Source organism: Blennius ocellaris (assembly GCF_963422515.1).
Source record: "Blennius ocellaris genome assembly, chromosome: 22".
In the NCBI taxonomy this organism is placed as follows: domain Eukaryota; kingdom Metazoa; phylum Chordata; class Actinopteri; order Blenniiformes; family Blenniidae; genus Blennius; species Blennius ocellaris.
The window spans coordinates 9599555-9661880 of record NC_137671.1 but is presented as its reverse complement, the minus strand read 5'-3'; the positions used below and the strand labels follow the sequence as shown (position 1 = coordinate 9661880).

General features: G+C 40.9%; 1 protein-coding gene across 1 annotated transcript; it reads right to left on the bottom strand.

Annotated features, from left to right (window-relative positions):
- Positions 1-25752: 25752 nt before the first annotated feature.
- Positions 25753-60445, bottom strand: pdzrn4 (PDZ domain containing ring finger 4; the record flags this gene model as incomplete). The annotated part of the gene is made up of 9 exons (XM_080518261.1): positions 25753-26325; positions 26412-27467; positions 27841-27960; positions 28156-28257; positions 30471-30533; positions 32133-32231; positions 36643-36745; positions 37540-37805; positions 60377-60445. The coding sequence occupies 9 exons, from the start codon at positions 60443-60445 to the stop codon at positions 25753-25755; spliced, it is 2451 nt and encodes an 816-aa protein (XP_080374387.1).
- Positions 60446-62326: the final 1881 nt, after the last annotated feature.

Genomic DNA, 62326 nt, shown 5'->3' with positions numbered 1-62326 from the left:
AATCAGGGTTTGCATTGAGTACAGGATTTTGTCGGAGGTTCGGACATTTCAATAAGCAACGTTACATGTGTACTAGTGTTTTAGTTGTGAATGAGCAATCGTGTGAATGTATAATTAGTGTATGCAGAGAAGCAGTATTGCAGTATATGATGCTCGTTCACTTCTTAAATCGTTCACTCTGAATGTCCAACCTCCTCCTGAGCAGGTTTACGTTCTGGGTAAGATCACAATGAGTGTAACAGCTAAAATATGAACTAAAAGCAGAGCAGTGAGGAAGCTCTGCCTGAAACCTCTCTGCTGTAATGAATTGAAAGTGAGTGATCAACGCCTTGCATGTCAGTTGCAAGCCATCAAGAAAGCCCTGCACTTCAATGGCAACGAAGCAACAACTCAGGATCATCCAGATCCACTGCTGAGATCCGGTCACTGCTAGATCGTCTCGCGTCAAATTTGAAAACCATCACAGTGAGGAGGAGCTCACTGGAGACTTTCAAGCTAAACAGCCCAGCCAATACCAAGCAACACAATCATGAGTTGTTCTTTCACAACTGGTTGTCCTTGTAAATGTCTGATTGATCAACAATAGGTGGTTGTTTTATAGAAATGACGATTTTTGTAATGCGAGCTTAGGAAGTCCGTCATCATCCAAAATATTCTCCTTCTCACCGTGAGTCATCTTAGAGGTAACTGCATCACTTCTACTTTTGCATGAGAAGATGTGTTTTGTCGGCTGGAGTCGATTCAGAAGAGCTGATGTGTTGGCGGTTTAAATTTCCCTAGTTAATACAACAATTAGATATTGTTGGACAACTGGAGAGCAAGTAATTGGCACCAAATAATAAGAAAGGGAATCCACTCTTGAGTTAAACATTTCTTTGTTTACACTTCACACTGGAGAATCCTTTCAATATGAAAATACTGCCGTCACTGCAGCGACTTGTTGTCCACCGAGGCGTGCAGAGGTGTATCTGTCCAAATTACGCCGTGGCAATTCCCGTGTCCGTGTCTTCTTCTGGCAGCTCCCTGGTGTGTTAATTTACGCCCCGGGTCCATTTTATAGTGAGCACCTATTGATCTGCCAGGACACACATGTAAGCCCCTAAAGCTCTGTTAGACAAAAGCAAAACGTCTACCGCGAAGTGTGAGTGCAGCGTTTCACACCACGCAATTCTCAAAGCTCTCAAGGTGGCAAAACACTTCGGTAACACTTTATTCCATCTGTTCCCATGACAATACAAAACTATTCTGTTAATTAAAGCCCCCTTGTACTTCCACGTCAGGTTTTTCCGACGGACGGGTTGAAGTGCGAGCGTTTCCCATTAGAGAGCAGAACACACATATAAACACAAATATCCCAATTTTGTGATGCGACTTACTAAGTGGGAACTCTAAATGCACCGTATCTCAATCTGTTTACAGCTCTATTATTTCCTCCCCAGGTTTAAAAAAAAAAAAAAAAAAAAAAAAGCAGCAATGCATGGAAATGATTTGCTGTCAGATCCGTTCTATCAGCGGCCGCTTTGTAGTTCCTAAATGATGTCAGTGAGTAAAACGCGTAACTCGCCTAATGGGTCGGCATCTTGGCAGGGTTCCAAGTTGCTGTAATCAAGTGCATTCAGAGTTTATCAGTGATGTTTATCAGGCTTAGCGCTCCCGATGTTCCGGGTGGAGGATGTGAGGCAGGATATGAGGCTGATGGTCGTGATCAATCACCGATAGCATCGCACGGGGCTAACGAGGCATCCTAGCGAAGGAAACACCGAGAAGGGATATAATTAGAAGAGGGGAAAAAAATCATAATTATACAGCTTGAGGATGGATTTGTACTGTCTGACAGCAGTGGCAGGACTGAAATACGAATAAGAAAGTCAATATGGAAGAACTGTTAGCTTGACAGTTATGTATCTTGTGTTGAGAGAATCGGAAATCCCTTTTATATTCAATATTTTTTCACACACTTTATCATATTATGTTGAAAAAAATGATTTTTAACACCAAGTGTCATAAATTAAATGAAACTCTTCTTAAATCACTGAACGCGTCAAGTGTAAAACAATAAGTTTGACTTGGAGTGTGAAGATGTGTGAGACCTGCATTGATTGGTATGACAGTGGTTTGAGGATATGCTTACTGAGCACCGACTCTACTGAAGGTTTGAGCACAAAAAAATAAGTGCACACCTGATGAAGTGCAAACGTGTGGAAGCTGCAGTGAGCTCGTTCGCTTCAAGAATATGCAGTATCAGGTGTGTCTCCCACATTGTGCAAACTCATGGAGACGTGGATGAATAATCCTATCTAATCCTATCACATTTAGACTTCTTTTTCTTTTTTGATTCAGATTGTTTGATAACGTCGTCCACCGGATGTCCAGGTTCACATTTTTGCACTGGAGGCGATTCGGCACTCCATTCAATCGCTCCATGCTGAACGCAAACAAATGAACATAGACATTTTCTGGGGGTTGGCTCTTGAGTAAACATGATCTCCAACACACAAAACCCTCATTTGAATACTTGTGTTTGCACAAGAAGTCACTCATGCTGATATTCTTAGTCGAGCCCGCAAAACACCACAATACAAATTTGAAAGTACAATCTTTTCGCTTGAGAATAAAATTAGCCACGCTTTAAGCAGGCTCTAAGTAAACCAGGGTTGTTAAAAAATGTTATGAGGTGTAATAGTTGTTTAATGTTGGGTTTTGGAACAGCAAGTATTGATTTGATACAGTTAATATCTATGGTCAGCCATGGATTAGTCTTGAAATCCCAAATTGAGTAAGTATTTTCACAATTCCGCTTGCCTTTTTTGTGGTGGCTAATCTTTTTTTATTGTTACTATCATTGGTTACATATCACATGTAAGGTTGGCTGTGTAACTCGGGACTCATGACTTTACATTAGATACTTTGAGATGTCTGGTTACTACACCGTGTGATTTCCTTTGTAATTTTAATCTTGAAACATGGGTTGTTAGCGATTTCTAAGGTGAGCACGAGTCTAAAAAAAGTCAACCGAAGAATGAAAGCAACAATATTTTGGGTCAAAATCTATTATGCTGCAGCATAAGCATGAAATACAGAAAGTAAATAGAAGTAAGAATTCAATGTCACTTCTATTACAATCTTCAAAAGTTAGTTTTATGAAATATATTACTACATGTTTAAAATAAATAGATCTTGAGAAGCTTGACCATTAATATCACTCTTGGTTGATTGCAGCAAATGTTCAGAAGAAAAAAAAAACAATAAGGGAGTATTTCTTAAAAAAAAAAAAAAGGAATTTCAAAAGTGTTTCCTTTTTTCCCAGTGGTGGACAACCCACAGCGAGGCAGCCTGAACCAGCATGTGGATCCTCCTTTAAAGGTGAACATATTAAGGGCATTTCATCTCCTCAGACAGGCCTCCCTTTGATCTGGGAATACACCGAGTCCTGAGCGCTGACAGCTTATGTAAGCAGCACAACCCTGCCTGTCGCTCAGATCTCGGCCACTTTTGCGAGGGAAGTGTCTCGGGCTGTCGAGAGCGCAGACATGAAGACACGCCGGGAGAAAGATGGGTTGAAAAAAACCCAAAACAAAAAGCAAAAATAAACAGACACTGACACGTGCAGGTTTTCCCACATACGTACTTCTCAATTGAGAATGAATGGCGGAGAGCTCTCGGGCATCTGAAACAGTCAAACAGCAGTCAAGGTCATGCACAGCGGCGTCACTTCCGAATCTTTACTACTGCAGCTCTGATGAAACCGAAGTGAAATCGACGCCCTCTGTGCTCCAGCTGTCCAGGGGAATGATTCCTCTTTCTAAGGACTCATTCATTAGGAGGTTAATGACTCGAAATGTGGAATTAATTTAACGTCCAATAGAACACTTCCTGTAAGTGTGTGCTACAGAGACGGAGCGGACGGAGCTCAGCCATCAGCCTAATGTTCTTTAAGATGAATGGACCCCTCCCCTTTCCACTGAACTCCATTGCTCCTATACTGATCTCAGATATGCGCTGTTGCTTTTTCCTCGGTCAAATTCAATTTATGGTTTAATTAACAATTTGATCCCCCCCCCCCAAAAAAAAAGCACTCTTATGTGTTCAATAGCACAGCTGGATTTGAGATCTATTCATGGATACAGTGAATTGGAATAATAATTTAAAAAAAGCAGAGATTTTGTCAAAGAGATTATAATAATAAATGACTGAGGCCCATATGAACTCCCACCCAGCAGCTGGAGGAAGACTGACTTACTGTCACTGTACTGTTCAGCAAAAAAATAAATAAAATAAAATCCTCTGCTCCTTTGTTCTCAGGGGAGCAATAAAAAAAACAGGCAGCAACTAAAATGATGCATGCATGCTCTGCGAGGACAATTTCTAATCATAATTTACCTCCAGCTCATCACAGTAAAGTTGTGTTTGCAAAGTGGTTAATTCCGTTTTGATTCAGTGCCATCGTAAAAAGACACACTCTGTGGAAGTGAACACTATTTCAGTTGTCAGCCCGTTATATTGGCCTACGGTGATTAAAGCCTTAAATTTTGATCACGAGTAATTCGCGCTCTCAATATTGTGATTAATCTGTCACTGTGGGGCAAGGTCATTCCTGGGAGCGATACAGCCGGCTTTTCATTTGTTGGCGTGTTTTCATTGTCTAATGGTGTGTCATTGGCAAATGAAGGAAAACAAAGTTGAGCTAATTTATTGGTGAACCCCGGTAATAAATGCCATACGTACAGGATATAAAGGATTATCTGAGCCGTTTCCTTATCTGCATTTCTTTGGTTATTGGCGCAAAACTGGAGTTTCAGTCCCCCAGTGTGTGTAATGTGAGCCCAAATGTGTGGGCCTGAATGGCCTCAAAGAAAGTACGCACACATTAAACGATAAAGATTAATGTTTCATGAGCTTATAGACCCAGTGGATCAGTGTGCGGCTGGTGCTTTCATTGTATTTTCATGGAATTGATCAACCTGGGTTGTACTTGGATTCATCGGCGCTCTGATTTAACACGAACAAACTAGCATAAGCAGAGGGAGCAGTGGCCGCAGAGATTATTGACCTCCAGTTTTCTGGCACAATGAGCAGCCATGAACTGCAAACAGGGGAACGGGAGCACAGGGACGTCCAACACATTAAAAATATTCGGGTCCATGGAGGACCACTCCGTGCCAGAAGTTTTCCGCTATATTGAGGTTTTATGAAACGGGTTTCATTGAAAATTCGGTCTCTTAACAATGGAGTAAACAGGCTATTAAATGTGTGCAGATGTGCTACATTTATTCCTTTTTTTCCTTTTTGTTTGCACTGTGAAAAGAGTGCTGGAGGATGGCTGTGCCGGCTCATTTTGTGATGGCTTTTTTCCTCCCAATTCCTTTTTTTTTTTTTTTCTTCAGATAACTATCCTTATGAATTATGGAGGGATAATATTTGTACTTATTAGGACTCAGCGGTATACCTTGGAATAATGATAGCAGTGATGGAATATCATGCATGTGTTTCAGCCCCAATTGGATTTTTTTTTTTTATAATGAGAGTATTTGTTAAAGATTGGCATCCGAATCAGACACCCAAACGAGCTTGACTCTCTATTGCAAAGATTGAGGCTGCCACCCTGTTAAGAAAACTCATTTTGGCCACTTGTACAGTATCTGTGATTTCACTCATGACCCAAAGTTCATGAAGGGTACAGATGTATTTTGTAAATAAGGGGCTTCAGAATTCCTTCCGGGTATTTTTAACGTCAGTCAAGTTACTTGTTTGCTAAACTGACAAGTCAGATGCTTTATGATCAGGTCATGGTCTATCTGCGTTTCATTAAGTGGATAAAATAATATGCCTTACTCCTGATTTTTAACCAGAATGTCTTTCTTTAACGCACTCCTTCAGGAACGGTTCAGTAATGCGCTTGTCTGGACTGCCTGACATTGCATGCAAATGATCCAGTACTTTATTTATTAGCTTAGTTTAGTCATGCGTCAATAAAACATCATAGTTGTAAAAGTGGTTATACTGCCCGTAGTAAAATGTCGGCAGGAGGAAAGTAGATAGCAGACGTGGATGTACAGTATATGAGACAACGTTCCACCACTTCTGGTGGAGACTAAAGGTTAGGATGAGGTCAGTAATGGTATCTGCTACTTCTAGATGCTTGTAGATCATAAGAAAGTGCTTTATTAACCCTTAAACTGAACAGCCTATGTCTCTCTTAACATTCAATTTGAACAGATCATATTGAACATTTTGTAATTGTCTCTTTACTTTTTTGGAGCAGGGAGGCAAAACTCTAATTTTATTCTTCGAAACATTTTTGCATTAAAGTACATGTTTGTGCTATTTTTATAAAAAATAAAAATAAAAAAAACACTACACAGGACAGCTGTAAAAACATCCCCCACAAATGTTTCTGGACTACGATTTAAAGTACAACAAAGTACATTCATTTGAATTTTAGGGTCCATGATTGACCTTGGACATAAAATCCACAATAATCTCATCACGAAGTCCATTTGGCAGCTGTTGTGGAGCTGTCAGTCACTTCCTGATCTCCGTCAGCAGATGGAGCTTCCCCATCCTTCATTCCATTGGCAGATGTTCACCTTTTTATTTTTGTCACCGCGCATTTTCATCATCATTCGTGATTGCTGTACATGCACTTGTAAAGTACTGCGTCACACTGAATAGATACGTTTTGACGTTTAGCTTATTTGGTATGTCCAGAAAATATTTTTTGTTGTATTAAAAGAGAAGACGCTTTAGATTTGTCTTGCTTCTTGAACAACAGGGATGTTTTGATTGGATTGTTGGTTTTATTTTCGTGGTATGTAAATTTGTTTCTCCTCATCTCCATTTGAAAGGAGATTGAGTTCACCTGTGAGCTGATCACAGCGCTCTTCCTGATTGGCCGGCTCATCAAGAGCAACATGGATAAAATGACATAGAGAAACTGTTTAGAGGTTGTTGTTTTTTTTTGTCTTTGCAGAGGTTGGGAGGAAAGTCTGTTGTACCGTACATTAACACTGCTGTTGATTCAAAAACATTTCCCTTAAATACATTTACTGCCCATAAATCCAATATATGGTCATTTTACCCTGTTCCCCAAAACATCACAACAAAGTTTAACGTTTTTACTTTTGTATTTTTGATAACTGCATGTAATAGCAGGTAAATTAAGACACATTAAAGTGGCGAACTAACTCAGTGAGCAACTGTAAAATCTGAAATCTGACACCAACCAAAATATATGATCTTAAAGTGACTGTTTCTGTGTGGAAGCTGGCATTTGGACTTTGAAATACATCTATGTGTTTTGTCTGGTCTCCTGGTGAAATACAACTACGAAGTAGCGATTTTGGTCCTTAAGAATACATCTTTTTTCTCCCAATTTCATTGAATTTTACTTTTGACATGTCTGCGCACTGTTTCTGTCACCATCTCATCAACAGTCAAACACCATAGTCTGAAACTTCCATGCTGACAACTCTGTTCACTAACTGACTCACGTGCTTATTGGAGACAACAGGCAGTTATAGATTGTTTAGATTTACAGCCCCTGCACCGGAATAATTACATCTTCTAATTGTGCCAAGTCCGAGCTCTCGAGGGAACAACACTGCTGCACAACAAAGAAAGCTTAATAATGAAATGATGAGACATGGACTATCAGAGGATGATGCTCTGGGAGGGGAAGCTGTGATTTAAAGATCTGGACAAGCTAAGACTTAATCACTTTATCTGATTGGTATTTGAAGCCATGAATCTCAATTAGCGAGCATTAGGATCTTTTTTTGGCAGTTACGCGGAGTCTATTTCCATGATTGGACACTGGGCTGCTTGTCAGCCAGAATTAATATGCTGCAAAGATGGAAATATTGTGATAACAGCAAGAGAGAATCCAAAATGTGAGCCAGAACGGGTCCCATAGCAAACATGGCGTTTCAGTTTTACTCGAGCAAAGTTATCAGGATCCGAATTTGCACAACAATGCTTTTTTTTTTTCTGCATTCACTATTGAACACAAGTGTTGTTTTGGCTCTTTGTCTTATAATTAATGATTTCCTATCTTGTCTGCTTTGTCTCTATCCCTTTGTCTGTTCTTGCCACTGTGTACTGTATCCTCTTGTCTTTGTCTGCTTTAATTATGGCTGAATGGGAGAAAATTGTCCCCTTTTTTTTTTTTTTAATTGATAGGCCTTTCTTTCAGGTCTCCTCTATCATTCCTTGCCACAGGTTTTCAAAATGGCTGCCTTTGTACCTGCTTCCTCTATACCTCAATTATTAGCAAACCAAGCGGTCGTCCTGGTTACCTGCAGATAAGCAGCAGGGCTAATTCAGTTAGTTTGTTATCTCATCAGGCGGAAGGTAAAATAAAAGACGCTGGGAAATCACGTAATTAGGCACTTTTGATGTATGGCCTCCCCGTAAGAGCACAATCAGTATAAAGATCAGCTTGCGTATCTCACTCCTGAAAACCAGGAATGACAATATACTTTAGATTTTTTTCATAATCTTGTTTGAATTATTTGCGTTGTGATCGCCTATTTTCTGTTCTAGAACGTATCCAAGGGCCCGTTTCCTATGGGGTCTTTTTTTTTTTTTTTATAGCTTCACCTGGGGTAATTCTATGGGAATGCTAATCTGTGATTCGGTTTGATAATACGAATATGAAATATTCACACGTCTCTTCCTCTCTCAGTATTGATGGTGGCGTCCTAGAGTAGGCTACACGAGCTGCCTCTTTGTGGCAGCGCGTGTCTGATATTGGCCGGGGCTCTCAGGGAGCTGTGTGTGTGTGTGTGTACGGATCACATCGGGGAATCAGTCAGACGAGTATCCTACTTGACAGTTGCTCGCTGCCATCCGATGCCTTTCACCTGAGGCACAGCCACTGACATCCTTCAAAACCATCTGCCTGTCTTTCACTGCTAATTGATTTGTCCTTGGATGGAGGTGTTCGAGGAATGCTTTGGGGAAAATATGTATTTTGACAGATGCTCCACACGAAACTGTGTAATCGTACACAAAAGAGGGCGGGGCCTTGACAAGAAGACGTTTTTTTTGGGGGGGGGGGGCGCCTTGAGGTGGATTAGTCGCCTTTGTGATGCGTTGAGTCGTTCAAACAAAGCAGCGGGGGAGCTTAATGGCGAGGCGTCTCTACAAATTTACAGCTGCAATCTGGTTTGTTTATTCTTCAAAGTACATAAAAGTCTCTCTCCACATCTTGATTGCTCGGTAACTGAGCTGGCAGTCGCTCGTCTTTGGGGATTGACGCCCCCCCCCCAAAAAAAAAAAATCTACCACATGAGTAGGTCACATGTGACTTTTTTTCTTTTTTTTTTGATGGAAAGTAGCCGTCATCAGTATTCAAGCGCCTGAAGCTATGAAATGAAAACAAGTGTTTCATGGCACAACAATTTAATATCTGTTTTTGCCGTTCTTGTACGGCAACCGACGCAGTAATGAATGCATGAAGCCGGGAATTATTCAGAGAAAAGGCTGCGAGCCACAAGTCGAACGCTATAGCTTTTAGAGTTCAGTCTTCACAGGGGATTGTTCCAGAACTGAAGCTTCTGCATAATTCTTCTGCATAATCATACACTAAACATAGTGGCCCCTCCTCCAAGAGAACACCTCTGTCTTCAGCAAAAAAAAAAGAAAAATGTTGGTAATTATCTACATGATGTGCACTTAAGAAGTATCTCGCCGCTTATAAGTCACAATAAAGTCAAGTCAGACGTTGCAGATAACAGTGATATTCACAGAGTCTACCCAAAGGGATCCCGGTGAGCGAACACTGAGTTATTCAGGCTTGCTTACGTACAGAATAAGTCACAACATGTGATCCATCATTGTCAAAACACAACCAAAATATAGATGATTTAAAATATTTATAAGTTGTGGAATAACCATGCCTCAGTCCGGTGTTATAACAAGTATCAAGCGGAAGGTGTTTGAGGTTGTGTACCGATATGGAGCCCGTTGAAAGCAGCTTATGCTGGAAGAGTTCGCCCTCTTAATTGCCATGTATCTTGCAGCATGTGGGCCTCGCTCTCTCCTCTCTCTCTCCATCTCCTCTTCCCACAATGCAGAAGTGAGTGCAGACTTAAAGTACCCACCAGTAATTGGGCTGACTCGGAGGATCTATTCCCCGGTGTTCAGACTGAACAAGGAGAGCAGCTAATGTATTGGTGTCAGGAAAGGTTAAATGCCTACACCGGCATTAAAATGTAATTAAGCTTTTCTACCAATGTAAAAAAAAAAAAAAAAAAGACCCTTAAAAAGGCTTATTACACATTATTCATAGAAAATATTCCCACTGTATGAGAGACAAATTCCTGTAATATTCCACACGCCACGCCCTTTCTATAGTAATGCAGTGATAAGATACTAAATCCATAATAATATGCAGTAACAAATGTCCCCCGATGCCTGTATACGGTGCAGTTTCAACCACAGAGCTCCACGCTCAGCACCATCCCTTATTGGAAAAAAGGTCCACACACAAATGCAGCAAAAGTGTCCCTTGGCAATTTGAAGGCAACACACTGCAATGTAACAATGCAGGTTTAATTATTTGATCGTACCTGTGATCGCTTTCCAAGTAACCTAATAATGGCGTAAATGTCTGTTGGGTGAGTGTGTGTGGTGATCCCTCTGAGGCAGCGGGATACAGAAGAGACGATTAACCATTTGCATTTAGATTGTGTGTTGACACACAATATAGACGTATGGACCTGCTTCAGACGTGGGGAGATCCAGAGGCAAACGCCGAGGGCCAGAGAGATAGAAGTTGTCTATAGGGGCTTTTTACTCTATTTGTGTGTGTATGCATGTTGAGATTTTGTATGCATTAAGGTGGTCTGGAGTTAATAGACATGTCCATATCCTTCCCCTTGGCTCTGCTCAGGTCTTTTCCCTATCAGCGAAGAAGGATTGGATGATTCACAGAATTAGCTCAACTGTACCTTATTGCTTATTAGGAGGCCTCAACACCCCCGAGGAGAACATGGAGGTAAATATAAAGGAGATTTTAGGATGTTCTATCTCCTGAATGGGTGCATGATACAATTATAAATAGAGCCTGCAGGGAGGTGGTGGTGTCAGCGGATGCAACAAGGTGGAAGAAGAACAAAACAACAACATTTGAGGAGAGAGAGGTGGAAGAGAGAGAATGTCTGTAATAAAAACACCACATCTTTTTAGCTTGATAAAATAAAATGTCACAGATGTGTCATTTTACTAGCTATTGGTTTTTTTTATATACACAAGATAAAGAGAAGCTTTATCATCCATTTGGGAGATTCTTCTCTCGTCTGTGTTTTCATTGACGCTATAGCTGCAAAAAAACAAACAAACCCTGCAGTCGAGCTAATAATTGCTGCTAATGCTGCAGGTTAGCTGTGGGGTTTTTTGTTTGTTGTAAACAGATGAAGGAAAGCAGTGAGACGAAATAAAAAAACAGACTATCAAAAGATGTCTGCAAAATGTCACATTTGCTGTCTGTCGGCTGGTTTCATGTTATTTAGGGCATCAGATTATCTTTTGGATCAATTTTCATGTCAATGTACAAATATTTACATTCGAGTTACTATTCTAAATGGATTATTTGATCAAAGCTAATAGTTATTATGCAATGCAGGTCCAATTGCTGCTGGTCGGCATAACTTACTCTTCTTCCACATGTGATTACTTATGCTAATATGGCTGTATAAATGCCCTGCACACGCTGGAGCTGAGACATATTCAGATGATGGCTAACCTCTTACGCAGCCATACATCTCCAGCTCGCAAAGCAGCAAAATGTGTGTGACACTCGTGGAGGATCGTGACATACTGGGGCAACACCACCATGAAGCGTTCAAAGTCAAATCACCGTTCAATTTAACGGGTTTGACATCAAAAGGTGCAGAACTGGAAAATCAGTGTCCTTCTATGGTTTTTTTTTTTTTTTTAATTTATCATCAGACAAGCAGCATTCAAGTACGTAGAAATTGTAACAGTGACTCCAGTAACAGAATCTCTCTGCATGTAAACTCCCAGCACTGGCCATGAAATTGCATGAGTTGATCAGAAATTCTTTGTAAAGCGATAAGAAACAGTCCCCGATTCACAGCTTTCATACAGTATCAGTGACAGGAAGGTTGAAACTAAACTCATTCAAACATAGCTCGGAAAAATCAGATGGTTAATGTAATATTACTAATAGAAACATCATTGTAGAAGATTAATCAACTGAAAATTACAATGAAGCAATATTAGAATTAATGCAAAATCTTTAGATGACTCATGTTTGTGAAATATCCTTCACATAGTAACAACAACAACAACGACACCTGAAATCTTAATAAGTTGAGATGGTTCCAATACTCTGTATCTTACATATACACTGAAAATCTACGGAAGAACCCTTTTATTAACCCAAAGTGAAGTTTAGTTGTTGTCCTTACTGGCTGTTTTGAAATACATAAACCCCTCGAACAGAATAGAATAGAATAGAATAGAATAGAATAGAATAGAATAGAATAGAAATACTTGCTCCACACAGAATAGTAATACTTTAGTCAAAGTCAAAGTCAGCTTTATTGTCAAGTTTACAGTGACAAGGATAAAAAGATTAAGATACTAAATATGAAAATACGTACTAAATAACAGCATGCCCATGTTAAAGCTGGTCAGTAAATATTGAATACATACACATATAAACAGAGTGAAGAGAGAGTGAATGATGAGTTCAAGAGTTTGGTGGCCACTTGAAGCAGGGATCTCCCGTGGTGCTCTCTAGTGCACTTTAGTGGGACGAGTCGTTTCCTGAAGGTGCTCCTGTGGTTCACCAGGTCGTCATGGAGGGGGTGAGAAACAATGTTCAGGATGGACCTGAGCTTGGATCGGTTCCCCCTCTCAAGCTGCCACAGCATGCAACAGCATCGAGGATAGAACTCACCACAGACTGATGGAACCCCGTTAGCATCGTGCGACAGATGTTGAATGATTTCAGCCATCTCAAACACCAGAGACGGTTTGTCCAGGTGGGTGTGGTTATAGTGGAGCTGGTAGATGATGGTGTCCTTAAATCTAAAGTCGTGACTGACAGGCAAACTGAAAAGGGGCCAAATTAGGCTTTACCAGAGGCTGGGGTTCGTCTCGGATGAGCCTCTCCCTCTCTTCATGATATTGGGCGTCAATGTCAATGGTCACCAGTGCTTGGATCCACAGGCATGTAGTTTGTTGTCACAAGGATGAAGGGGAAGGTCAGTGGTTCATCTGGACCCTGAATCTCCCACCATCAGGGTGCGCTGCCTTTGTAGATGGTGCCTGTATTTCCTATTTAAAATAACCTTTTATTTCCTGATTATTTACTCTGTACACAAAGTGAATGCCTTTTGATTGAGCAAATTGTCAGATTCGGTTTTTAGTTCGATGAACAACAGGTTCGTTAGTTCTCTTCTAGCAACATTTATTCATCATTCTAATGGGTATTTTTTGGGGGTAATGAACACTTGACATGTGAGTTGTTTGGATCTTACGCATCCTCCTCTTGCCCTCTTCAACCTCGTTTTGTCAAAAGGCAATTACCTGCGAGTCTATTCCTCTTTGTGATTATGAGATGACACGGTCCAGTAATAACCGAATTGTGCCGATGCAGCCGAGCGGCGATGACTTACGTGCAAACACGTCCACAATATCAAACCAAATCGATTCGTGTCTGGAGGAAGTCGGGTTTGTTAAATCAGTGCCCGTGTGCAATGCAACATGTAGAATGTACAGTTTGTCTTTATTGACCGGCTGTTCAGTTGATATTTACAGAGCTCCGCTGTGTGAAACAGTTAATTAGCATGATCGATCCCAAAGCATACACTTCTCCATCAAGCTGTCAAATAAGCTGCTTTGGTTTAAAGCTGTTTTTTATTGATATTCCTGTGTTCTGTTGTTGCAAACATTATTTCTTCTTCACTGCCAAAGTGTTGAGGGGTTCTTTACATGATCAAAAGTTGAGTTTTGATCTGTTTCCAACCAAACCCACACACATAGAACATATACAATATATACATCTGCATAGAAATGACAGAACGCAGCCAGCTCTAATCAAACAAATAGGGAAATATACAGGATGTAACCCGTTTTCATGTCTGTCCAACCATCTGAAATGCACTTAGGGTGTAAAAGCTCAATGAGCATCACAAAGCAATTTGCATGGCCATAAAGTCTTTAGTTCTTTTTTTTAATTTCAATTTTATGATGCACACTTTCCATTTTTTCTTTTTTTTCTTTTTGATAGTGTGGGCAGTTGTCATAACTTTATATTTCCTTTTTACTTTAGTTTGTCTCAGTACTTAAAAAAAAAAATTGGTTTCATCACAGTACCGGAAAGAACAGATGCATATTTTATTTTTCCTAGCGCATTGTTTCTAGTTTTTCACAAATGAGACGCTATCTCATGCTAAACGGCATTAATTGCTTTTCTGACAGTTAATTACTATTCATGAGACTGATTAATATAATGTATCCCATCTTTCACAAAGTCTTCACAGCATGCTCAGTCCTCTGGTACTCCAGTGGTAAAACATCACAGTCCGGCCACTTATAAACGCAGATCAATTGCACCAAGTGGGACCTGTCTCATTTCCTGCTTTCATTTTTCACAGCTTCACAGGGACTTCATAAAAAGGGGGGGGGGTACCATCTGTACACCTTTGTGCATACACTCGCCAAAGTAAAAGACAAAAACATGTCCTCTCTGTGTTTAAGGTAATCTCATGCAGGCACTTGTTCTCCTGGAAAGTCTCTTGCTACCGAAATCAATTTGCTTTCATCATTCCTAATGACACTTGGTTAAGGCCCCCATTTCCAACTGGGCTATTCAAGCAGCTATTTGTGGAGGAGAGAGCAAGTTGGTTGAAAACACTTTAGTATCCAGTGATCCGTGTCGACAATAGACTTTGCTTGAAGAATCAGACAAAGAGATCAGGCTTCCTTTTCAAAATGTACAAAAACAAACTCCAAATAAAATGGCATATTGTGCTTTATTTTCCTTGTCTTTAATATTGGAATCAGTTGTTTGTTCCCGTTTCGTCAAAATCAAATTCTTCTTTTGTATATCTGTGTCCATCCAAAGTCTCTGAGAAAAGCATTAAATCGACTACAATAGAAAGCTATTTGGCAATAGCATTTAATTATAATGATTAAATTGTTATATACGTTTGGTGACTCCAAAATTGGTTCAGTGTGTGAATGCGAGTGCCAGATTCTGTTGGCCTTGTGCACATAAAAAATGGGCACAAATGTAATATTGTGCAAACACTTATGGAAGCTCGTGCAGTCACATGATGCATTGAGATCGTGTCTGATGGTGCAAAAGTAACACACACTAACAATTTACCATGCTTTCATTAATGTGTATGAAATATCGGGATATTGACAGGATTTATATGGATTGATGTATAATGTGCAATGTGATTAAGTCGCTCGTTCCTGTTGCTTACTATTGCATCCATTTCTACTGTGTTTGGAAAGGAGGGGCAGATCTAAAGTATGCAGTCGGCTGGGATCACCTCCAGCAACTTCAAGATGAAAAACGTGTAGGATGGACAGATAGCTGGGAGAAAAAGGGTCTTGTCTTGTTACATATGAGACTTAGTGATTGAGTAAAGCAGAGAAGTAACAATGACAAATAAAATGTCGATTATCAGCTAGGGGTGCTTCAAACTTATTCAGTCTGAGAAAAACAGTTGCCGGCAGACCCAGTTGTTCACTTTGCTGCTACCGCGACCTCAAGTCACACGTTGAGGGTCTTATTAAAGCGAGAACGGAGCGCCACATCCTGCCACCACTGACAGTGCAGTCACAATAATGTCCATGCATATACTAACGTCCATGGACTCCAGGTTGGAAACGGCTCGGGCAAACGCAGCCGGATAATCAGTTGTCATTGGACGCTCCCTCCAGGCTATTTTTGTCGTCATTGTCGCCTCACAGTTCAGGTGTTTGTCGAAGCAACTCTCATTACACCTCTTAATGGTGCAGGTCTGTACTTCAGGATAACAGATTACGAGAGAGAGATAAACAACACGTACATATAAAAGTACAAATACTGATTGAAACACTTGTTTAAACAAATAATGACCGTATATGAGAGACGTCGCCTTTCCAATTTCACCATATCTTGTTATTCTTCTGAAACCGCAATAAAAAAAGTGATTCACTCCATTATCTAAATGCTTTTTTGACATCATAACAGGCTCCCATAAATGGTTATGCTGGTTTAAGGCGTGTTTGTTTTTTTTTGTTATTGCTTTCCCGGCAGCACAATATTACACTTAAGTACTTATAGTTATATTATCTCCAAATGAAGACAAATTTTCCCAGTTTTTTTTATAAATCTTTTTTTTTTTCGCTCCAATTTGGCTCCACAACCACCAAGATCCTCACATAATGAAATACCTATCTGCTCTATTAGTTTTATGCTTTCAATTTAAAATATGTATCTCATATGACCTTATATATAGTCTGTATCTGTTGTCGATGGTGTTTATAAACTTCAAAGCCGATTTTAATATTATAATTTACCTCAATAACAGATTTTTACCGTTAATTTACTGGTTTATTATGAAGTCTTTGCTAAACTGTGCCCTGTAGGGGAAGCCTGTTCTACACTTTGAAAAACCCTGCACGACACAGAAAAACAGATCAAAATTTGTTTGGGTTTTTTTTTTTTTGTTGAGAAAAACACGATTTGCAACTTCCTCCGAGCTTTGAAGCTAGCAAGCGGAGAAGAGCTCATATTCCCAGCACGGCCCTCTGAACCACCCACCCCACCCTGACGCCTGCAGTAAACCGCTAATAACCGAACGGGATAAGGAGCAGTCAGCAGGATCAATAGTGGAGCGCATCACTGTCTAATCAAAGCCTTCACCCCACAGGAGAGACTGAAACAGAATACGTTTGTTTTTCAGGATAAACCGGATTTTGGATCAACTTGGTTATGAAACCATCTGCAACCCACTTTCACTGCAGAGCCCAATCCCCCCCCCACCCAAAAAAAACCCACGCTGCTACTAATATACTCATATGAAAGATCTGTCATGTCATTATAAAGTGGTCCCATAAATTTGAAAAGGAAAATTAATCATTTTATTGCATGTAAAAGTATTTTCCTCATGTCTTTGGAACACAACATTTAAAATGTCAGAAGCAATTTAGAAAAGAAAAAAAAAACATTAATACATGTCACTTTGTTGACTGACAGGAGGAAAAAGCTTGTTTTAAGCCTCCAGCATGTGTTTTGTATTCACCCCCAGTTGGGTTTGTTTTTTTTCTTAAGTATTACAACCTGATCCAAAAAGGTGGAACGCACCGAACTTCAGCTGAAATGACAAATACTGAGCAGTGTGAGCAATCACTTCTTATACGCCTGTGAGTTTTCAGAAAACCGCTGTTTCATACATCTCCTTTTGTCCTTCAGTGGACTGGCTGCAGCCTTTTTGTTTCCCACCACACCGCTTCTTTAAAAAAAAAAAAAAAAAAATTCTATTCCAATTACCCCAAGTGTTAAATCTGCACTAGAGCAAGGCTTTTGAATATTTTATACCACTCATTAAAAAAGTCCTGTCATTTTTACTGGATGTTTTACAGCTTTGCATGAGTTTTCATGTAAAAACAACAACCAAAAAAAAGGAAGCTGTTCTCTGTGTTGGATTGTCTGTGATTGTAGAGGGTTTTAAAATAAGTAAGCAAAAACAGCTGAATCAAGTTACAATATTTTCAGATTATATGGGAATAGCTGATGCAGTAAGTGCAATTGTGTCAATTTCATTGACAAATCCAACAATAATTGTTATTTAACTTCAAAAGTCAATTCTAATCCAACGTGATATTCAAAACATTGTCAAATTGTGTGAATAGTGAGACATTTGTCAAAAAATGACCATAAAAACTCTCAGAAATCAGTTTCTGTTTTGCATAAACGGGCATGAATGTTTTTAAACTCCACAGTGTTGAAATAGTGATTTTCTTTCTACAACCAAACACCAGAAAATTGTTTCATCAGATTCAAATAACTTTCTGAAGCTGTGTTTTCTATGTGTTTCCAAAAGATCTGACAAGAAGTGGCCTACATTTTTACTGTCTTTTTTCAGAGCTACAGTTATCTCCTTTCGATTTCTGTCAACATTATCGGACTCCCGTCTTTTGAAGCTAATTAGACACAACTCCATTAATAACTAAAGAAGAGAACATTTGAAATGATTGTTATTGAAGCAACTGACTGCAAGTGTGAGAATAATTCCAACGTATTTACACTCCAATTAGTTTTCATCTGCAAGAAAGAAAAACACAAAAAAGCACCAAACTGTGGTGTCAAGCGCTGTTTTCAGTCTATTTCAGCACAATATTTACAGTTTGCCATCTTATTTTAATTCCGAGGTCCTGACTATTTTCTGCAAACAATTGCATGGTGCAATGCATCACATATTTACTGATGCAACAACGTGTCAGAATTGATGAATGCTCGAAATCTCAATTTATTGCTTACTCGTGAGTATCTGTTGCCTTTAGCTCTTAGCATAGGTTTCTCTATCCTGAGCAAACATTTCACTACTGACAGTGATTTATATCATCGATAGGAGTATAATAGCAACAAAAACTGCTTACTGAAGGTTTGTTTGTATGTTTTCGAGGTACGAGAACGATATCACCATTTTTTTGTGTGTGTGTGCCGATCCGGAAAGCAACACAATATGCAAACTGAATTAGCAGTGAATGTCAACATTTTTAAACACCAGCGAAGTTTATTTTCCCACAGTTCCACAGGAGGACTATTAATTGTTGTCCTTAATGGGGAAAAAGACTGCAAGAAAGAAAAAAACAACAACATTTTGTTAATTATAAGTCTGAATGAGCCATTAGTGCATAATTGGGGCCATGAATAGAAGGTTTAATGAAAGGAGAATTATCAGTGATCATTCTGCCCTAATCAGTTGTTTTTTTTCCCCATGATAAGACACAACTCTTGATTGTGCTGTGTGTTATAATGTATGGCAGGCTTGGCTGTTGTCGGTGTGACAAACAACGCTGATTGATCATGTCTACAACTGCAGGTCATTCATGGCACATTGCACACAACATGCACATTTCAAATGAACTCCACAGCCCTGATTGGTTTCCTTCCACCTTAGTTTGCTGCGTTCAGCATATTCACACGCTGACATTAATTTTTGTCTCGGTCTTGTAACTATAACCCTCAATATATATATATATATATTTTAACTACTCACAGCTTCACTTAAGGGACATAGACATGTCACTGTAAAAACATTAAATAGAAATAAATGGCCGTAAAGTAAAGAGTCTCTTAAATCGATGCAAACAATTGTTCCTTTCAACCTGAATGCACTTTGAATGTGTTATGTTTCAGGAGCTCACAATTCATTTCATTGGACATCAGTGTTTTGAAACACAAGAGGGTCAAGGTGAAATCAAATTGCAAGTATGTGTGTGCTTTTCTTTACTGAGCTGAAAGCGAATAACCATAAATGGATCTATGTAAATGCTGCCTGTTGTCCCTGAGTCGAGCTTAACTTCATTACATATGTTTTACATTGGGACATTTTTTTGTTTCGCCTTGATATATATGCCTGAAAATAACATGAGTGGTTTCTTATTGTGCTCATTTTTGACAATTTCTGGTTTTCTGAAGTTTTGGAGCTTTATCCAATTATTGCACTGGCCTCCGGGCAACCATAAATCAGATCCTGGGCTATTGAAGTTGGATGGATTCTGTTTACATAATATTTGGCAACTTTACGATCATGCAAATCTATGCTTACTTATTTTAGTCAAATTCATGCTATACCTTTATTTTGATAATGGTCATTGACCATTCTGTTGAACAGGAAATGTTTAGTTTGTTGTGAATGAGTTGGACTGAAGAAGCTGGCGAATGTAACACAGCATTTAAAAAGTCAGACCATACCAGTTTATCCTCTTTTTTTTATAGCTTTGTATCATTTTGTGTTGCCAGGTAGACACCATTCACCCATTCATCTTTTACAATGCGTTATCAAACAGAGTCAACTAAAAGTCACCAATTAGGCCCAAATGCATGATTTTTGGGCTTCAGGAGAACATGCAAGCTCAGTTCATGCAAATCAGAAGGACTTTTGCAAACCGCTACACCTCTACAGCTCTATACTCTGACTGTCGTAGAGTAAAAAAGAACAAAACTGAATAAAACAAATCCTGAGAGCAGAGCAACCTGAGAATGTCCTGTTCTTCCTCTTCTTTCCCCTCTGTTGGCAGACTGTACAGTCACACTCAAGGACACACACACACACACGTACATGCACACCCACAGTCAGCATCAAAACACCCGACGCGCCACCATTTCCTGCCGCTGCATCTAAATCAGCATCTCAGCACCGAACACCTGACTTTGTTCTACTTCTGCTCGCTCGTTGCCGCTTCAAAGGCGTCGTCAGATTAAAGAGCGCTGGGATGCCGCACGTTTTCATCTGCGTGACGCCGCGGCAGAGGGATCGCCGCGCTCACCTCGGCAGCCGGAATTTGAATGAGACAGATCCGGATGAGAAAAAAATGTTTGAGGGAGGCATCGGGATGCATTGAACTCACAGATGTGTGTTTCTGTTTACGGGGACATTATACAAGAACACCACCGTAGAACAAATGCTGACCTGACTTTTCCGAATCTACGACAAAACCTTATCACCATTTATCACAATCACAAACTACACACATTTCTACATAACTGCATATACTGTTGTCTTTAAGACACAAATGCACTTTATACCCTCTTGATTCCGTGGCTTCTCCCGCCCATATCTTTTAGTATTAATAAACAAATAAATGAACCTGACTGAAGTTGTCCCTCCTGGGAAGAGCGAGTGCATATCACTGCCGCACTTCTTCCGTTAGCATGTGTGTGTGAATTCAAAATTGTCCCCCATTAAGGTTGAAAAATGTGCATAAGTGCAGTCCATTTACGTTTTCTTTGAATGCATGTATTTATAGTAATGCAATTTAAACACATTGTACAGCTAAGAGACTGCATTAAGAGAACGCAGGCTCCTACTTACCCAGTAATATTTTTCTCGAGTTCTATATGTTTTATGTATGTCAGGAAATTGTCCACAAAGATGGGATTTGTTTGCTCGCAGGAGTTCTTGGCTGGAGCTGTATATCCATTGTCAACAAACAGCAGAACGTTAGTGACATGTTCACCTGCAATACGAAACAAAACTACATGTTTGTTTGAATCCTCCAATGCCAGAAACAAGGAACAAGTATCACTTTTGATATTTCATATTATGTATAAATCAGAAAAAGATCAGGAACGATCTACAATAGAAAGTATCCCTTTGAAAACAAGGATTTTTTTCTTCTTCTGTTTGTAAACCAGTTGGACCCAGAAATGAATATGACAAAGGCGATCTGCCCTTTTGTTTGAATTGTTTTCAACTTCACCTCCCCCAGAGGACGCTCGTCAAACCTTCAGTGGATCCATACTTGTGACTTCCACCTTCTCTTCTTCACAGAGGAACTCCTTTCTATTTTTCCTCAAGCTTCTTCACCTTCACAGAGACGACCTCCAGGGCTAATTCTGAGTCCTCTCTCTCGCTTCTCCTCCTCCGGATCAATGTGTGACCTCATTCTTGCGACGAGCTCCTCCAAGTCTTTTGTATAATTCTGCACTACTGTACCTTTTCTCCTCACTTTGTTCAGCTCGTCTCATTAAGGCGCACTTTATTCCATTTTTCCACAACTCCATCCTTTACTTTTCTAAGTATTTTTCCCCCCAAAATAGCTACAGCTCAATGTGATGTATCTTGTTATTTGAAATGATTTGGACATGCTGGCAAACATATTCAATTCATTCAATTCAATTCAATACTTAAATAACTTATTTAACAGTCTTGCTGACTCAGCTTCAAAGTTAATGAACAGTGTAAGAGTGCCACGGACATTTTTGTTGAACTTTTACCAAAAAAAATGTGGTAAATCATTAAGACTGTGACCGTTCAGCACTCACACACCATCCCGTTCAATTTACAATAAACCAGGTCTTAAGAGTGTGAAAGATTTTTTCTTTTCTGATTGAGTAAATCATTAGAAAACACTAACAAAAAGGCTTTTTTTTTTTTTAAAGGTCATTTTCTGAGGCAGTTATCGCCCTATACTCGTATCCGTAAAGACTAAAGCTTGAAAACCAACCAAAGTCTAAAACCCTCGGCATTAAGCTTTGTGTTGTATTAAGCTTTGTGTTGAGGTTTTCGCATTGTGCTTCACGCATGCATAGACATTTAAGCCCGTTCTTATTTAGGTGAACATAATACCGCTGGTGTGCAACAGATCAACATTCAAATACATTCAATTATCGCTGCTATGCACACTGGGATTAATCATTTATAATACCGGGGATGGCTGTGACGAATTATTCCTCAGTTCCTGTGCCACTTCTGTCACACAGATATAGCTGCTTGGATTGTACACGGGTAGCTGTGAGAAAAGTGGGCGCAGTGCTTACCTGATTAAATATTATGCATAACGGCTCCGGTGATGGGGATGCCAGTCTGATGTCTCTCATTAATTCTTCAGTTCAGTGGGCTGTGGACACGTACAGCCCACTGACAGGGGATGAGGAGACTTCACCGGTGTCTCCTTAATGCTTTGAAATGGAAGTATAGTTTAGCTTTGATGCCTGCTATCGCTAAATGGACACACACACACACACACACACACTGCCTCGCACCTTTGTCCTACCCCTCCCGCGCTGTCAGTCAGTCAGTCATCGCAGTAGGAATACATGAATACTGTAAACTGTAGCGACAGGCTAAATTGCTATGTGTGGATTATGAAGCCGCACAACATCAAAATGCTTGATGGTCTCCTGCGAGAGCAAATATGGAGATGAGGGGGCCGGGTGTTGGGGAACCTGGACACAGGTGTGGTAGATTTCCAGGTGCAGCAGTTATATCCAGCAATCATTCTCTTTCTAATCATACAGAAACACCCTCAGTGTTTTCTGAGTGCAGCCGATTATGGCGCATCGAGCAGCCGCAGCACTTACCATAAGGTTTTTGCTTCATTATGTGTCTTAGATAAACATCCTGGCTGCTTCTTCTTTTCTTGTGTCACTCATACTGGTACCCACAGGAACTGAAGATCCAAACCTGTAAATATTGGACTCCTTATAGACTTAACCATTAAGATATTTAGTTGTTTTGGATTTTTTTTTTGTTCTGCTTTTCAGAGTAAAGACTTATTTCATCAGTTATTACAAGATTCTGGACAATTTCTGACAAGAGATCTCATACTATAATTAGTTTTGCAACATAGCCATTACATACCGATGTTCTTAGTTTGTTAGTTCCAGCTGAGGGATTTATGTGGGCTCTCCTATTTTTGCACTTTTTTCGGGGTAAAATGAAAACTAAATTCTATTGATCGTTTGAAGAGCACCCACACAAATGAAGGTGATTTCTCTTTAAAATCCACAAATTTCCAATCCACATCTGACTGATATGACAAAGAAAAACACAGCTTTGAAAAGGCACAAATTGACTACAATATGACCAAATTAAAAAATGTTTAGGGAGTTTCAAAATGTTGAAAGATGAGCCTTGTAAAATATTTGCAGTTCGTTATTTGAAGTATCGAGTTTTTATATATAGACCACAACTTTTGCAACAGTCACACTTACATCTAAAACATAACTTATGGTCTTTCACCAAAGATTATTTTATCATTTTAATTAGTCTCCATTATATTTACAAGTAATTCAGGTCTAAAATGTGTCTTTTGAATTGTTCTAACAGCATCCCCGCTGACCCCAAGTGTCCTTGCCTGTGAGAACCACTGGGATGCAGCAAGTATAACCATTTTAACGTTAAATTAATGAACTCACAAGCTGTTGGTCCCCAGATCTCAGCTGGTATTATGAAATCACGTGGTTATAAGGTTTAGGGGTTATGTTTCTTTCAGATGGAGTACTCTTTGTTCTGGACTTACCATGAGACTTGAACATTTTTCGTGGAATCGTCCATTAAAAACATTTATTGATGATGTGCCCACGGTGCACTTCTGTCTTTGTTCCTTATGCTAATAAACAATTGACTGTATTTTTCTTCCAAGTTATGATTCAATGGGATTAAAAGTTCAGTACACATGGGTAAGATTTACATGAACATTTGCTGCATTTAAATTTTGACCCTTTTTGTATATTTTCCTGCAACATAAAACGTCTTCACAATAAATTCCGGCTAATGTTTTTGTTTGAGACCCAATATTTCAGATGCTGTGTGAGTAACCACAAGGTCACAACTCGCCGATGAGTCCACTCTGTGATTAAGACACTAAATGGGCTCATTGTGAGGATTTATACGGGATGCACAAGTGTTAATTAGCTCTGCCGCTTTCCGAAGCGCAGTGGAGCTTTCAGGCTAATGTTTAGCAGATTATGCTTACCATCTTAATTTACAACCCCTGCCATTGCTTTCCCTGGAGCGGCGCTGATCACAAAGGCTAAAAACTGAAATTAATATACTGGATATAAATACATTCTCGTGATGATACCCTGTTTTGAAGGTCATTATTGTAAAGAAAGAATTCTTTCTCTGCCTTTTTTTTATATTAACATTCTTTTATTACAAACATCACCATCAACAAATACTGAACTCAAGGCCTCTTCAATTTACTTTACAATAGAGAGCAGCAGTTTGGAGTTTAAAGGCTGCAAGTATGATACATTATCCCAACTGCCCCATGAAAAGTGTTGCTTTTTAAAGTCTAGCCATTTCTTGTGAAAAAAAATGTATCAGACAAACCATTAGAAAATAATTTACAATAAATACAAATAAACTGTATAAATAACAATCTGTCTGACATTGACATAATTCACAGATTTATGCTCCTAAGTGAAGGTTGTAGGGTAAATCAGTGATTCCACGAGCCAAGCATTCACATACATTGAACTGTAAAGTGAGGTAAAACTGTCTCACCAAGCCACTCCAGCTCATGGCTAACACGAGCCTTCGAAATGGCAAAATGATACTTTCAGTGCTTTGACATGAGTCATTGCTCCGTCAGGCAACTCTGACTTGGGTGACACAATGACAGAACATATTTTGAATTGGAGAGTTTCAGGCGTACGGTGTGAGCTACACTACAATCAAATTGTGTCACTTGTGACAATTGGTGGTTTCAGTGATTTAAAAAAAACCCAAAAGAAAACCCGACAGTAAAATGTTTACAGTACATCAAAGTTCAGTGTAAAAACTCGTTACAAAAAAGTACTGGGTTTAAAAAGTGTGAAAAATATTGTATTTTTCATCCATTATAAAAAAACGCCACCTTAAACGAGGCAAGAGAAGTCGCTTCATACTCAATGAAACCAAAGAAGTATGGACAAACAATGTAGAGTACGCACAAAGATCATGTGTTGGTACCTTTTTTTTTATGTCAATTTTTTTCAACCCAACATGCTACCCAAAGCTGGCACCTTTCCAGAAAGCAAACGTGAAACCGATGAAAGTATGTTCTCAACAACCAAGGGTTGGTAGGGATGGTTCAACAGGCATTCCCCACGTCTTCAAGGTGGTCGTCGCAAAGTTGTCTCAGAAGTTGCTACAGAAGTTTTCATTATTGAATTTTCATCGAATCTCCAATGACACTGTAAAACCAAGCAATCATTTCTGAATTGCAGGCCGGCTGATATCGAAGTGTCCTGTGCTTACTATGTGATGTTAAAAGTGTCTACTAAACAGTTGTGACAGACAGGAAGGCGTTATGTACTTTCGAGCCCTCTGGGACTCTTGCTCCATGGCTCATCAGCTCCTGGATGGTCATCCAATTGTCCAGAATCTTTTTATTTCGTTTCTTCATCATTTTTTTATGACTGAGCTCTAAGATGTTGATCTCTTTCCGGCCCTCGGCCCCGCTTGCTGGACCCTCTTTTAAACACTCCAGGCGGCTCTTCTGCATGAATTCCCTCCTCTTCCTTTGCTCCCTGGCCCTTGCTAAGTGCTGCTTCCTCTCCTCTTTGCTCCAGTAGCGGCCCATCTTCATCTCACTCATGGCGTCATCATCCGTGGTCATGCCTCCGCTTCTCTCCTCTCTGATCCTCAGCGCTCGCTCTCGGAGGATACGGTCGCGAGCGGGCCTCCGGGCAACGTAGCGTGTCCCATCAGCGCGAACTTTAACCTTCCACTCCAGACGGGGCTCCCCGGGGCGTCCGTTCCGGTGCACTGGATCTCGAACGACACTGAGAAGACTCAACTGGCTCTGGGAATACTCCAGGGATGAGTGCTGCTGGAGCAGCTGCATGTAGCTCTGCAACACAAACAGGCACAGTCAGGGAAGTTGTTCTGAACAAATGATTTACATCCGATTCACATCTCCTTTTGGTTCACACGTACCTGGAGTTGCCTGGATCCTCCCTGGCTGTGATAAGGAGCTGTCTGGTAGGAAGAGCCATAGGGTCCCCCTCTTCTTGAGTCTCTGGCTCTTCCTTTCTTTTCACACCTCTCATCGTCTGCAGGCAGCGCGGGGTCTGACTCAGACCGCGAAGGGTTGCTCTGGTCTGGGCTACTCGAGATGAGAGGCCCTGGATCTGCTGGTCGTCGGCTGGTGGAGCATTGGGGTTTGGGGATAGCAATAGGACTGGAGGGCATGGAAGCGGCCAGCCTGAGGTTTTTCTGGTTGGTGATGCTGATGTGTCTCTGCAGTGAGTGGTCTGGAGATCTTTCCATACCCAGTGGCGTTGACCTTGCACTCTCAGCAGTGTTGTAGGCACTGGAGCTGTCTTTCTCACGGATTTTATCACTCTCCGACCTCTCGGGGTGCTCATGGATGTCGGCCAGTCTGCCATGCCGCTTCTGTCCATCCATGGAGCTTCTTCCTGGTGAGCAGTGAGCAGGTTGCGAGTGCTCCAGTTGCTGGGACTGGCGGAGCTGGTGGGCTTGCATGATGCTCTGGCACTCCAGCTCAATGCTGCGCAGTTCCTCATTAAGCATCCTTAACTCCTGCTCCACTCCTCCCCCTCCCCCTACATCATCAACACCCTCTTCATCCCCTCCCCCTTGCTCCGTGAGGCTGCACTCTATACTGTGCCGGATGGAGTACACCCCACACTCGCCCCCATTCCGGATTTGACACTTGAGCTCCAAGAGTTGCTGGAAGCGATTTTCTAAACCTAGTATCCCGCCTCCGCCATTGCGAATTCTCAGCACCCCTTCGTGACTTTTTCCTGGGCACCGTGTTCTCGTACTGCGATTTTCCGGTGTATCAACTGGCTTGGCATGCGGATGCTCTGCTTGCCATCGCTCCCTCAGGCAATGGGCGGGGCTCCTCCTGTGCAGTCTGGCCAACAAGGGTTGGTGCTCTGGACTGTCTGTACTGCATCCGAACCCACTGTCTTGATGGTTGGATGAACATGTAGCAGTGTCTGTTGTCATTTCTTCTTCAACTTGATGCTGGAGAAAGAGGGAAAAACATGTTCTATTATGAAATTCCTTTCAGAGAAAAATCTATTTGAGAATTTACAACAGAATTTACAACAGAATCTCATCCAAATTCTGTAATCATCAGTTTCATAACAGTTTTCTCGGCAAGTGCAAGATTTAACTGTGCTTAACCAAGTTTATGTGCTATGACCAAGGTTTTCAGAACTTTAGCCACACCGAGGACTGCCATGTGTAAACATTACAGAAAACTTTTTTCTCCCCCCCCTCCACCAAATGCCAAATGCTTCACACTCGGCCTTCTTGTCTGGTGCAAGAGCTGACTTGATGTTGGAATGTGGAATTCAGCCTGTTGCCGACACATCTTTTGGTTTATATTTCTCACCTCATCTCCCCTGCCAAAGTTGTGTTCCTCCTGCTTCCTCCTCTGCTCGAGGATCTCCATCTTCAGCTCCTCCACAAGTTCTTGTTGCTCATCATCCAGCCACACGGTCTCTTCCTCCAGCTGAAATCACAACATCCTGTCAGAATCCCATATTTTCTTGCCTTGCGTGTGTGTTTGTCAGGACTGCAAACCATCAATCTGACAGAGAAATACAATAAAGGCACCTGGCTGGCAATCGTTTTTTTTATTTGACATGACACACACACTGTCAAAATTGGGCAGGAATGGTGTGTAGGTGTGTGTATATGTGTTTACCTGGATTTCAGGCCTTGTCACAAGTAGAACGATGCTCCTTGCTTCTTCACTTGACAACAAGGCAACGGCTTTCTCTCTGTCTTGCACTTCGCAGCCATTTATCTGTAAATCAAAGACAACGATAGGTGGTTGTGGTAAAAATAAAAATTCCACATACCGAACAGCAAAGTAATTTTATAACCCATTTAACCAACATGACAAAGAAAGTAATGCAAGAAAGTATTGTTCCTGTTTTTGCAAAACAATCCTTTCACCAGTATATTTTGTGTTGTATTCTTAGATCTGTAAGTCTTCTTCAACATCTGTCCTTTTCTTCCTGCCATTATGTTCTCCAACTCCATGAATCTATAGGAAATGGCACCGAAACGCAGAACACTCCGTAAAAAGGAGTCAATTGCCAGCGCGTGGTTCGACCTCATGAGAGTCTGCTCTCAGCGCACCATCCAGACATACAATTAACTGTTCTTTGACAGGTTACGTTCATCTTTTCCTCACTAGAGTAATGGGGCTGTCAGAAGAAGATAATAGGGCCAGGAGTACAGCAGGGCCTCCTACCTACTATCATTCATAGTACAGGGAAACAGAAACACTACAGTGAGAGAAAAGAGGCACTGTGAGAGCAGCAGACAATGAATATGGAGGAGAAGTAATGTTGGTACAATGTGGTTCAGACTTGGAGTTACGTAGTTGAGATATCACATATTGAGAACATTAATAATTTTGAGAGGCACCTTTTTTTCAGATTATCATACATACTGCCCTATATTTGTTCCCTTTGAATATTGAATATCAAATGGTCATCTTTTAAGCTTTGTATGCATATTGATTTTTAATGCAGAGATGCACAATGTCATCTCATTTCACAACAACAAGCACCAGTATGTGTTATTTCTAGCAGGAAAAGTGGCCATAATCTATACTGAGTGCACAAAGTAAATGAGGGCACAATTATTTTGTCTTCCTTTGTGGAATAAAGATTTTATGTTCTGTCACCATTTCACATTGAAGCCAGTAACCCCTGCCTAGTGAAGGCTCTGAGGAAATGCATGCCCTGAAATTATCTTGTCATCACATTTTTCCCTTTGACACCCTGTATTACAATCAAGCTATTTTCCAGGTTATAACCATGTAAGGATAATGATCGGTGCATTTCAGGACACTCGACTTGAACTTTGTATGTATACTCTCCAAGAACAGAGCCGTTTCTTTTGCAGTATGGCTCCATCTGTTGTGTGGGTTTGGAGGCTTTAACAGACTTGCCGCGAAACCTTGTCCTTCTCGATCCAGGCTTGAGTTTCAGGAAACTTCTTTCGGTATATCTGCATTTAAGAACCTCTTTTTTTTTAATCTATTGTTTTTACTGCAGATTGTACTGTTTTTGTCAGTGTATAGGCCACAAGACAGCACTGAGGTCTGCTCTAAACAGATCAGTGATGCCGCAATAAATCCTGGCTCCCAAATTGGCAGCATCAAAGCCATACTAAAGACAGACTGCAGATCTGACAGTCTTTGATGTGATGGGCTTAATCCAACATTGAAGAAAACAACAGTGATAGTTTGGATTTATGATCCTTTGTCAGATTTAGACACCACCTGAAAAAAAAATCAAGTATGGCATAATATTTAAATTATACTTTTACTTGTATTTTTATTTCAAAAGCTCAATTTATTCAGGTTTTGTGAAAATAAATGTTGTGAGATGAACCCAATCAGCTTTGCTAAAATACACCCACAAACCTTTGCATTTTATTATTTATAGATTATTACTCCTTTGACTGGTGATATGACTGCTGGAAATGCATCTGAATAAATGTAGACAACATCAAAGTACTGAAATACACATTGAAATACTAGTATATAGACCATATCATGATGCAAAAATGGAGTGAAACTATTTTAACTGCATTTAGTAGAAGAGTTTACAGTTGGACACTTTTGCTCATTGGAAACACGGGAGTGACTATAACTCACTAATACCCTGTAAGTGGTATTACAGTTCTTGTTAGACTTAGAAAGAGAGCTATTCATACTCTCTGACACCAAAGGTGTTCCTGCATAATGAGAAACTGAGCAACTGCCACAACATGAGAGTGGCCCTAGAGAAGATGAATTGCCTGATGTAACCGCGACTAAGGACTTTAATTTCCCCGGTAAAACGAGGTGATTAAATATACATATGCTTCCTCGGACTGGACATACTGGCAGCTTTGGCCTTTCAGGCAGCATAGAGGAGCTATCGTTGCATTTTTTTACTACTAGGGATTTATATTTGGGGTTCATAATAGAACAGTGTTAGTTGGTCACTGAAAACACACCTGCAAAATACGATCTCCTTCCTTAATGCGTCCGTCTCTTGCTGCAATGCTGTTCGGCTCCACCTGTACAAAAGAACATAGAATTCGGCGTTGACAGCCACTCATTGTGCAAAAAAACCCAGCCGTGATGTGTGCTTTCACCACTGCTCTTTTATGTCTGCTGTTATGCGGAAAGTCTGTTTTTCACAAAGTAAAAAGATGCTCATTTCCCCCCTTGACAGCCTCATATTTTTCATGTGACACAGGCTGGGTTTTCACAGATTCTCACCGCTCAGTTCTATCAGTGATTGACTGCTGATTTGAGTCGCTCACGACTGATATTAAGTGAAGTAACTCATGTGAGTGTTGTGGCAAGTATGCATAAAGGATGATGAGAGGCAGAGCGGTAACAAAATAACGACGACAAAACATAAAAAGATGCAAATGCTTCTGGTTCTAGTTTTAACTGGAAGAAGCAGCTTTCTATATCTTTCACAGAGCATCCTTGTTGGTGTGCATATACTCTGCTGCAACACTTGCTTCAGAAACTTTGTTGTACTTGCATTAAAGATCAAGGGAAATAGCTTCATGTGGAAATGTGCAACACTTCGTGGAGATGGGCGTAGAATTATGCGGTTCCCAAAGAAGCAACAATATGATCATACATGCATTCAAATGAGGGGAATTAGCATTTTTTCCTTTCTTTCATCAAAAATATAAAAATAGCTGTGTTCTGTTAGCAGCAGAGTGTTTTGGGGTTTGCTGTGGTTTTCTAGCACCTTTTTCTTTTGTCTAGTTAAAGGAGAACAGGCAGAAAACCAGAGGAATAAGCCGGCAGTTCAGAGTGAAAGGAGTTAAATTTACTGCACGCCTTTCTAATCCTGCTGCTGATATTTGTGCGCCGGGCTCATACGTTGTAAAACCTTTATGTCTTTATGTTCATAATGAGATAGAAACTGCACCTGCTGTCAAACTAAACACTCATCTAATTCAGTTTTCAGAGCGTAAAACCTTCATAATTCCTCCCATTTATTAAGATTTGTCCCGGAAAGTGTAAAATTAGTTTTTATTATTTTATCCCAAGTTTTTTTTTTTTTTTTTTTTAATTTTGAGCTGAAAATCCTTTCAGTTTTACAATTTAAATGTAATCTTTGGTTTGTGTCTTTGGTAAGATAGTTTCCTGCATATAAGTGTGAATGTCGCATTTATCAAAATGTGGGGTGAAAAGGAGGATTTATGCTCAGAGCTAATTAAAAGCTCCAATTAAAACATGCTGAGGGAGGAGGAATGGGAACGGCAGGAAGGGAATCACATTTCCCACCCTGCTTCCTTTTTGGCCATGCGTGTCTCTCTCCCAGTTGATATTTGACTGGCAAACATTTTTCTCTCCCTCCTCCCTAATTCAGTTCCACTTACTCTCTGCTTCACTGTGTAAAGATGGGGATTCAAAATGGGATATCTTTTAATAACTTCCTGCTTGAGAGGAAACCAATAAAGAGGCTGAGACTTTCCTATAATGAACTGACTGCTCCGTCTCCCAAGATCTTATGGTGGTATGGTTTTCTTTTTCATAAACTTAATACTCTTAAACTCTTCTCCGTTGCATTTAAGAAGTCATTTCTTTAAAACACAAAGAAATGGTGAAATGTGGTTACAGGTGTAACACTAGGGTTCTTCCCTGACCTGACTGACGTAGATGCCGGTGTCCTCCTCATCATCGGTCCTGTAGCAAAGCGTCAGCCCGAGTTTTTCCTGGCTGTTCTGTCGACACAGCTCCACCTCCTGTTACACAAACAAACACACCAAACAGCCACATTAAGTTCATTCCAGAATGGACTCATTTCATAGTAGCTTGTACTATGAAGTCCAACTTGATTTTCTACTTTATTGAACAGTACAGCACAGTGATGCAAGAAGCAGACAATATAAATAGAATATATAGAAACAATGCTGACAAAGCTCCATTAAGTGATCTGTACAAAGCAAATTGGTATCGAAGTGAGTCGAGGAAGCTCATCGCCTTCCAGAGGAAATTTGTTTAAACTTTGCACCGCTGACCTCATTTGATCTGTGCTGTTCATGAATGTAATCACATAAAGCTAACACCAGGAGTAATTTTTTATTAACCCTGCGCTGCAACGTTCATTGCAGCACTGTGATGTTACGAAAGGTGGGCTGTCGATTAGAGCGTGAGGTAAAAAGGGGGCTCAGGTTGAGGGGGGGTAGGCATTAATTAAACCCCAGGCCATCTTCCCTCCTCTTTTTTTTTTTTCCTGTCATGGGAAACCACTATAGCAGAGATTGACAGAGGAAGGAATTAATTTCTGTGGCATTTAACCCCCTGTGCAAACAGCCTTGACCTTCAAAGGTTGGCTTGATGGAAGGAGTTTGGAATATTGTAACACTGCGTGTTGGTCTCGACGATACTCATACGCCTCTCCAGTTCAGTTCACTGGTGGATTTATCCAAATCCTGACAGCCGCATGCAGGGGGGGTGGGGGGCACTAATGCCTTAATGTCAGAGTACATTGGGATATTCACTGGGTTTCACTGGTTTACTGGCTGTGTGGAGCCATGGGTGATAAAGCAATAGAGAAGCTTGATTAGTGATGATTGGATCATGATCTGTTCTCCTCTGCAGTTTGAAGTATGGCCCAGCAATGACTTTAATTTGGCTCACTGTGCATGCAGCAATAGGTTGAATTGATCTTTGTGGTGTGTGATTTCCCCAGTTTTAATGACAAAGATCACATTTACCACATGTTACCAAAGTGAGGGGAATAATTCAGACATATTCACAATAGGTGATATTCTGTCTTTAGAAGCACATTAAACATCTGGTTGTAGCATTTCGCTATAATATGCACTTAGCTGTTACTTCATGTTTCATTCGAAAGAAATTACTGCCAGGTGTAATGTTCACTGGCTCATTGTTTCCTCATTTCAGACGATAACATCCATTCAGCGATTACTATTTTAAAGCAGCCGGCGGTCGTTCATAGCACGGAGATGATGATACGGTCATTCAGCAAAAGGTTTTTAATGACAGAATAGTTAGAACGTTTCAAATTCATATGATTTCTCTATTTGAATTGGCGCTTTTGGAGTTATTATCAATTATCTATTTACCTGCCAGTCTAAGTGAAATGGATTTAATAGACTTGGGTTATAGCATGTCAAGAACAACAGTTTTATTTAGGTTTGTCACTAATGTTTCCGGGGATAGATGGAAGGATTTAACCAGTTTGTAGCATTTATCAACCCATCTTCTACACTTTTATTTAGTCATTGGTTGCAGGGTACCAGAGCCAATCTGGACAAACACAGTGAAACAGACAATAACACTCAATAACAATTGCAAGCGTTTATATTTTTGTTGGGTGTATCTTGGTTTGAGTTTTCACATGATGTTGGAATGCACAGTTTGGGACATTTGAAACCTTTAACAAGCATAAATGAACACATGGCTATGATCCTTCATATTTTTAGCAAAGCCTGAAAGACAAAACTTCTCAAAATCTTTCTGCTGTCATGCCAAAGGTGTGATAAACTGGAAAAAATCTTATATTTGGCTGATCTCTTTCACAGGGGTTGCAGTGAAGTTGACTAGTATTTCCGCTGGATGCCCTTCTTGCCACAACTGGGATTAAATCCGTCCCTAACACTCAAAAGTCATTGCACCCGATGTACCACCACAAGGAACCGTATGCTGAACAGAAATATCAGTAGATTATTTTTAGTTAGTTCCATGTCTTTTTTTTTTTATTGATTTTACATCATACGTGTTCAGCTCAAAACCTAGTACAGTCTCTCCATGAATAAATTAGGGATTATTATTATAATTTCTTTTTGCATATTGTCTTGGTTTGGCAACATGAAAGTAAATCAGCATTTGAAGACTGCCACCTGTTGACAATCCATAATTAAGACATTTTAAAAAAGTAGAATTTTCCACATGGATAAGTAGCTGCTGTCTGGCACACTGCTGTGACTTCATTAAATTCACTATTCAGCCTGCTGATCAAGCAGAGCATTAATTAAAATCTACTGGTAATCAGCATTAATTTGCCTGGATAGTAGATAATAAATATCCAAAATGTGGCTAAATTCTCCTCTCATTCAAATTTTCATTTTTGCACAAAGCTAGTGTGACTGGACATGCATAGATCTTGTATTGACTGTGAAGTTCTATTTATTTATTTATTTATTTATTTTACCCCCGCAATCAATGTGTCTGTAAATCAAAGTGGCAACTCATGGTGATTTTTATGGCCTGGTGGATTTGGCGGAGGCTTCAGGAGCATTATGACAGCAGGAGTGCCCATGTGGACAATCAGTTTTAAGTGAAGCCAAACCTGCCAGTCAGACGTAATGTTCCTGGGAACAGCAGCCCTATTTGGTTTCATCCAAGAGGAAAGCCATTCATGTTTCAGTTAGATACACATGGGTGGTCAGAGAAATGTGTGGACAGCTGATTTGGGGTGTGTATGTTTGGCAGGTGGGGGTGGAAGTGTGTGTGTGCGTGTGTGTGTGTGTGTGTGTGTATGTGTGTGTCAGTGTTGCAAACCTGGCCTTGTTCTGATACTACTACTACTACTACACACACACAAGCCCTCCGCCTCTCTCTATCATCCTCGCAGAGTACTCTTTCATCCAGGCAATGTTGTAAGGTAGAGCCACAGCTGGCAAGAGGGGAATCCTAATGACCCACAATGCAAGTCACTGAACCAGGAAGTGCCTATTAAAGCAGGCTGGATCTTTGACAGTAGCAAATGTCAACCATCACTGTCACCTGGCCTGACCCGGAGGTCTGCTGGCTCGCTCGCATCATGCATCTGTCATGAAGGAGACACTTGTGGGTGCAGACTGTGACTGCGCTCCTCTAATCACACAAGTAGACAAAAGAAAAATTCAGAAGTTGAAACTATATCCAAATAATCCAAATAATGGATGCATCGCCTTCAATTGTGTCTTTGTTCTTGTTGGCAAGAGGATAGATCTTTAAATAAATCCCCAGAAATAGTATGAGCTTTTTTCTCCCACAGACCATATGAACAATTTCTCTTTGCACTGCAGTGGCCGCCTGAAATGCTCGCACAAATATTTCCAAACAACAATTCCTGATGAAAGAGAAACAAACTATGGGTGAATCAGTGTGGTAATTCAGTGGGGCGGCTGATTTTCTTTTGGTGCGATTACATGAAGAATGGCCTTCCCTCTTAAACCCAGGGACTTCGCTGTGCTGCCACAGAACAATGTAAAGAATAGACGCTGCTTTGACAGAAGGGCAGCCAATTTCACTGTACTATTGAGGTAGGCAATTTTTCTTGCATTGTTGTGCTACTTGTGTGCATCATACATCAGCGCTGGCCTTGGATTATCTCAAGAGATTGTGAATTACTGACACAACGGTGGCCTTAAGTCCCACTGCATCAAAAGAAGAAATAACCTTGTTTATCATATGTACAATATTATATTTTCATTGTACAATCACTGTGCTTGGTCTGTCTTGGTGTACATGTGAGTTTCATACTGAATTATGACAATTTGTTTGAGTGCAAAACTAGAACTGAATTCAGTGCCCTCAATTAACATTTAATGAAGCAGAAATGAGTGTATGAACAAACAACAAGGACATGAACCAGGATTACAATTGCTTGTAGTTTGTGTCAAAATTGTTTCAACACAGAAAAAAACCAAACGGATTTTAAGCTTCCCATTATTTGGGAATGTGTGTTATGAACGAACACGTTGCTGTAATGCCTCTAGGCAATACTGAGTTAGTACCTGGTTACTCTCATTAAATTGGTCACATGTTTACTGATGTTGACTATTAGCTTCAGCATTATCTCAAGCGAGAAGGTGTTCTGTTATTATTTCACTAAAGTCCTGCTATGAAAAGCACCTTATTAAACCCAAATTCTGTGATGCCAGCATGAGAGATTTGTCCCACTGTCAGTAATAACAGTAGCATATACTGTGTGTATTGCACATCAGTGTATTTTACATAAGACTCTTTTGCTCTGTTGCAGCTTCATCAAACCAACACTTTCTAAATAAAACACAACAGCCAGATGACATCTTCCTTAATCCGACTCGTCATTGAATTGTTTTTAGGCTGTGGATGTTTTTCATATTGTAAGATAACATGACTGGGACAATGGTCAATGCATAGATGAATTCAAAACTGTACCTCATACTCATATTCTTCAGTCCTTTCCACCTCTGCAGGGGTATTAGACAGGTACTCTGGGCATTCATAAAACTCGTGTTCCATGGTGTGGATAGAATGGCAGCTAGAGAGAGAAAAAAAGAAGCAGTTGAGTCATTAATGTACGTCCCATTGGCTTTATGGCAGTGATCCTCAGCTTATTATTTAGCTTTCTGTTTAGTATCTGAGTTGCAGAGCATTCCTTACGCTTGTGTAGTGTATGAAATGGCACAACTTTGTCTAGGTTACTGTTCTTCCAGTGTTATTTCTTTTTTATTAACAGTTCTTCGTAAATGTCACTCTAACAACTCCATTATAACGCAGACATCAACTATTCTCTTCATAAAACCCGTGACCTCTGTAGATTGTCAATGTGATAACTACGGCTTTGTAATTACTGACCAATACGAGCTGATTTGTAGTTTTATGGCACAAATTGATTTCATTTGCTACCCAGCAAAGCCCTATAAATAGTCGGGGAATGGGTGCAGCATCAGAATGCATGCTCTATCAGCCCATTGGCTTTTAATCGCCCAGCAAAAGCTCCCATTTAGGAAAATGGATGTAGCACACCGATGCAATTATTGCATGAGGGGTTTGCTTCTGCATAATGATATCATTGTGCTGAGCTATGCTGGGGGTTTCCACATAGTATTATGGCTTCTTAATAGCTACTATGAAATGGGGAAAAAAAAGAACAGTACTGCAACTTCGATGAAGCTTCAAATCCCCGGATACAGGAAAATAACAATTTCCCAGCATTAGTTAACGACATTAAGAGGAAGGATTTCCAACATGCCTGTGTCATTTCAACGGTGGCCATTAATACTTTTCTGCTTTTCTGTGACAGGTAGAGTAATACAGTATACTGGGCCTCACCTGTCAGACAGAAGGAAGGGACAGATGTCAGGAACAGGTGGGGTCGCAGGTCGAAGCTTGGCCAGCGCCATGATGTGCTCGAAGGTGATGTCCGTCTGGGTGCAGACGTCGACCACGCATGCGTCCTGCGGCGAGCCGCCGTGCATGACTGCGGCTGTGGCACTGGTGGGCGTGCGCCGGAGAACCTGCACAACGATGGGATCTCGCCTGATGGCCTCCACCACCGCCTCATCGTGTTCAACCTTGGAGAAATCACGCCCGTTCACCTGCGGGGACACCGAGAGCAAAGAGTCTCTTTGGGGTGAGTCCTGCATTGTGTCACTTGAGCAAGACATATGGGGAATAATGAGCACTTCACAAGCAAGAAATGTGTGTTACTGGAAAAAAAAAGACCTTGCGCATTCCGGTTCCATTTTTAACCTTCATTTATCCCGATAGTATCTGTCAGTCACGCCTGCTGTGTTCAGCTACAACTTATTTCACATTCCCAGCTGGAAATCTTACGGTACATTTTCAAGTCTCCACATTCAGACACGGAATTGGTCCCAGTAAAGCAACTACAAGTTAAGCGCTCAGTTCTGGATGGATAGAACACATTACGTACCCTCCCTTTTTTATCCTACACAGAACACTTTCCCAGCAGGTTCAGACATTTTAACTGCTGACCAGTTATTCAGAAATGCGCTAACCTTTACGCTATGGGCACATTCACTGTATAATACACGAGACTGCAGCAAGAAGGAAAAACTCCCCAAGGTATGCTTTAATGGGCTGATTCTTTTTTTTTTTTCTTTTTTTTTTTTTTTTTTACCTCATTCTGTTGTTCTCCATATCCCTTTTCAAATCAATCTAACTCAAATGCATTATTTACATCACATTGCAACCATTAAGTCCATTAGCTGCAGAATAATAAGACTGATTTAGGCAAATGAGCAGCAAAGTGGAGAGGAGCAGCAGCGGGTAAACCTCAGCCCTTTGGGAGCTCCAGTTTTAGCGAGCAGCATCTACTTAATTTACAAGATCAAAAAAAGGTTGCGGCACAGGGGGCCAAGTGAGAACAAGTGTGCTAAGTCATCGTCCTGACAGCTGTCAGTGTGAAACCACACACATCTATACACTCTCTGCACGTAGGGCACCTTGTTTCATCCAGTTACACGCTCTACCCATGCCTAACCCCCTTTGCTGAAGCAGATTTTTCAGCTTGTAACACTGTGAAACTTCCCGTTTGAATTGATGCAGGATGTCTGCAAGTGTCGGAATATTTGTCAAGCTTGAAATATGGAAGTGCATGCTGAATATCAGGATGATAAGCATTGTCGACGCTGATGTCAGGAACAGAAAACCAAGCTGCTATCAAGGGTTGAACATCCAGGCTAAAACTTTCACACACTGTGCTGCAACCTTTCTTGTTAAGACAAGTTTCTGTTACTCAGCTCTTCTTCACTCCATTCCACCATCCCATCATCCACAAAAACAAATACATAAATAAAAGTGCCAAAAAAAGTTAAGATTTGACATTTTTAAGTCGTAATGAGATCCAGATGGACACATCAATTTCCAATCAGTGGGGCTGGTCTGGAAGGCAAGAAGTCATTGTGCACGTACACCTGCTAGCGTGTTTACCTGCTGTTGTCCCTCTATTCAATCTGCCTGTTGATGAGCTAACTGGGAGCTGATTAATAGCAAGCAGATGTGACAAAGACTGGGGATAATGGCTCAGAACACGTGGTGTGTGTGCGTGCGTTCGTGTGCATGGGCCTGTGTGACATATACACTGAATTTAAACCATTAAGGATGATTAAACCAGCAAATGAGCACAATAAGGAGACAAAGAGATGTGCGCTTTGAAGCCTTAAGATGACATGAACGAAATAGATTTATTTTTGTCTCTGCTTTATTGTGAATTAAAAGTGTGTATGTGATATGATCGCTCACTGCTCGATTTACATCCACAGCTGTGTGACAGTCTTTTTTGAGGATTGCAATTCCCAGTTGCTGAGTCACAAATCATCTTTGTTATTTTCAGCGATACTCATTTGCATTATATAAAATAGTCTTTATTCCACACATTACTTACCTTGGGCACTATACAGCTATATTCAGTCTATGTATAGTGTATAGATGCAAATATATATCTACGAAAATCTCAAGAAACATTGCAATAATAGCAAAAGCAAAGCACATTTTAAATATCAAAGCTTTACACACCTTATATTGTTCTCTGATTTTGCCCTATTTATATTATTGTACTGTGGTATGGGGTAGTACTTATAAAAACACAGTAAAACCAATAGTAATGTTACAAAAAAGAGCTATTCGATCAATTCATAAAGTTGGGTTTTTGGACCACACAAACTCGTTATTTTTAAAATCAAAAATCATGAAGTTTAATGACATTGTTGAGTTCCAAGCAGTACAGAAGTTCTATAAAGCAGGTTACAAATTGTTACCAAGCCAAATACAAAGAAGGTTCCCAGATCGTACTGGTCATTATGAAATACGTGATAAATTAAACTTGAGGACTCAGAAACATAGCACAACCCTGAAAAGTTTTAGCCCGACAGTTAATGGTGTTCAATTGTGGAACAAATTGGAGATGGAGTTGAAACAATGTCCAAACATCAACCTCTTCAAATACAAATACAAACAAAAGATTTTTGAAACATACAGAGAAGAAGAAATGCATTGCCACCAGGAGAAGTAGGATCAACGTATATGTGCATGTGTGTGTGAGTGTATGTCGTAAGTTTGGTCCGTGTTGATATAGTCGTTTGAAATGTGGGAGGTTCTTTTTTGTTAATGTTTTGTTGTTGTTGACGCTTTGTTCTTTCTATTCTAGTGTGGAATGTACTTTTTGTTGCTCTGAGTTTGGGGGTGGGCGCTCATAAGCTTCTTGCTTCAGCCCACTCCTTTTGAGCACAATGTGTACTGCTCAAATAAATAAATAAATCTAAATCTAAATCTAAATCAGTCTATTTGTGATTAGTTGTTCTATAGTCATCAGTAACGTCAGTGAATAAAGAATTCAATTCAATTCAACTTTATATATGTAGCACCAAATACAACACAGTTACGCTTCTAACAGAGAGCAACCCAATAATCAAAGAACTGTGTCATTTTCTATCCGTCATCGATATCTGGGCAGCTTCTAAGGTCACTTTTTGACACAAAGCCACAGATAAATGTAATCAATACTATGATGCAGACTACACTCTGGTTATTAGCACTCCCACCTATCAGTAAGTCTTTCCCTGGTCTGAGTACTGGCTTGTGGGCCTTCCTGTGCAAAGTTTGCATGTTCTTCCCATTAGTGTATTTTTTTTATTTATTTATTTTTTTGTTCAGCCACAATCCAAAAACATACATTTGAGGTTAATTTTTGACCATAACACGTAGGTATGAATGGGCAACTGTGATCCTCTGTCTCCTTATTTGTGTGGACTGGTGACCTTAGTTTATCCTCCATTCTAGATTGTTTTACTCTGATATTATTGTGTTTTTCTTCTATTCTCATCATATTGACATTAAAATCTGAGAGAAAAGAATGAACATTAAAAAAAAAAAAAAAAAAAAAAAAGGTCCGATAACAAAGACGTGGCATTTTCACTGAAGACTGTAAATCGATGATGCACTTACCAAACATAGAGGAGGAACACAGGTGCACATAAGACACAGAATACCCATCCCTCTTAAAGTGTAACATACCATTTTGAACCTTGACCTTTAAGAGTAGGTGTTTGGAAAGACAGGAAGCTTTGGTTTGGGGCTACTGGGAGCCATTTTTATTGGCAATGATAACCTTTAACTGGAGCGGGATATGAAGGCTGTGCTCGATTGTTGGTTCATTACAGCCTTCCCCGTGGGCCAACATGAACTCACACTATTTTTAGTGGTCTCGTGGAGCTTTCGCGGGTTACATCAGGTGATGTAATGAGGCGATATTGTCTCTGTGTCGGTTTGGTCAAAGGAGCACGGTTGAGTAATGAGAAAGGGATCTTGTCATCAAAATGGAATTACTGGTTGATATTGATGGAATCTGCACACCTATGCATCTATCACTGTGTATATGCGCAGATTCCGTGTATGCTGATTCAAAGCACATGACACTTCCAGGCAGAGGGGAAGCTCATATGCCTACATTAAATTGTATTTCCTGAGGGGAAATTGTCTTTTCAAGTGTAAAGAACAATATATCAATGAGGAAAAAGTCTGCCAAGATATATACAATCTTTTTTCAACATTTGTGGAAAGGCTTTTTTTTATGGATTACTGTCACTCTGACAGTATAATACAAGCATGTGCTTGGAAACAGTCATATAAGGGTTAAAAGACAACATAACCACCTTTTCAAAAAGGTTAAGACGATGTGTGATGTGTCATCATTTTTGTATCTGATTTCTGTGACCCGGAATAAGATGAAATGGCATAAAAGATAAAGCAATGGCAGGGAACAATAGATCTTTTTTTGACAGTACATTTCTAGTTATGTAAACTGATGATTAAACTAATCCGCAGAGGTTCACGTTATCGCTGATTTTCAAAAGCAATTTTAAACGTTCTTTGCCTAAAACATTGCAATCAGTCCTTTGGTTGCAAAGGTTTTCACATTGAACTCACGTATTCTTTTTTTGCATGTTACAGCTTTAACTTGTGTTTGCTAAAAGCACGGCAGGCCGTGTGCAGAGACAATGATTTCTGGAAGGTTTCCTGGCCCCATGCAGTGGTTTCCAGTTGTGCCATCAGTTCAAATGATGGTGATGCGCCAATGGACATCTCCTCACTATTTATTACAACTCAAGTTTTACATATTCATGACAAAGGTTTGCTGCACCGAAGCACAGGTGGGGGTTTGACCCTACCACTGAATAGTCAGAATAGTGTGTTATTTTGTAAGAATTTAATGATTTAATCATATTTTTATTGAACAAAAAAAAATAGGCTCTATCTGGATTTACACCGCGTTCACTCCAGGGTTGTGCTCCAAGAGGCCGGGGATTGGAGGCTTTGATATGTTGCTTCCTCGCCTGAACACACAGAGTTTTTGAAAAGGCAGTGTCTCAGCTACAAGCTATTAATGCCATATTTTTTCCGGCTGTGATGCACCCATTACACACATCGTTGCCTGTGAGGGGTTACTAGTGGACCATAATGTGGAAATGGCTGTGTCGAGACCAGCTTGCACAGTGGAGACCATTCAGTCCTTCGTGTGATGCTTTCAGTGTGCTCAATGCAAGACTCGTGTCAAGTGCAGAGTTTTATCGGGCGGCCACTAAGATGGCTAAATGTTGTTTCCACGTTTGAAGACAAACAGGAGTGATAAGGGGAACCTTGAGATACGGGAACGTGTTTGTTTGTTGGTTGGTGTGTGTGTGTGTGTGTGGTTATTTTAGAGTGTGTTTGTTGCACTGAGATAAGAGTGCGATGGAAACCACTCAACCCGCCAGCTAAATCTGACAGATATCATTGTGAGAGAATGAAAGCACACATGCGCACACACACACACACACACACGCGCACGCAGTTCAAGCATTACATTAGCCTCAGAGAGACTGAAAACAGCCCAACAATGTGCCTATTTCCATTAACCATGTTTGACTGAATAATATCAGTATCTTACATTGAGGAGGCTCACAATAGACGACGAAACAATAAGCCGCCGCAGAGAGACACCCTATCTTTTCAACAATGACCTCACATGCCCCTGAGGAGATGCATTCAACACCATCACTTTTTTTTTTCTTTAGCTACAGAAAACCACAGATCATGATTTTTTTATTTTTTTTTTTTGTTAACTTCACCTCGATCAAAGTAAGGCTGCTTGCTCATTCATAGAACCTGGCATATTGTGACGAGTGAGGAAACGCAGGTGGCTTGCCCCAGTAATCTGCCAAATCTCATTTCTCTTCCGCCTTTCCGCTGCATTGAGGTGATTCAGAGGGGGCTCGCTGTCATAAATGTCTCATTTCAATAATAAAAGTCTTTGACATGCAATATCACCCCGTGCATTGGAGGCAAAGGCGATTGTGGTTTCACACATTTGAGTGGCAGACTGTGCAACTGGTGGGCCATAAGCTCGGTCAACTGAATCCCACCCTATTCAGGACGAGACTGCCGTGATGCATGTGTGACAAACAACCAGGGAAAGACAAGCGAAAGAAAATGGAGGTGGTTGAAATGAATATTTTATTACACTCTTGTCTTTCCATAGCAGAATTGATAGTTCAGGGTACAAATGGATTATATTAGCGATGGAGAAGCGTGAAACCAATTTGCAAACGACAAATGATTTGAACGGAACTGAAATGAGATTTTTCAATATATTTTGGGAGTCCATCAAACTGTGTACAATAATCAACTGCCAGTTCAATTAGTCTCCTTAATTTAACAAATAAGCTAAAACACAGGTCCCAAACCCAGATCCTTGGACGAAATATGGATATGCACGGAGCTATTTGTCTATACTCCACATTCATTATGTCTTTATTGCAATCTGGAAGCTTGTGGATCTGCAACAAATATGACATTTACCACTGGAAGTCATGAGGGAACTCCACCTTTCATCTGCATATGTCGAACATAAACCAGCCTTTAATCAAAACTGAGAAAGAACACATGGCCCACAATGAAATTGAGCGGCGTGATAGTAGTTAAACATCTGATATGTGATGTCAGATTGGAAAAGTGCAATATTGCAATCGTAATATAACCTGTAATATATGTATACATGTATATTGCCAATGCTGACAATACACCATGTCGGCATAATTTGGAAAATATAGGCCAGACAAAGGCAGAATGGCAAAGTTCATGGGGAAAAAAGAAGGAAATTACATTTGGAGAAAACATGGAAACTTCATAAAATGGCCAAGAGAAAAAGACAAGATACATCATGACTACATTTAGCATGCAGAGAAGAGACAAACATAAAAAGAATACAAAACATGCTGTAATGATGAAATGAAGGGTCGTGACATGAATCACATAGTATGTAAAGGTGTGTTTGAGTAGGGTGTTTGTCACATTTTAAAGTGCTGTAAAGTTGGAAAATGCAACGCACACACACACACACACACACACACACACACACACACACACACACACACACACACACACACACACACACACACACACACACACATCACAGATCTCGTACTCTGTACAATTATAGCTCTGGCATTTTAAAATGATATGGTGAGTTTTGTTGCTCTGCGTTAGATATGACTGAGAATGTCTAAAATGCACAACTCTAATTATAGCCCATTTTAAGCTGGGTGCAATAGGGCTCTCCAGAAAACTGTTGTCATGCTGTTACACGATTCACTTCCACCAGTATTTAGAGAAGGTTGGCCGAGTCCAATCTTAGCAACTTCCTGCTAATTCATGTTTATTGTGTTGGAACTTGGCCAAGTTTGCAGGAGCAGCTGGAGATGAGCTCAAGGGCACCTTTTCATTCCTACGGACACTTCACTTGCAGCACACGGGGGGATAAGCGTACACTTTGTGCCATGATCCATGAGGTAAATCCGAAATGACAATATTCAGGCCACTGCCCCACTTCAGGGAGAAAAACATCTCAAGTCTAGAATAGATTGTTACCTGTCATTATATCAAATCTCAGACCGCTACCTTGACATTAAAAGCTAGTTAGTACACTTCAGCCTTAACATTCAGCTCTCTCTTTTATCTTCCCGTGGATTCAAGAAGAGCAGCATTTGATGGTTGTTTTGAAACCAAACTCAAATCTTGAACTCAGGCAGCTCCTGACTCTGTCGCGTTTCCCAATTTTATTTAAAAAAAGACTCATGGAAAAAGTCCCACTTCTTTAGTTACCGCACTTTCAAGTGCATGCGGTGACATTTCACCTCTGCTTTGCATTATTTAGCCCGACTCGCTCGTCGTTTCCAATCAGTGGCTGTTCACTATGCATTGTAATGCTCTGCTGTTTTACATTTCTGTATCACACCAATTAATCAAAGTGACAAGGTAGTTAATGAGAGGCAATTAGAGTGTTAACCAAAATGCAAATCAGACGGGCAGAGAGAGCGGAAGGGAGAGCATTTGTGCTTGTGATCTGGATGTGCGTGTGTGTACGTGTGCGTGTGTGTGCATGCTTGTGTGTGTGATAAGCTATGGAAACAGGTTCAAGGAGATTTCACTCAGTGCTCTTATTAGGACTCTTACTTGCTGTTTTGAGTTCAGCTCTTCCTGCCTGTGCTCCTCTGTGCTCATGATCGCATCAATGTCTATGATTGTGTGAGTGTGCGTGCATGCGTGTGTGTGTGTATGCACAAGTTCCTATGAGTGTCCTTCAGGTTGTTTTTTTTTCACAATATTTTTTTTTCTGACATTGGCTGCTGCACAACAGGCGAAAACAACCAATTAGTTCTGCATGAGGGAAACAGCATGACAACATGAAACATGGATTAAATCCGCTGACGGCACTGATGTTAAGCAGCCACTGCAGGTCGATCCCCACTACCTCACACAGTATCTGTATGTAATAGATTAGGCCGCGTTCGCCACAGAAATTGCTCTTCAATGTCCCCTGCCTGTTCGAAACGTCAGATCTCACCTTCAGAAAGAAACACAGAGAATAAAAACGTATGCGCTATTCTCAAAATGGGAGCCTGCTGTAAATGGACCGAACAACAGAGACCAGTGAGAAGGAACGGGCCGTTGGGCTGTCCTTCAACTGCGCTTAATCCACCCCCCCCCCCATCATGAAGCACACGCACTGCAGAAGCGTCCTTCAACAACGTCGACATGGTGCGCAGTTGCTGATCGTACACTGCTCCCTCCCTGTGGAGGGCCAAAAAAACAAAACCTCATTTCTTATAATTCAAGTAGGAATTCCCACGAAAATTTCATAAAATGCTGATATCTTCCATCAACGGAGGCGAGGATTAGTGCCACTGCCAAGCGTGCAGTTTTATTTACATTTTATTGAGGCCATTTATGTTTTGTGAGGTAGCTAAACCGATAAATGAGCTGGATGCAGTTGCTGATAACCCTGCTTCACAAACCAGTGTCAATACACTGTAACAAATGTGATTTTAATTACTTTTGATTTATTGATTAAAAAGTCTGGAGCGGCCCGCCTGCACAGTTTCGATCTCCACCATCTTCCAGTCCTGTTCATTCCACATCGACACGGACTGTTTTTAGTTGCATTTGAAATGCGTTTTGTTTTTTGTTCCGTCTTTCTACAAACATATAAGGATGGTAGACAATAAGATGATGAATACACAACCGTATATATATTATATATTCCACTATTTTACCGGTTTGTACAGAAACAGTTGCCAATACCCCATCAAAATAAAAATACTATGCAGTTTGCACTTTATTTTATATTCCTGGGTCAAGTCTTGTTAAATGGCTTCACTCATAGTGACTAAATACTGTAAGTTTCAGGGTTTTGTTTTCTACTCTCTTTGACTCTTACTTTTCAATTGATCTGATGACTGTTCATTTCTCTTATTTTACTCTGTGGACCGTTTGTATTTCTCTGGTTTGTCGAAGGTTTTGTAGTTCTTACCGCCTGTCACTATCAGTCGTGCTATTTTTCTGTTTTGATTCAGCCTGTAAAAAAACAAAAAAACATTCCATGTTGCTAAAGCACTCTATAAACAGACACCAGCACAGCTCCGTGTCTCTGGCTGTTTTATGTGTGAGTCTTAAGGGTTCGCTCCTCTCTCTCCCTCTCGCTCTTCACAAGTCTACCTCCCTCCACCCGAGCGCAACGGCAGCCGCAGTGGAGACACACTCACGCACACATCAGAGACTGTTGACTTGTGACTGTCATTCCAAGCAGCCATTTCTGATGTAAGTGGGGGGAAATCAAAGGTTATCATCTGTCACTGAATGCATTAAGGAACCATCTCATTTCCTGCTCTTTGTACCACTTCTATATGCAAGGCGGGCTTCCTTTCAATTAGGCTTCATGAATACAGATCCTTCCCCATCGTACAGCCAACAGAATGAAACATGATTCGTCTTGTATTCTGCTTTTTTGGGAATCACAATGTGGGTATTTTCTTTTATTAATGAGACAACTACAATGGCGCGTGTGCCAGTGACACTGTCAATGGAGACAACTTCATACGGTGGCTTTCAATGAGATTTCCTACATTCAAATTATTACCTGAAAACTTGAAACTCGATGCAAAAAAAAAAAAAATCAAGAGGTTTTCTCGCTCCTGTGTACGTCCTGTAGACGTACACCGTTGGATGGCAGGTTTCTTCATTTTCCCTGGTAAAGTGACTAATGCCTTCTGCTTGGTGGGCTCATACATCATGGCAGGGCCAACGTGTCTGTGTTTAACTAATAGGCTGCGTGTCCTCAAGCAGCCGCGGATGGCATGGGTTATGACAAACTGCATCAACAAGACATTCATTACCCTCAACATCCTAGCAACCAAATCACAATTACCGCGATCCAAGAGTGAGCATCCAGCCCCGCTGCCGCGCTCTTATTCCTCTCGCACACCACGCCGCCAATGCATAAATTAGCCTCCTTTTGTCACATTGGGGGGTTGGTGGGTTGAGAGTTAGCTCAGTTTGTTTTTTTTTCCTGCGATGAGACGAGGCGTAGGGAATCCAGATGACTGCGAAACTTTGTCACTGGCAAATCAATAGACGCCACTTTCACTCTCACCTCTCCATCTGTACATATTAACATGCCTGTACGTCTGGAGATTTTCTTTTTCATTTTCTTACACATGTAGTCTTGTTTGTGTGTACGTGTGCATTCATGCAGATCGTTGTCTTGACTGAGTAATGTACTTGGCCTGTGCTGTAGCAGGACTCTATTGTTGCGTTGTGTCCTCCCCACAGTCATTAGATGGCCATTAATCTCTCATCTGCCATTAAAACAACAGTGAGTGAGCCGGCCTGAACAATAGAGTGGCCCTTCCTCCAGCCCCTCGACAGATACTACAACGAGTGTGAATTAGGCTCTCGGGGGTCACCGATTAGACCCACATATTTCATCCAGATGGCCGAGTTCACAAAGAGGGTATGCGTTGCTCCTCTGAATGGAAAGCTTGAACGACGTGGATTTTCTGTCAAGATATGTCTTTTGAACTGTAGAATAAGCTCAGAGATGACCAATATTTCTCTTAGTCACATAATCTTGTGGAATCTTGATTAGCTTGTTCAACTCAAAGTACTGCCTGTGTCGGGGGAAACTTGTATAGTTTATTCTTCCACTGTGAGCCATAGTGATGTGGGGGGATGTGTCCCTAGAATGTGGCCACTGCAGTACATTTTAATACCACATACAGCATGCTGCCTCTGTTAATGTCGACAACACCAATTAAAATAATCCCCAACTAATCAAGTAAATACAGTTAACACACAAGAGCTGCAGTGGGAAAGTAGAAAAGCTTTTTCCAAAAGAAAATACAAAGATAAAGATTAGAATTTGACAATAACAAGTAACTTAAATAGAATCTTTTAATAATCTCAAAACATCTTGTTTAAGCCTTGAATGACAACTCAATGTCAACGGCACCATCATTAAATTTGATTTTAATATTTATGGCAATCAAAAACAACTAAACTTGGTTTTGTTTCTTGGAAATACCTAATAAGTGGGAGTATTCAATTTGCATTTACCCGTAGTTTTAATTCACATGCAGCAGTTTAAAAAAAAAAAAAAAAACTTTTGTCTGATTTAGGCACAATGGCTGACGTCGACTCTGAGATATGGCTGTGTTCAGTATCTTCATTGTTCTGGGTCTGAGCGACCACAGTGCAGTGGGGGTAAACGCACAGACCCAGAAGCCGAGTCACAAAAAGTGACACAACATATAAATACCACTGAAGAGACACATAAGAAATACAAGGCTGACTGAACACACCAGTGGGATATTTGCATATCCCATTGTTGCTTGAAGCACTGAGGAAACCGGCAACAGAAAAAAAATAAAATAAAATACACACCCAAGTTCCTAATTTGAATTTTTTTAATCTTCAAACTGCAATTTCAGATTTCGCAGAGGAGAAAATATGATGCTATAGTCACAGTTTTACCATAACACATTAAGCAGTTTCACCATAAATCAGTGTATTGATGTGTATTTCTTTTAAGTAATGTTTGGAAACGAGGCAATATCACTGAATCCGTCCTGCTATGAATCTCAGTTATTCACATCTCGATGAAGGTGAAAAAAAAAAAAAACCCACCATCTCCGGCTGCAGGGGCATAATTAACAAAAAAATGTTAAAGCTGGGAAAATGAAAACATGGAGGGGAGCAAGAAAATAAAAGATTTATGTGCTGCTTTTTACATCAAATTAAGTCTCTTTTTTTAAAAAAGAAACTTGGGAGTGAGAACTCTTTCCTCCTCCCACCAAACTTTCGCCTTCTTTCATTTTAAGGCGATGCATGTTTATGCTCACGGGAAGCACCTCACCCATTAGCATTATTCATAACACGAGGGCTTCCTCGGTCCGCCCTTTGGTGGAAAAGAAAAACGACTTCACACTCCAGTAGCTGTGAGCGGGCGAGTGGAGCTCTCCCTTCGATGAAATATGCCTTAATCCAAAAGCATGGCTGGTTAGTTAAGTGAGTGACGCTCGGCGGTGCAATTTGCCCCTCATTCAGCCCGGCTCAATCAAGACTTTCTCTCAACTGCCTGAACAGGCTTAAAGTCTACAATGTGAGCGAGTAAATGGCTAATTGCATCGGCCCGCAATGTATTATAAGTCAGGCCATAATAAGAGAGCCTCACTGTAGGGAATAATTAACACTAAATTCTAATGCAACTACTTTTAGCAGTAATCCACTAATAGATGATTACTATTACAGGATTAAAACTATAGTCATAATTACACAGAGCAATGACGTCACTGACAGGAAAATATCTTGTAAAAAAATCACAGCAGCACAATTGACAGATGGTTATTAGAAGTCAAACGTCTGCACCCCAAAAAAAGTCACTTTTTGTGTTCGAGAAGCTTGTTTCGTAATAGCTGATAGCAGAATGAATGTTTTCCAATTGGAAGTAATTTAAGTCCCGTTTAACTTTGCTTCGTTGTTGCTGCTTCCTCTTGTCATTTCTTTCTGAAACAGGTTTTATACTAACTCCTGTGTGACTGCGAAATACTTGCAACCCCTTAAAGTGAGTGCCTGCAGTTCCAAACACTGTGTACTGATGACTGAGTAGCATCATTTGACTCCCAACTAACTGATGAAACTTCAGCTGAGCTAATCTGGCTCACAGCTAACTAATGTGTGTCAATGCCACAGTTACTTCATTGCAACTAGTTACCTTTCAGTTTCAGAAACTAGTAATTAACCACTACTTCAACGAGTAACAGCAACTCTGATCAAGTTCTGGCTTTGAGAGCACTGGGGAGCCTTGTGATCTGAATAAATATGGTAGTAATAGAAGAATTAATGTGTAGTTGTGAGTATATTACAGATTAACTCATTGAATCAGACTTTTTTATATGAGGTCTTATGTTTAGTTCATGTGAATTTCCAAGGAACACAATATAACAACATCATGCAATGGATTGATTTGTTTAGGAAGTTAAGCCAGAAATGGTGTCCCTCTTGTCACATGAGGTGGAAAAAACTCGTTGTTTTTTTTATCTCATGAGAAATACCACGACAGTGATCGTATCTGAAACAGCGTCAGATCTGGAGCTTTTGTGTGGATGTCAGTTATGGAGTTTATGTATCAAATACGAAAACAGTGCAGAATTGTTGGAATAGTGCAGAAACTCTTGAGATAAATGGGTGAGATTGATTCTTTTATCTTTGAGAACAGCCTTTCACAAAACAGGTTTTAAATCCTGGTGTGCTTTGGTGTTCAATCTGCAGCAAGGTCAAAAAGCAGGATTGTGTGTGTGGACGTGTGTGTGTGTGTTTCTCACCACATTCTCTCTCAAAAACTTCACTCTGTAATTTTGAGTCTTCCTATCAAGCTGATTGTTGCACAAAAAATATTTGAGTGAGTCATGATTTCTGATAATATCTGCTATGCATTCGATTGCAAGCATCTTTTTGCACACAGACAAATCACATCATGAAACGATTGAATGCGATTATTTTCGTTGTTGTTGCTGTTGTAGTGACGGAAGTCATGATGGCATGAATACTGTGCTTAAATGAGCCGTGTTGTGATGAACAAACTAAATGCATGTGATTAAGACAGGAGCAGGAACTTGGGTTGAATACAGGTAATGAAATGAACCAACATAATTATTTGCAAAAGCCTGGAGTAAGGAGATGAAGGTCATTTGCACAACTTGGGTAAATAAAGTCGGAAATGTACATGTTGCTGGTAAATGACGAAAGAAAAGGACAAACTAAATCCCAATGTATGTATGCAAAACCATAATAACCATTTTACATCAACATTTTTAGATAAAATGGTCAGTTTTCAACATTTTGCACGTTTTTCTGTGGTGCTATTTCTGTACCACTTCAGGCGAATTTAATAAGTCTTTCCAAATTTCCACAGTCAACAAAACAAAACAAAAAAAACAACCAAAAAAAGCAACAGTGTTTGGGCCACACTGCCTCCTGAAGGCATTTCACATGCTCGCATAAGGCTTATGGTTACACCCTGCGCTAAATGTAATCAGCCCCCCTACTATGCAGATGGTTTAGTGTTATCCTATCTGTAACTGGACGCGATGCCAGGCTCTGAGTGGGCCTAATGACTTCCAAACCCAAGTTGGTTAAGTGGGAATTCAACACCAGCTCCCTGCTGTAACCTAATCTCCCCTTAGACCACCTGGACCCAAGATGCACCCCGTGGGTTCAAAACGTACTTGACAGTGGCGGCACAATGGATCATTTGCATTTTTTTTTTTTTCACCACTCACCTCACGGCACTATCAAGACAGTTAGTACTTGCGGGATTATTTTGCTTTGACACCATGCTGTAAAGCAGATGCTACACTGGCTGTCAAGCAAAAGACATGGTAGTTGATATTACCAACACCCAGATGTAAATGGGCCATTGTTCTTGTCTCCCCAAGTGATTATGCGTGATGGAGAAATTCTTGGCAAAGAGAATAAAGAGACATGAAAAAGTGGAGGTTTTCTTTTTATAGTACAACTGACATTTGGTCTCAGATGAGAATTGCACCTTCACTGCCAAACAGCTCATCCAGAGATCTGACTGGGAGAAATTTTATGCTAATGTGAAGGGTGTTTGGGAGGGAGGGTTAATGTCTCAGAAGTTGTGCTTTAGTACCCACCCCCCTGCAACGCCCTAAATATCGAGGGGATTTTTTTTCCTTGTGCATATTTCATGCATATGTGTGCATTTTTTTTTCATAGCAGCATGTAGCAGCAAATGGCTGCAACATATCCATAACAGCTCCAGATGGTTCTTTGTAACATCTGTCTAACCTGACAAAACATAGCCTGCAGCATGTGGCCATAAGGTGTATTATTGGGTTATTCTGGCACAAGGTTGGTTTCAAACCATATAACAGTCACTAGCTGACAGCACATACTCTAAGGCTCGACAACAAATTATTGTCTCTGCTATACATGAATGACAGGTCATCTCTGCACCGTATATCGTTTTTCCTTTTTTTTAATTTTTGATTTCCACGGTCTTCCCAACACGCAGGGTGAACCCGAGGCCCCTCTGAAGGTGGGGTCATGCCAAACCATATTAATGAGCTGGATAGGCAGACAGTGACAAACAGGCTGCGAGACAGACAGGGGCAGTGGAACGGAACAGACTTGAAACTGTGTCTGGTGACTGATAAGTGATGGAGGAAGGATGAGGAGAAGGAGGGGATGAGACTTTATGATTTGGAGAGGGTGAGGTTTAAAAGGAAGAATCAGGTAAAAAAAAAAAAAAAGACGCGAGGATTTAAATGACTTATTGATGGCACACGACTTATCTTTACTTGCTTCCATTTACTCCACTATTGGCTTGCTGCTGTGCAATCCTCTTATTCTTTGTCACACCTGCTTTTTTTGTGCCAGTTACCTCACATTTTACCTCTTCTAACTCCACCCATCCCCTCCTCTTTCTATTCCTCTTCTGCCTTGTATTATCTGGTCCAGGCCTCTTGGCTGATTGGCGACTATGGTAATCAGGGAGAAGCTGATAATGACTGATAAGTCCTCTCGTCAGGTGTTAAGAGCTTGAATGGCATTTTTACACAGTCGTAAAATTGGAGGAAAAAAAAACAAACTCCAGTAAACCCAATGAAAGATTGAACCTTGATTCGCTCTCTCTGTCTAACACGGATGTATACAATGTGTGCAAATAGCCATATCTCGCGCTCACCACTGCTGTTGTGCGCACATGCGTCATGTGTTCATCCCTTTGCCTCGTCTGGAGGGGCCACAGGAGAGATGGGTTTGAGGAGTGTCACTCTGCCCACAGAAAGGGCTTTCAACCTGGGCTTATCAGAGCCAACACAGGGGCAGATTGTTGGCTGGTGGAGCGAAACGACAAACGGCGCCGCCCCCACCACACACAAACACATTGGACATGTCTTTCCCTGACTTTGTGACCTGCCTCCTCAAACCCCCCCCCCTCCCCACGAACACACACAGGGACAAAGTGTATGTTTGCTCACAGCCAAACTGACAGAAATACAAAGAAAGAAACCACACATGGATGCGAAGTCTACTCAATTTGTCACTCTCACTTATGAAATGGTTAATTAATTACAACTGTTTCCCACTAAACACAAAGATGATGCTGTTTTGATCTGGCACCGAATCCAACCCTGTTTCCTGTTTCAGTTTTTTGGCCTGAACCCAGAAGAAGTGCTCCCCACAGCGCCAGTGTCGGGCCCATATGCACCTCTAAATCATGTTGTGCCATCGCCACACTCCAATAAGCAACTATAACCATGATGGAAGACACCAGATGATCTGCGGAGTGCAGCATTGATCGTTTCCATAATGCCAAATTAACATTGTTTATAAAAAAAGAGCCATCCAAGTTGACCCAAATGAAGATCAGGAAAATTCATACTTTGGGATTTTCTGACAACCAAAGAGATTTTGAAAATCCAGACTTCTGTGTCTGTGTATGAGTGAGAGACTTGTCAAATGGAATTACACTCAGAGGTGAAAAGATCAAACTCACTGACCCACAGAGACTGGCAGACAACTTGCAGGGTGGAAAAATGCAAGAAAGAAAACTGAAAAGGTCAGTTCATGCAATACTTTCCCCAAAATCCCATCAGAGGGAAGGAGACAGACAGGAACAAAGAGAACAGTGTGGGTGTTGTGTTTCTCTAATAAATGGACAGTTTTGTTCATCTGTTGTGCAATTTATGGCCCGAATATGTCAATCACAGGTGAGACCTGCGAGCAGAAGTTTACTTTTTTTCTAAATCATGCATGCTTTGTGTATTATCTCCGAATTATTTTTGCAGGATAGCCAAAATGGAGATTTGATACTTTTAAACAAGGCCCCCTTTGTCGATTTAGGCAATAACACTGATTCCTTTCTGCTATAAAGTCAGTTCTGATTTGGCCATATGGAGGTGACGGCTGTGTGGGTCTGACCACAGCTTCTCCTGCTCTGTGTGGCTTTTGCTGGACACCATAGGTGGTGGCGGGTTGAAGGGGTGTCTGTCTAGCCCCCTTCCATGCTGTCTAACAGGCTGGGCACGAGGTACGGCATCTGTCTCTGGAGGACGTGCCCACACCAAATATTGGCCTAGGTCATAGCAGCACACACTGGCATTTATGCACGGGCAAAAAAAAAAAGGTTCAAATCTCATTTAAATACTGTTATCCTTCAATAATGTAGCAGCAAATGGTGTAAAGTCTCATATATCCAGTGTCTCTTGTTAAAAGGTTAATGTTTCAATCTGAAAGCAGAATGTCCAATTTGATTTGGCATGCAGCTTCGCTGGAAGCAATGCCACTTATGAATGCCAAATGTCTTTTAATAATGCAGGTTGCAGTTTCATTCATAGTTTAGTTATTGATGTGATGTCCCACTGATTGACTTTCAAACTGGATAAACTGCAATGAACAGTTGTGACCACTACCACGGCAATATCTCTGTAGAACTTTGCAACATTAGAACCAACATCCAAGATCTTTAGACAGCAAATTGTGCAGTGAAATGAAAGTTGTTTACTTTTGAAAGTTACTTTAGATGTGAGCAATAGTACAGTGGAGTTGGACGCAATAGTGCTGATTTTTGTAGAACTGAAAGCACAAAAAACAGGAGTCCTGTGAGACTTTTAAAAGGCCAGAGGCTCTGGGACAATTTAACACCGCTACAAGCAAAGTACGAGGAAAGAAATAGCTTTTTTTTTTTTTTTTTTTGCTGCAGCCTGAATGGAGCCCCGCAGCGTGAGTGTGCAGAGACATGCCCGCGCAAAATCACAAATGAAACGTTCGATGTAAATGGTCTGACGAGAGTCATCAATCTCTCAGTGGCCGCTGGGCAGCCGGGGTCGGAGCAGGCAACATCAGAGTAGTAAAGCTGTGCCGAACAGAGATAGTCAGCAGTGTGGCAGACAGCGGGACGAGCCTCCAGGCTGCAAACTGGAATTGGCCTCCGAAATGCTCTGCTACTCCGTCCAAATGAAAGGTGCTGAACTCGTTTGTTGCAAACACCGAGGGTCCATTTTGGGGGCTGAGAAACCATTATCATACCTTCAAAATAGCGGCAATCCATTCTCGGACCGTTTTGAGTCATACACAACATTTAACACCATTAAATGAAACGACCCTAAAGGCACAGCATGAAGCTCATCTGAATCAAACTGTTTTTGTTGTCGGAGTTAAAAGTGATTGTGAGAAATCTGCGAGCTGCCCATGAAAAGCTCAATTTAAACTCTCTGTGAAGAAACAGTCATTACATTTCTCAGCTTAAGCCCTTTTTTTTTTGCCATTGAGGAGTCTGGTTGAACACTAAGCAACAGGGAGTAAACAGCTCCATAATAAACATAAACTGGATTATATAGTCAGTGAGTGGCGCTGGCGTGTTGCGCATTGGCTCCCTTTTAATTAGCAAGTTGTAGTTTAGTTGCTAATTCAGTAGTAAGTTGTCGCAGTTTTTATTAGATCAATCTGCCCTGCTGTAAAAAAAAAAAAAAAAAAAAAAAAAACCCCAAAAACCCAACAACAACAATGTAAGCCATTTCTTACCAGAAAAACCAGCATCAGACAGAGCAACTTGTAATGTATTTTTAGTGGTTTGTTGGGCCATCAGAGCAGAGCTGGTGTTTTGGTGCTTCACATCAGCATAGCAAGAAAACTATGACGCATTATTTTCTTAGCGAGGTACACGCTCCAAGAACACTGCCAGAGCTCTAGGAGTTTTGACTAGATTTTCTTAGGGTTAAATAAATATTCTGCTCTTCCAGTTTGGACTCTCCAGCCATTCTCCAAATCACTGGGTCAGCATTCACCAAACTCTAATGTGTTGGATTTGTCTTCAGAGTAAATCCACCGACATCTGTAACCGCTGGCATGAAATCCTCTCAATTAAACATTTTGGATGTTTGCTGTATTTACTGATATGGAGTGACCAGACCTTGTACTTGTGATGTACTTGTACAGCTGATGTCTTTTCTTGATCCAGTACCAAGTAAAATCTGAATATTCCCCTTGGCTGCAAATGTTTGCAACTACTTACAGTGTCACCAGAATGTGTGGGGCATGTGTACGTTGGTTACTTATTGGCTGCCTTGTTAGTCACACAGAGAGCAAATAGTTAGACATAGGTCCTAAATAGCAGAATAACTTTAGATTTTGATGAAAGAACTCAATGTAATAATCAATATCTTTGCATGTGAATCAATGCAAAGATAGACATACGGGATATCAGAAGTGATATTTTGGTATCAGTCCAGATGTCACTACTTGACAGTAGGATTCACTTTGTACTGATCTATACACAGAAACCTGTGGTGGTCGGATTGCAAAAGCTTTTATTGAAAATGAAATCAAATATATAGGCTTCTGGACTGATCTACTTAGAATAGACCAGACTGGTCAGAAAGGAGGAAAAACCCTAATGGAAGCCATGTCTTCTTTGTTTTTAACCAAAAACAATTATGCTACTCAGGAAACTGACCAACGGTGAAGGAGGTAACAAACACATATTGCCAGAGCATGCACACAAAGCAAAAGTCCCGTAACAGTATGCACCTGCTCCGGTCCTGTTTCAGCTACAATATCAGCGTGCGTTGGTTTTACACTGGTATAATGAGCAGGTGGTGTCCTATTGTGGAGCACTGTTGGAAGTATAACAGAACAAAAACATGCTTAAAACTGTGTAGTTTGCGTGTGTGTGTGTGTGTGTGTGTGTGTGTGTGTGTGTGTGTGTGTGTGTGTGTGTGTGTGTGTGTGTGTGTGTGTGTGTGTGTGTGTGCGTGTGCCAAAGTAAAGCGAGCCGGGAGAAACAGATTGCAGAGAGGAAGACAGACCGAGGGAGAGCGAGACTAATGAAGGTTACAGAGAAGGAGAAAGCTTGAAAAAAGGGTAGAGAGAAAGAAAAAAAATGAGTCTGGGACGATAAAAAAGAAAACGAGACGGAGGGATTGCCGAGGAGTCTCTCCGGATTTGTAGAATCCCCCTCAGCCTCAAGTTTTGGGACAAAGTCACACTGACACACTTTCCCTTCTTCTCTTCCTTTCTTTTCCTTTCTTTCACACTGATAATGAGAACTGCAGGTGTCTGTCGACTGTCACACACCGCAGAGTGTTTAACAGCACGCACGCACACACACACACACACACACACACACACACACACACACACACACACACACACACACACACACACACACACACACACACACACAATACTTGGACATCTGCCATGGTGCCAGGACACCTACAGTGAGATGCGGAAATAGGAGGAAAACCATAAGGGTCATTTTTGTGTGAGTTTCAGCCAATCCTCATTCTTCATGCAAACACCCTGCTTCATGTTACATCTGCTATGGTGTTATGCCGGATACAAACTGTCTGAGCTATATCTGTTTCCTCAGCTCTTTTTCCTGTTGTGTGTGTGTGTGTGTGTGTGTGTGTGTGTGTGTGTGTGTGTGTGTGTGTGTGTGTGTGTGTGTGTGTGTGTGTGTGTGTGTGTGTGTGTGTGTGTGTGTGTGTGTGTGAAAGCTTGTAAACACCACAATGAACATCAAACAGGCTATGTAAATGCAGGTTCCATACTTAAAAAGACACATTACCAGACACATCAAGTCATCCTGACCTTATCAAACAAAACAATACGCGACATGTCTTTGAATAACAAACTGGTGTGTATGTAACACAGTATCCCTTTCACCTCAAGATTACAGAAGGAGCCATGACCTCCTAGAGTTTCTCGTAATTGACATGGCTAATTTTCTTGTACTCAAACGAGACAGACAACATAGACATCAGCCATCTCATTAATGCATGGGGGCATTTAGTCAGGGAGCATAATGAGTGAGAGATTGCAGTGCTGTGAATCAGGTTCATAAAAGTGGCGTCAAGCGACGATGGGAGATCACGGTGACGAGAAGTCTTTGTTACAGCTCGTAAACCGGAGGTGTGTTCAACATTGTCACTGTAAATGGATGACAACCTTAGTGGCATTTTTGAGGACATTCAAAGTACACAAGCCAGTGAGTTATATGATGTGTGCATATATTTGAGTACTTCAGTACAGCATGCCTAACGCCACAAAAGCAACCAGCATCCAACAGTGTGGCTCAGCCTCATTATGCCGTATCCAGTTTCTCTGGCGTCTGTAACACTGTAAGGCACTAAATGATGAATGAATCTTCGCCTGCACTGTACTCAACAACAGAGAAAACCCAGAGCACGTGTTTCCACAGTCGACTCCTCGCATAAAACCATAGAGCGGCATATTCTATATTCATCTATAACTATACTCGTATTGAAAGTTTGATAAAAAAATACTAGTTAGGGCTTTCATACAGCAACCAAACAGAAGAAACATGTTAATTTTGATGTGTTGTTTTCAACATTTTCACACTTAACGACATTGACTATCTAATCAACACATCCCAGCCGAGCCCAGTAAGTCATTCATTTACCGTATTTTACTGCTCTTGACAGCAATAAGAATGTTTTTGATGATGATTAGGTGTTAATAGGTGTTGACTTGGGCTTAAAAACAAAAACAAAAAAGCAGCTATTTTGATATTTTGGGAAATTTGAGCAAAAGCCGCAAAACGTATTCTGCCCAGCAATAAAGCAAAAAATATCACCTCGAGACAAAATCGTCAATGGTTGGATCGATCTGTGCATGTCAGCAGCAGCAAAACAAGACTTCATATGTCAGGTCAGAGGAGTCCACTTCTGACAAACAACACAAAAGAAAACGCAGCAGAACACATTTGCCGGCTGTCCTTTGAACTGTGCTTCTCCCAGACAGACAGTCACTGGCAGAAGAGATGTGATGAATTCCCCCGGAGCCAGCCGGGGAAAGAAGAGCTGAACTTGTGCTCACATCTCCCGCTACTGAGGAGAAATAACTAGCTCCACTCACTTTGATGATGGGAGAAGGAAGACACACATGCACACGCTGGCTCTCTGCCTGGCCGCTTGGAAAGTAACTCGTTTTTTTGTGCATCCCTCTCATGTCCCTCCTGCTATTTTTCCTCGGGTTTCCCACTCAGCCCGGCTGCTTCTCGTCTTGCGTTTCACTCCGACTTTGCACAGCTTCCTCTTGTCATTCTGCCTCACTTTTCACTGCTCAAGGAGGGGAAACCAATTGGTTTTTGCTTCTTTTTTTTCTTCCCCATAGCAAATCACTCTAGCCATAATTAACATCATTACTTCTGCTGTTGTTAAGTTTATGATGATGACTCTCCCCATCAGCCACACCCCTTCTCCATCCTCAAAGTCTCACTTACCTGTGCAATCTCATAGAGCAGTTTGTAGTGTTCCTCCCGTTTCTGCAAGGTGCACAAATTGCAGCCCATTCTAGTTGTCAGGGAAACAGTGCCGGGAGCCCGCTGGAGTGTGTGTGCTGTCTGCGGTGTGTGTGTGTGTGTGGGTGTGTGTGTGTGTGTGTATGTGTATGTGTGAGCTCCCCCTGGGGCTGTGCACACTCAGGCTCCTCTTCCTTGGCTCCCCCCACACCTCCTTCTCATCCGTGTATCCTCAGAGATCCCCTCTGTCGCTCTGAACACACACACACACACACACACACACATTATAGTTCACTGTTATGAATTGAAGGTATGGGTGCAGTATCTTCAGTTTGTGTGTGTATATGTGTGCATGTGGGTATCAGTTATTAGTTGAGTCAAACGCACCTGACTTTCCTTCCCCTCTTGCCTGTCACTCCTCCTCCTGACTCTCACTTGCATGCCTGCATGCGCTCTGTTGGCCCACTCTGTTGCTCTCCACTCCACCACCTCCTCTCTCGGAGTGAGCACATTCTCGTACGTACACACACTTTTGGCTCGCAGAGACACACCTCCTCCCGTGGCAGGCTGCCTGCACATGCCCGCTCCCTCTCTGGCTCGCGAATATACGGCATCCTTATTGGCTGCTTGAGGGAGGAGAGGGGAGGGGAATGGTCTTATCTGGGGACGATTCAGCATCAGAGCGTCAGTGCTGTTGCTCGCAAGTGGAGTAAAGGACATGCTGTGTGTGTGTGTGTGTGTGTGTGTGTGTGTGTGTGTGTGTGTGTGTGTGTGTGTGTGTGTGTGTGTGTGTGTGTGTGTGTGTGTGTCTGTTTGTTTGTTTGTTTGTCTGTGCCCATGGCTTCATGTGTTTGTGGTCTGAAAGATGTTCCCGCCATTTCAAAAGCTCAAACAAAGAGTTACAATCCCATCCCTGCAGTTCATCAAGTTCTGCGAGAGTTATCTGTCATTTAACGAGTGGATTCGCCACGGAGATCAATCTCATTTGGATTCAATCAGATAGACCTTTTCCCCTTTAGCACAACGACCGGAGGAGTGGTGTTTAGTGGTGGCCATGGATTTACAGTCAGAGGGCGTTAGTCACCGAACAGATGCTCCTTCTCTTCGCCCACAGTTAGACAAGGGCACCGGACTGGGCTGACACAGGAAGGAACACAGACGAGTATTGATTGGCTTCAAATTAGCTTCCAGCCCGACTGGCCCATCTCTTCTGTGGGTCTGAGGGGACAGAGTAGGAGTGGAAGAAAAAACGGGGGCGATGGAAAGAGGAGGAGAGAAGAAGACGGAAGAGGGATGCTTAGATAAATCGAGGAAACAGTGTTGTTTTTATTGGCTCTTAAAAAATGACGCTTTATGTGAGTAACGTAAAAGTGCAAACTGGTCTTGAGAGATAATTTTTCCGGCACTTTGCAAAATATTTTTTGGTGACGTTCATGAAATCCACTCTTATAGCATAACATTGATTTCTATTAACTGTTTAACTGTATTTTTATAGGTGGTTCAAAGTTTTGGGGGTTTTTTTGGACCAAAAAAAGGTATAAAAAAACACATTATCGCCCCCGTCTGAAAATACACTTTTGTCATTTTTCTGACAAACAACATGAGATAATGTGCAGCTTATCAGATCTCTGGTCCTTCAGACAGTGCAGACATGCTGCTTTCTAGTCTCTGTGTGCAACTAAACTACATATTGACAGCAATACCGTACAGATTTTTTGCTATCGCTCACGAGAAAGAAAAATCTAAAATGTACAAGTTTTTACTCAAAGAGAGGAAAATAACTTTTCAATTCAATTTAGTTATATAGCGGTGAATACAATACGGTGAACTCAAGGCACGTTAACAGAGAAAAACCCAATGATTCCACATGAGCAAGCATGGGTGATGGTGAAAAAGAAGAATTGTCCTTTAACCTTTGCAGAATCACACAGA